At 42.9% G+C, this 72,089-nt stretch overlaps 1 long non-coding RNA gene across 1 annotated transcript; it reads right to left on the reverse strand.

Moving 5' to 3' along the window:
* Positions 1 to 18,218: 18,218 nt before the first annotated feature.
* Positions 18,219 to 59,260, reverse strand: LOC140076545 (uncharacterized). Its single transcript, XR_011849616.1, has 3 exons — positions 59,084 to 59,260; positions 56,186 to 56,243; positions 18,219 to 18,461 (listed from the first exon to the last, which is right to left on the reverse strand). It is a non-coding gene; the product is annotated as an uncharacterized lncRNA (long non-coding RNA).
* Between the last annotated feature and the right edge of the window lie 12,829 nt (positions 59,261 to 72,089).

Raw genomic sequence — 72,089 nt, forward strand, 5'->3', positions numbered from 1 at the left:
CGAACACACTAGTCCGAGCTTGATGCTCGTTCGAGCATTAGCGTACTCGAAACTGCTCGTTGCTCGGACGAGTATTTCGCCAGCTCAAGAAAATGGCATCTCCCGCCGTTGTGATTTTTGGCGGCCAGAAACAGAGCCAATCACAAGCCAGGAGACTCTGCACTCCACCCAGCATGACGTGGTTGGCTGGCCTGATCAGGTGACCCTGGAATAGACTAGCCCCTGCACGCGCTGCTCGGATCATTCTCTGTCTGGATGCCGCTAGGGAGAGAGCTGCTGCTGGTCAGGGAAAGCGTTAGGGTGTTCTATTAGAATAGTGTTAGGCAGGAGTGATTCTACAAGAACCCAACAGCCCTTCTTAGGGCTACAATAACGTTATATATATATTTTTTTTGGTTTGCTTGTGGCTGGGCTTGCTGGAACTATTAGTGCAGCTAGTACCATATTGTGAGGAATTTTCAGGGAGACTTGCGACCTGTGCGAGACTTGTGTTTAGCTCTTAGTGACACACATATCCACCTCAAACACCGAAGTGGGACAATTTATTAGGGGTTTGATTTGAATTAGGCACACTGTGCTTATTTATTTTTTTTTATACCTCAAAGTCATTTGTCAAAGTAGTGTGCTTTCAGTGTAGGCTAGAAAATAGCCATAATAGCCATAGGAGAACGCCAACTGCTTACTTAGGCCTACAATAGCGTTATATTTTCCTTTTTTTTGTTTGCTTGTGGCTGCGCTTGCTGGCACTAGTAGTGCAGCTAGTACCATATTGTGAATAATTTTCAGAGAGACTTGCGACCGTTGTGTTTAGCTCTTAGTGACATACATATCCACCTCAAACACCGAAGTGGGACAATTTATTAGGGGTTTGATTTGAATTAGGCACAGTCTGCCCATTTATTTTTTTTTACGTTTATTTTTTTTTATAACTCAAAGTCATCAGGCACAGCACAAAATCCAGTTGTGTAATGTCAGTGTAGGGTAGAAACTAGCCATAGCAATAGGATAGCATCATTTTGTTTAAAAAAAAAACACAAAAAAACCAAAAAAAAAAAAAAAATTTACAGTTTACACTTTAATTTTGAAAATGTTTAACCCGAGGGCTAGGGGTAGAGGACGAGGGCGTGGACGTGGGTGTCCAACTACTGCAGGGGTCAGAGGCCGTGGTCCTTGGCGGGTGAGACACCACCTGCTGATGAGGGAGCAGGGGAACGCCGCAGAGCTACACTCACTAGGTTCATGTCTCAAGTTACTGGGACTCGTGGTAGAACACTGTTGAGGCCAGAACAGTGCGAAGAGGTGATGTCGTGGATTGCGGACAATGCTTCTAGCCATTTGTCCACCAGTCAGTCTTCCACGCAGTCCACCCATGTCACCGAAATCAGCACTCCTCCAGCTCCTCCACCTCAGCCTCCTTCCCCCCAGTCTGCCCCCTCCCAGGAAAATTTGCCATTTGAACCGGCATACTCTGAGGAACTGTTTACTGGACCCTTCCCAGAGTCACAAACCACTTGCCCAGTTGCTGCTGAGCTATTTTCCAATGCCCAGGTTTTCCACCGGTCGCAGTCTGTGGGTGATGATGACATGATTGACGTAGTGGAAGAAGTGTGTAAAGAGGTGTCGGACGATGAGGAGACACGGTTGTCAGAAAGGGGTGAAGTTGTTGTCAGGGCAGGAAGTCCGAGGGGGGAGCAGACTGAGGGATCGGAGGATGATGAGGTGACAGACCCAAGCTGGGTTGATAGGCCGGGTGAAAACAGTGCTTCTGAGACGGAGGCGAGTCCTTGACGAGAACAGATTGGAAGAGGCAGTGGTGGGGCCAGACGGAGAGGCAGGGCCAGAGCTGGTGCATCAGCGCCAAATGTTTCACGTAGTCAAGCTCCCGTGGCGAGGGCTAGATTTTCGGAAGTCTGGAGATTCTTTAAATAAAACACCGGATGACCGACGGACTGTGGCGTGCAACCTGTGCCAAACCAGGATCAGCAGGGGTTCCACCACTACTAGCTTAACTACCACCAGTATGCGCAGGCATATGAATGCTAAACACCCCACTCAATGGCACCAAGCCCGTTCACCTCCGGCCGGGCACACCACTGCTCCTACCCCTGTGTCAGCTGATAGTCAGCCCCCTGCCCAGGACCCCGGCCCAAACACCTCCCGTGCGAAAACCCCATCTTTGTCTCCACGATCCTCCACAGCATCCACCAGCGTTCAGCTCTCCATACCCCAGACGCTGGAGCGCAAAAGGAAGTATAGTGCCACCCACTCCTGGTGTTGCTAGGCAGTGAGGCGGCTCATGCAGCCAAAAAATGGCCTCCTGATGACAGGTTCCCTTTAAGGAAAAGTGGTGCTTATCTGAAATTCAAGTATTTCTCAAATACGCTGGAGCGCAAAAGGAAGTATAGTGCCACCCACCCACACGCCCAAGCCCTCAACGTCCACATCTCCAGACTACTTAGCCTGCAGATGCTGCCCTATAGGCTGGTAGAGACCGAGGCCTTTCGCAACCTCATGGCGGCGGCCGCCCCTCGGTATTTGGTCCCCAGCCACCACTACTTTTCCCGATGTGCCGTCCCAGCCCTTCACCACCACGTGTCACACAACATCATCCGTGCCCTAACCAACGCCGTTTCTGACAAGGTCCACCTGACCACGGACACGTGGACGAGTGCTGCCGGGCAGGGCCACTATATGTCGCTGACGGCACATTGGGTTAACTTGGTGGAGTCTGGGACCGAGTCTGACCCTGGGGCTGGTAATATACTGCCGACGCTGAGGATTGCGGGGCCTACCTCAGTCCAGGTCTCTCAGGCCTACTATGCCTCCTCCTCCTCCCACCCCTCCTCCACCTCCTCCGCCGAATTATCATCCGTGGGCATGGCGCCATCAGTCGGTAGCTCTAGCGCTAAGCGACAGCAGGCGGTGCTCAAACTGCTGAGCCTAGGCGATAAAAGGCACACCGCCCAAGAGCTATTACAGGGCATCACGGCGCAGACTGATCTGTGGCTGGCACCGCTGAACCTGAAGCCAGGCATGGTTGTGTGTGACAACGGCCGTAACCTGGTGGCGGCTCTGCAACTCGGCAGACTGACACATGTGCCATGCCTGGCCCATGTGTTAAATCTCATAGTTCAGCGTTTCCTCAAGACATACCCCAATCTGTCTGATTTGCTCACGAAGGTGCGCCGCATCTGTGCGCATTTCAGGAAGTCCAGCACAGATGCTGCCACTCTCAGGGCAGTGCAGCGCCGCTTCCAACTGCCCGCTCACCGACTGTTGTGCGATGTGCCCACGAGGTGGAATTCAACATTAACCATGTTATCCAGAGTTTACCAGCAGCGCAGAGCGATTGTAGACTGCCAGATGTCAACTTCCACCAGAACTGGTAGTCAGGTCAGTCAGCTTCCTCAAGTCTACAATGAGGAGTGGACGTGGATGTCTGATATCTGTCAGGTGCTGAGTAACTTTGAGGAGTCAACACAGATGGTTAGTGGCGATGCCGCCATCAGCCTCACCATCCCGCTGCTTGGCCTCTTGAAAAACTCTCTGGTCAGCATGAAGTTGGAAGCTTTGCGCTCATCACAAGAGACGGGGGAAGAAGATTCCCTTGTTGATAGCCAAAGCACCCTCAGGTCTGTTTCTCAGCGCATATCGGAGGAGGTGGAGGAGGATGAGGAGGAAGAGGAGGAGAATGTTGGCGAGACAGAAGAGGGGACCATTGTTCAGTCCTTCACTGTTCAGCATGTATGGGCAGATGAAGAGGAGTTGGAGGAGGAGGAAATGGAGAGTCAGGCCAGTGTGCGGAGTGAATTCTTGCGCGTTGGTACTCTGGCGCATATGGCAGATTTCATGCTAGGCTGCCTATCCCGTGACCCTCGCGTTCAAAGAATTTATTCCAGCACCGATTACTGGGTATTCACTCTCCTGGACCCACGGTACAAGCAAAATCTTTCCACTCTCATCCCTGGAGAGGAAAGGAGTGTGAGAATGCATGAATACCAACAGGCCCTGGTGCACAAGCTGAAACAGTATTTCCCTTCTGACAGCGCTAGCGGCAGAGGGCGTACTTCTGCGGGACAAGTAGCGAGGGAGAGTAGGCAAGCAGGCAGCTTGTCCAGCACTGGCAGGGGTACGCTTTACAAGGCCTTTGCCAGTTTTATGTCACCCCAGCAAGACACTGTCACCTGTCCCCAGTCTCGGCAGAGTAGGGCTGATCTTTACAGAAAGATGGTGAGGGAGTATGTAGCTGACCATACCATCGTCCTAAATGATCACACAGCTCCCTACAACTACTGGGTTTCAAAGCTGGACATGTGGCACGAACTGGCGCTGTACGCCTTGGAGGTTCTTGCCTGCCCTGCCGCTAGCGTGTTGTCCGAGCAGGTTTTCAGTGCAGCTGGTGGCATCATCACCGATAAGCGTACATGCCTGTCGACTGACAGCGCTGACAGGCTGACGCTTATCAAGATGAATAAAGCCTGGATTTCTCCGCATTTCCATTCTCCACCAGGTGAAAGAAGCTCAACCTGAATAATTTATGCACTCCTCCTCCTCCTCATTTTCCTCCTTCTCCTCCTCTTTGTACACTAAAGCAGAGGAAACTGGCTATTTTTTGCCAGGGCCAACTGGCTCTAGCTATAGTACTCTATATATTTAATTTTTCTGGAGGGCCACCTACCCGGTCCTCTGTTTTAAACAATTTTTGGGACTGCCACATACAGGAACTCAATCTATTTAATTTTTCTGGAGGACCACCTACCTGCTCCTCTGGTTTGAAAACGTTTTTGGACTGCCACATACAGGCACTCAATCTATTTAATTTTTCTAGAGGACCACCTACCTGCTCCTCTGGTTTGAAAACTTTTTTGGACTGCCACATGGCCACAGGCACTATCCAAATTAAATTGTCTCCATAGCAGCCTCCACACGTCGTCTTTTTAGCTGCCTCCACACGTTGTCTCCATTGCTACCTCCACACGTCATCTCCATAGCTGCATCCAAAAGTTGTCCATATAGCTGCCTCCATACATCGTCCCCTTATCAAACGAGCTGTGTCAGGCAGAATTTTGGGTTGTTTTCATGGCTTCCACATCAAACTTCACTGCCTCCATACATCGTCCCCTTATCAAACGAGCTGTGTCAGGCAGAATTTTGGGTTGTTTTCATGGCTTCCACATCAAACTTGTTAACTTTGTCACCACCCTGCTGTGTTATCCACAAAATATACTGGCCAACTTTTATCATTTACCGATATTATTTCAGCGCTTCTTGCGCATCTGTCTACATTCCCCTCACCCGCTATAACCCAAACTTTTAAGAACGCTACTACACTTGATCTTATACAAAAGGTTCTTAGAAGTGCTGTTTGGGGAGTAGCCAAGAGACAGGGGCTTGGATAGGCGAAAGCTCGCCTGGCAGCGGAGCGCCAGCTCCATCCCAAGATCCAACTAACATAGTTTTAACTGCAGCACCTTTAACCTACTACTAGTTCACTGCCTCCATACATCGGCACCTTATCAAACGAGCTGTGTCAGGCAGAATTTTCAGGTGTTTCACCAGATACATAGTGGAACTCGGCCCATCTGTCGCCGCCATGCTGGAGACCTGAAGTTGCAATCATAGCAGCGCTATATGGATGCCCCATACTGTCGCTCTTAATCATGGAACCATTTCCGAAAAAACAATTAAAGATAGAACCGCTATCCTATTCCATTATTCCTAGGTGAAATATTCAAACGACCCGGCCTGCTTTGAAAATGATCATTCTTTCAAAGTAAACGCTTCTGGCCCCCAGGCCCATTTTGGGTGGGGAGGAACCGAGAGACAGGGGCTTGGACAGGCGAAAGCTCGCCTGGCAGCGGACTGCCAGCTCCATCCCAAGATTAGGCAGCCTCAGAGGCACCCATGCATGCTGCCCCTGCTGTTTCCTGGCCATTTTGCCTCCACGATCCTCCACAGCGTCCACCAATGTCTCCATGCGCAACTTTCAACTCTCTATACCCCAGACGCTGGAGCACGAGAGGATATGCAGCACATCATCCCCTTATCAAACGAGCAGTGTCAGGCAGAATTTTCAGGTGTTTCACCAGATACATAGTGGAACTCGGCCCATCTGTCGCTGCCATGCTGGAGACCTGAAGTTGCAATCATAGCCCCATGGATGCCCCATACTGTCGCTCTTAATCATGGAAGTCGTCTCCATGGCTGCCTCCACATGTCGTCCCCTTATCAAACGAGCGGTGTCAGGCTCATTTTTCGGGTGTTTCACCAGATACGTTATGGAACTTGGTCGCTATGTCGCCACCATGCTGTGTTATCGACTAAATATACCGTCAACCTTTTGTTCACATAGGAAATCATTTCAGCGCTTCTTGCTCACCTCCTTTGGTTCCTCTCTGCCACCCATTGGTTTGAAGCCTGAGTCCATTTAGGGTATGTCGCCATGACACTCTCTAGCCTGCCACTGCTGCCGCTGCCTCTGCATGCCGTCCCCTATAGGGTCAATTATTGCATGTTTTAGATGCTATCTAGCCTCATTCGGTCACTCTGTCATCGCCATGCTGTTGCCCATAATTTTGGCATGATGATGCGATTAAGCAGCCTCAGAGGCATCCATGCATGCTGCCCCTGCTGTTTCCTGTCCATTTCCGTGGTGTTTCCATCCTTTTCTGAGGTTCCCAGGTGTTTGGCCAAGCTTCCCTGTGCAGAGCCTTGGTCCCCTTGAAAAATGCTCGAGTCTCCCATTGACTTCAATGGGGTTCGTTATTCGAGACGAGCACTCGAGCATCGGGAAAAGTTCGTCTCGAATAACGAGCACCCGAGCATTTTAGTGCTTGCTCATCTCTAGTGGGTGCTAAATGGTTCACTGGTTGTCCTTCTTGGAGCCACCTTTGACAGGTTCTAACCTTCGCTTACTGGGAACATGTTAAAGGGGTATTCCCGTGTCGGCATTCACTAGTAAATTAATTCAACTGCCATACATATAAATGTATTTAATGGGGTGTTATTGAAAAAAAATGGTTCATTTGTAAAAATCATTTCCTATAGATGTCGCCATGATGTCCCTCAGAAACGAGATGTCGCCATCATTGGATATGACCACCTCTGCCCGCGCTCTTTGAGCAGTGACAAGGGATGCTCTATTGAACCCTGCCTGACCTCACTTGGATTCAGTGATCGTTAGCACAGGACGGCTGTGGTTCAGGCAGTAACTCCAGGACATCTTATATACAAAAATAGTTTTGTTTTGCAATCCCTCCAGCAGCCATGGTCGTATCCAAGAACGTTTCTTAAGGACCGTATTACTACATTCTTGAGAAATTATTTTTTAATAACATCCAAATGAAGAAATGTTTGTATATGGCAGATTAATTAAGTTAAATATGAATGGCCAAATGAGAATAACCCATTAAGAGATCTGCTTCTCAGTCAGCAACTGACTACAGTCAGTCGACTGACTACAATGGCTATTATGAGAGGATTTACTATTGCTCTAGAATGTTATTAAGGACATATTGTACATAGATGAAGGATAAGAATAATCACCTTTGGTGGGGCTAAGATGTCCTAGTCCAATACTGGTGCCATGTATTGTATGTGTATTGTATTGCATGACCAATCATGCCCTGGGGTAAGTAGGGTGGGGGGTTGTTGTCCAACTACTGGCACTTCCTGCAACTGGCAGAACTGTGTACCACAACTTCCTCATACCTTCGCTGGCTGTACATTTCACAACAATGTGGCACATTAACTTACCCGTTCCAGTCGTGATCCCCAGCGCGTTGTCCAACGCTGGTTCGGGTCTGCTGGGATTCACTAAGGCCCGATATCCAGCAGGTGTCGCTCCAGCGCCAAATTCCGCCGGAGTTCACCTTTAATAAAAACTTGATACCACATTATAAAAAACTTAAATCATTACATTAAATCATCCTGCGACAGTCATTTTCATCCGGCATCACAGTGATCCGAGCGATTAACATCCTCCTGTTTAATAGGTCCTATAATCTATCTCCAGGATTAAATAACCCATTAATCCCATGTCTAGATAACATTTTTTAGGCTTTTTAAAGGACTTTTTTTTCTTTATTATTAGTGTCAGTTATGACCTGTTATTTCTCCGGAAAGTCTCTCCTTTTCCCGACCCTATAAATTTCTTGGCTCTGTTTTGTCTTGACTTGAGATGAATGAGGGCTCTCGGAGGCTTTTCTTCGAGGGACGTATGTTATTTGAATATATTATCTTTATATCGGGTATTAACACAAGCGGCAATTGTAAAACAAGACTTGTGGAGACTGCCTGCTGTGCAGCTCCGTACAATGGGCTAATATTTCTTAATGCTCAAGCCCTGGTGTGTCTTAAGTACTCCGAACTATTTCAGCTGCTAGCTAATGTTGCAGCTAAAGTACAGGGTTATTTTGGCTGGATTCCATATTCTGGAAGTTTCTTACTGAGATTGCCATAAAGCTTTGGCTTCCCATATTGTGGACGTCCATCCTATATATTCACTGCTCGGCATGAATTTCTTTGTGTGGATCACAAGTCGTACGGTTTATTGAATATATTTAGAGCTTATTTACTCGTTGTACAAAAGGAAAACTGGTGTTTTACTACACGTTTTGCTCTCTTTTGTGCCTCACTAAGCCAGGGGGTGTGGCTTAGACTAAAGGGGCATGTAGCTCAGAGGAAAGGGTGGGGCTTATAATGCCAAAAAAAAAAAAAATTGGGCAAAATACTTATTATTATTTGCATGTGTTTTAGAAAAATAATCACCAATCATGTAGGGTGGGAGGTTGTTGTCCGACTACTGGCACTTCCTGCAACTGGCGGAGCTGTGTACCACAACACACATTGTTTTCTGTGTAACAATCTGTATTTCCTAGTGACAGTATTCAATATTCCTTGTCATGTACTGGAAAGCTGGAAAAAAAAATCCCAAACCGGTGAAATTGAAGAATTGATGTAAGTCAGAACTGGTATATTTTAGAAACGTAGCTCCAGATAAAATTTTAGTGATTTTCAAAGTTGTCTGCTGTCATGGGAACCAGGATAATCAATAAAACTTCATTACAGACACCTTACAGCAGATCATTACAGCCTGGGGCTAAAGTATCCAAACAGCTTCAGTAGACAGTGAGGTCTGTATGTAAGTAGGGGGTCATCTGTAATTTAGGAACCGCATGTATTATGTTTTAACACATTTAAATAAAATTCAAATCTTTTGTTCAGAAAAACTTCTCATTTCACCATTTTCTGACGCCAATTACTTTTTCGTACTTTGGTATACAGAGCTGTGTAAGGTGTCATTTTTGTGTGACAAGCTGATGTTTTCATTGCTGCCATTTTAGGAACTGTACAACCTATTGACCCATTTTTATTTAAAAAGTGGTGATTCAAACATTTGGACATATTTTTCGGGTTATGGGTTCACCTCCTGTAATAATAGATTTTATATTTTGATAGATTTGGTTTATTTGGACATCATACAGTCACACACACAAATCCGTTTTGATGGTGTCTTTGTAGAGTTTGCTTGGCAGAGTTCACCTTGAAGGGGACCTGTCAGCAAATTTTACCTAATTAAACTATTAGTCCCCTCAGGTAGCGGATGAAATGTCATGTCTAGAATGTCCTCTTTTATGTGAAGTCTCACCCTTTTATCAATAAAAAATCTCATGTGAAAATTAGTTGAGTCATATTTTACATGAGATGAGTCAGGCTTAGAGGCTGGAGGGGGAGTGTCACTTTAGACACCTGTATCTTAGGTACTTTGACGTCTAGAAACATGATTTAAAAGAGTCTCATTTTTCAAATTAAAGTACAAAATGTGCAATTACTGAATCAAACTTAAAGGACACCTGTCATCAGGTCTCTGCCACTAGTCCTGTCACTACTACCTGTTGGAGCAGCACACAAGGATCCCATCCCAGCCTTTATCTAGTTATTTCATACATTATTCATTGTAAAATCATCTATTTTTTATCATGTAAATGAGGCTGGTCACATGATCAGGGGCAGTGATGTCACTCCTGTTCCCCCTCCCCTCTCCTCCCCCTGCTCATGTCTGTGTGTAATGTATAGTAAAGCTTGGCTAGTGTGTGTGCTGCATCTGCTGACATGCTGCATCCCTAATACACAACCTAATACACATGTGACATCAGCTACACATGAATCTGACATGTTCTGCTGTAACATGGCTGCCTGGAGCTGCTGTATCTCTCCTATACACACACACACATGCACACACAGGCTGCAGGGGGCGTGGCCACCAGCACCAGGAAGCTCATCATTATACAGCCTCACATCATTATACAGGCTGTCAGTCATACACTGGGGGTGTGGCTGTGCCTCCCACTCATGAATAGAGTGGACAGCTTGAATATGCTAATGCTTCATTGGACATTTCACAGGTCATTTGCATACAGCTTTAGGACCTCATTGCTTAGGTTTACAGGCATGTAGAGGGACAATGAAGGGACAGAGGCAATGCTCTCTAATGGCAGTTTATGAAAATATATTTAGTTTAGGGGGGTTATTTTGCATGACGGGTTCTCTTTAAGGTTCTGTACGCTACAGAACCAGACATATGGGCAGTTAAAGAAAAAGGAGGGAATTGGATGTTTTTCAGCAGTTCACATTTACCAACTATGAATTCACCTGCCCACATGTCTGGTAATGTAGCTCACAAAACCACAAGCCTCATTTGGTTTGAAAGATGAAAATGTCTTCTTTAAGCTGATACCAGAAACATGGTTTTAACTGCTATAGATGTGAAATTTCACATAAAAGAGGGAAGTCTAGAAAGGATATTTCATACACTACCTGTGGGGGGCAACTAGTATAAAGGGATAAAAGTGGGTGGGAGTTTCCTTGGGAATGGGAGTCAGAGGAAGAGATTACATTTGGGCTGAGCCTCCTAACACTAAGGGGTTGGTAGGAAATATGCTGATCCTCATTGGTTCTACAAAACATCTGTTACTTCAACAATTGGTCTGGATCCCCCCTGGACCCCGGATTTAAATGGGAAAAGAGTAAAAATTCGACTCATTGATCCAGGCACTATGACTGTGGTAATCCTTTTATCTATTATTTGTAATCCATGGTATCTGTCTTTATAAAAATCAACTCTTAAAATTATGCTATTGAGCCCTAACGCACTACTGGGAATTTCCCAGACCCCCTTCTGGGTGGCAATTCACAGGTTGTTACACTATCTGCCCCTCTGCTCCTGTTCCCTCAGCACTTCCTCCTCCCATGGCATCCGTCTTTCTAAAATCAACTCTTAAAATTATGCTACTGAGCCCTAATGGGCTACTGGGAATTTTCCAGACCCGCTCTGGGTGGAATTTCATAGGTTGTCACACCATCTCCCCCTGTGCCCCTGTTCCCTCAGCACTTTCTCCTCCCTTCCCCTACAGTATGGAATTTCATCACACAATGGAAGGGCAGAAGTGCTCCTGTCCAGTGTAAAAGCCTGTGAATCTGAAGAGTGGAGGGGCTCTTAGAATTGCTTTAGCAGCCCTTCAGGCTTGTTAGAATACTTTTAAAAGTTGATTTTAGAAATAAGGAGGCCATAGATAGCAAATAGAAGAAGATGACCACAGTCCCGGTGCCTGGATCTATGAGTAAGTGTCGCTGGTTTATCATGATGAATTGGATTTCTTCACTGGCCGTCACATACATTTTCCTAGTTTATCACATATGTAATGGTTTACATTATTATATCATATGCAAATTATTAATTTATTCATTCCTTAATTCACTTTTGTCAATAAACTTTAATAAACATCTACAATAGATGACAACTGAATTTTTCATGACTGCATGTGATGAAGTTTTCGCTGATATCGGATTATTTCCATAAATAATATATACTTAATTATGTTCCTTGTCATGATCGTGTAGAATTTGGTTTTATTTTGCTTTTTATTATTTATGCATTACAGCCATATATAATGAAGTCCACGTTCATGTATTGATTAATTGACGTCTACATTACATGATGCATGTATGTATTTATGTATGGATGGAGGCGGCTTTGGTTTTTGCTGATGGCGGTACATTTCAGCATGAGAGAACATCACAGAGCATTGCACATTATACTTTCATACCAAATTGTACGTATTTTGCACAATTTTTATCAATTATAATATATAGAAATTTTTTTTCCTGCTTATTCTTATGGATTAATTTGGCTGTATTATGTCTTGCCAGGGTCTACTCTAATTTTGCAGCAGGACAACAGAATAAAGGTTCTAGAAAGTTTTAATCTGTCTGGGTTTTTATAAGGAGACAGAGGGATTCAAAGAACCCACATCTGTGGTGAGAGATGTTTGGAACAACCTCCCTGTTGAGCTCCTGCAAGAACTGTGTGGAAGGGTTCCCTTTACGCTGTGCTTTATGATACATGTCTATATTTTGTTACAAGTTCATTTACATATTTTGTCTTTCCCGTGGCAGTGGCAGAAAAATTGGTTTCTATTGAAGACGATGGGGGCGATGTATCATACACTGGCACTTGGTGGCTCCAGTATCCTGATGTATCTGGTGGCTGGTGTGTGGTTCCTAGTGCAGCACAGGCACGGGGAAGGAACGCCCCATAGCGGCCCACTCCTCCACCCTTCCCCCTTGGTATGGAGATGGCATAAAGGGGATAAAGGTGCAATTCCTGGCAATGAACCAATAATTGTGCCTATTTAAGAGCTTTTACTCAAAAAAACTGGTGTACAAGCCCTAATAACCCCCCCCCCTTTGTCTCATCAATGAACAACTGTACCCTCAACATCTATCTAAGTCTCACTCCCTCCAGAATCCATTCTTTGTACTAATATGGAGGAATAAACCTGATACAGAGGTCTACAAGTGTGTGTCTGGTTGGCCAATCATGAGTTAATTTGGATACTTTTTGCAAAATACAAAGAGAGATTGTCCCGTCTGGCCTCACTGATTTTGATGGGATCTGTCTGGGTTTCATTATTTTGGATGAGAAGAATAACAATGCAGACAGCAGTTTTCTTTTTGTTAAAACTACATTACAGCACAGCTCCGCTATGGTCAATCTGGTAAATGTGGGTGATACATGACCATGTAGACCCAACCTACCGTAAGTTAAATTTAATTCCTGTTTACCTAACTCTATCTATCTCCTATCAATCTATCTATCTATCTCCTATCTATCTATCTATCTATCTATCTATCTATCTATCTATCTATCTATCTATCTCCTATCTATCTATCTATCTATCTCTTATCTCATATCTATCTATCTCCTATCTATCTGTCTCATATCTATCTATCTCATATCTATCTATCTATCTATCTCATATCTATCTATCTCATATCTATCTATCTCATATCTATCTATCTCATATCTATCTATCTATTTATCTATCTATCTCCTATCTCATATCTATCTATCTCACATCTAGAAAAACAAAAAAGCGAACAGCACTCCACTGGAGGGAGCAGGATGTAAGAATAAGATAATGTAATCCTAACCCTTCTTACATAAAGTACATACCAGTTTATGGTTTTTGATTTTTAATACTTTTGGATATTCCACTTGTTTATATTCTGTTTCATAAGGCAACATTCACACGGACGTATGATTTCTCCAGTCCCGTATTTGCGGGCCGTATATACGTGACGTTTTTCATCCGTATGCAGCACGTATGTAACCCGTATTTTATACATGCCCATAGACTTCTAGGGCATACGGTACTGAAATATGGGAGAAAATAGGACATGCTCTATATTTTTATACGGCTAGTATACGGTACGGTACGGAACGGAGTTAACAACGGCAATATAAATGGTCAGACGTATTGTCCATTGAAATGAATGCGGCCGTATGTAATCCGTAAAAAAACGCTACGGTACGCTAAGGATACGGCCGTTTTCATACGTCCGTGTGAATGTAGCCTAAATCTGTACTTGTATAGAGGTCAGATCTTCTAGGTTTTCTTCCAGTATCCTGATGTATCTGGTGGCTGGTGTGTGGTTCCTAGTGCAGCACAGGCACGGGGAAGGAACGCCCCATAGCGGCCCACTCCTCCACCCTTCCCCCTTGGTGTGGAGATGGCATAAAGGGGATAAAGGTGCAATTCCTGGCAATGAACCAATAACTGTGCCTATTTAAGAGCTTTTACTCAAAAAAACTGATGTACAAGCCCTAATAACCCCCCCCCCCCTTTGTCTCATCAAAGACCCTCAACATCTATCTAAGTCTCACTCCCTCCAGAATCCATTCTTTGTACTAATATGGAGCAATAAACCTGATACAGAGGTCTACAAGTGTGTGTCTGGTGGGCCAATCATGAGTTAATTTGGATACTTTTTGCAAAATACAAAGAGAGATTGTCCCGTCTGGCCTCGCTGATTTTGATGGGATCTGTCTGGGTTTCATTATTTTGGATGAGAAGAATAACAATGCAGACAGCAGTTTTCTTTTTGTTAAAACTACATTACAGCACAGCTCCGCTATGGTCAATCTGGTAAATGTGGGTGATACATGACCATGTAGACCCAACCTACCGTAAGTTAAATTTAATTCCTGTTTACCTAACTATCTATCTATCTATCTATCTATCTCCTATCTATCTCTTATCTCATATCTATCTATCTATCTATCTATCTATCTATCTATCTATCTATCTATCTATCTATCTCCTATCTATCTCTTATCTCATATCTATCTATCTATCTATCTCTTATCTCATATCTATCTATCTATCTCCTATCTATCTATCTCCTATCTATCTATCTCCTATCTATCTATCTCCTATCTATCTATCTCACATCTAGAAAAACAAAAAAGCGAACAGCACTCCACTGGAGGGAGCAGGATGTAAGAATAAGATAATGTAATCCTAACCCTTCTTACATAAAGTACATACCAGTTTATGGTTTTTGATTTTTAATACTTTTGGATATTCCACTTGTTTATATTCTGTTTCATAAGGCAACATTCACACGGACGTATGATTTCTCCAGTCCCGTATTTGCGGGCCGTATATACGTGACGTTTTTCATCCGTATGCAGCACGTATGTAACCCGTATTTTATACATGCCCATAGACTTCTAGGGCATACGGAACTGAAATACGGGAGAAAATAGGACATGCTCTATATTTTTATACGGCTAGTATACGGTACGGTACGGAACGGAGTTAACAACGGCAATATAAATGGTCAGACGTATTGTCCATTGAAATGAATGCGGCCGTATGTAATCCGTAAAAAAAACGCTACGGTACGCTAAGGATACGGCCGTTTTCATACGTCCGTGTGAATGTAGCCTAAATCTGTACTTGTATAGAGGTCAGATCTTATAGGTTTCCTTGGCCAAATGAGTGATATATCTGGGACCCCAGATTTGGGTGAGAGAACCACACAGGTAGATGTAGCAGATGGACCAGAAACAGGTTTTATAGGTTATAGGCTTATTGGTTATGGAAATTAAAAAGCAGCAACTGACTTGTTGGTTGCAGATGCCAAAAGGAGACCTAAGGATTTGCATGTTATAAAGGCCAACACAATATTATTGGCGTGAAGATTACTGAGATCATGCGCCCGATAGCCTGCATGTGTCACTCAGGTCCACCGGAATTCACCCTCTTCTTCCTGGTGCATGTGAGTGCATTGTCTTGCGACACAATTTGAAAGTTAAATACCGCGCTCAGCCCGAATCAGTTGGATTGTCAGACAGCACTCCCCCCGATTTCTGTCACATGAAAGACGGCACAGCTGCGCCAAAATACGATCGCGTGTGACACAATCCCTTCTTAAATACCTAACTTGACAACTCACTTGACAATTACAGACCAACAAGAGAAGAGATTTGCGAGAAAAACAAACAAACTTTGTGAATATTGAGACCAACAAGAGACAGTTGACAAAAGACAAAAGCTAAGAACCGTTTTGGTGGTGATTTGGAATAGAGACCAGTGGACCCAATAAAGCTTGGGTTCGCAGAGCTCCGCCACACCACAAGCTAAAGTTGAGTTTGGGTACTTGAACCCGAATACCCTCTGGTAACACTCGTGAACAGTGCTGACACTGATTGCAGGTGTTGACCCTTTAAATACTGCCGGCAACATCTTAGGATCGTCACTCCCTGTGATGTTTAACACCCGCATCAATGACAGTGATTGGTTACTGGTGGGGTCGAGCCTAAGCACCAAACCTAAACTTCTGTCTGAAATTTGGGGTCGGTCTTGGAGACCCAAACCCACAATGTACAGCATGGACATTGCAGTTTGGGTCAGCTCATCCCTCGTGGTTAACAAGACTAAGAAGAGGCAACTGATTTTTGTGGTTACAGATGTAGCAAGTAACAACTTGCCGAATTGTTACTGAGGTCAACAAGAGTCATTAGACTTGGTGGTTTTAAAACAGTCCCACGATTTATTCTGCTTCAAAAAATCAGAAGAGTCCTTGATCAGAACCACTGTGCAGACTTTTTAGGTGGTCTTTCCATGGATATTGAACATTTGTTTCACTAGACACAACTACTAACTTTTACTAATCCAAAAACAGCTCAGCCGAAGCGATCTCTCATATTTTCTATGACTTGGCCCATAGTTTATTCTTAGTCAGCCAGGAACTACTACATTTCCACCACACAATTCAGTAGCTTCAATTTCTCAAATGCCACCCATCTTTACCTTCTCCGACGCCACTGAAGTGTGCAAAATTGTCCGTTCCCTGTATCTTACTGCTTCCACATGACAATATAATTGACTTGAAGTTACTAAGTTTCAAAGAAAAACTGGAAGACGACTGGTTCACCTTAAATGCCGACACATATTGTTCATTATTATAGAAGGACGTCTGAAGACTCCATTATATTCTATAGTCACTGAAACAATGTGACATCTAAATGACTTTGAGATTCTGGTACATAGAACAAAAAGCAATTATTTGCATTTATGACATTAGAAGAAACCATAGTGACACCGCGCAATATAGGTGATCATCATCACCTTTGTCTCGAGCAGGCGTGAATGCCAGCAGCAAAGAGACCCTCTTAATCAACACCCTGTATAGCCACTTACTCTACGTCTGTCCCCCACGGGAACAGTGACATTTAGATCAGTGCAATTAATGCTATACAAAGTAGAACGCAATTCTGACAAAGTCTCTGGGTGAGCGTACGTCAACCGGCGAATGTCAAGACACCAATGTAACTCTTAGCAAAACATGTGCTAATACCAGATTTAGAATTAATTGAGATGGGAGCCAGAGGACGGTCTCCACCCTCTTCCGCTGTCTCATGCAATAGGCTGTCAAAAGAAACTCTCGAGGGGCACACATTTTTCAAGTATACACAGTCACAATGACGGGAGAGAATACACAGATCAGACAAAGCTGATGTCAAGGGAATGCGTGGATGCATCAAGGCTTACTGTCAAGGAGAGTGTCTACTTCTGAGATCCATCTAACTTCAAACATGAAACATTATTTATCCAGAGAGTCACTTGGTTAAATTTACACAGCCTGACCCCAGTAAAATCAGGCCACTTATGGTGGAATAGAATCCCTTGTGTATTGTGGCCCTATCGCTGTAGCATCTGTGCCAGCATTGTCTTCTGTGAGTAGAATATGGCTTAGAAGGCATTGGTTTTCCTCCTATGTTTTGTGTGTCTTAATTGTGACTAAGGTTTCTGTTGTTTTGGGACTGATTATACCACAACCAGTTCCTCTACAGCTCAGCTCTGTCCAGCGACTGTTAACTTGAGTGATGGTTGGTCAGTTCAGTCAGCTGCCGGAGGTGGCGTCCAGGAACTCCTTTATATATCTGTCCAGTTCCATTAGGCTTTCCTGCTTTTACTAGTCTCCTGATACCATTCCCTCTTTTTGCTTGCTATTGCTTTTCTATACTGTGTATCCCGCCTCTGCTTTGTTATTTGACTAATATTTAAATTATTTTAAATGTGGATTTTTACTTCGTCAATAATAATGGAAGCCTAATGAACTTAGTAAAAATGGACCAAAACGTAAACCATCAAAAGTCCATTTAAATCAATAGATATTTTAACGGATCAGTTACACTTCCATTATTATTGTATATACAAGTTTTGATCAAAGCCATTCAGAATATATTGAGATTCGATGTGGTGTCGTACCAAATCTATGAATCATTTCTAACCACTGAGCTATTATTTTTCAACCTAACAGAGTTTTTTTTTATTACGATGCAAATCTAAAAACATTGACCTTTGAGACATAAAAACATTTAAAAATTTTGCCCAACTAAATTCCATCTTACGAGTCATCTTCCCGGCTCCTGTCATCTCCATAAAGCTCTGCTCAGGATGCCAGGTTACACAGGTTGCCTGTGCTATTTTGAGTGCATTGACTTCAGATTCCCAAAGTCCCTTTCATCTTGGCGTATGTGAAAGGGCAAGTGAAACTTCTTCATATTCCGCTGCCGGCCATGTTGCCTTTGGCAAATACTTTTTCCCCTGCATAGAAAAGGTCAAAGAAAAGTTAGGAGGGGGGTTTCGGCAGAGAGCGCTTCTCACATTAGACGGAGATGCAGGTGAAAATTGCTGACGGGGCATCTAACTTAACTTGAGAGTTTATATATGTTTAATAGAAGCAATTTAGCAGGCGGAGTGAGAGGCGATAAAATGGGAAATTCAGCAGGTTCATGGAAATTTCCTCTCCACGTAATGAGACTCTACGTATTTTGAGAACATATCTTCCTTGCGCTCTAATTACACAAGCCCCGATATGCCTGTGTCTCCAAAGCTGAATTATATACCAGCTCCATCCGGCAATCAAAGAGGCTTTCGAGTCTAATTATTGACACCCTCCATCTGATCCACATTGCACCGGCTACAGATGCTCGATCCCACGGAAATGTAATCGCAGTCCCCTCCTTTGATGTCGGAGATGAGGATAAAATAATTATTGTAATAAGGACCGGGTTGATATTTCTCAATAAAAATCATTTTGTAACATCTAAGAAGAAGTGATCTGGTTAGAATAAAAGAGTGCATTACCATCATCCTCTACCATTGCAGAAGTCGTAATATCTTGGAGGATAATGGAGGGCGTGAAGGTCGTTTACTTAAAGGAACGAAAATTCTACTTTATTTAAAGGGGATATTTGATGCTATAAAGACGTGAGAGATCTTTGAGAGGTAAGACAACAGAGGAAGGGGACTCAAGTTACTATAATCCTCTGTATAGACATAGTGGGAAATTTTAAAGGGAACCTGTCATCGGCAATTGGCCAAATAAACCACTACCAGAATATTGCCAAGCAGCATAACACTGTCTAGTTTTTGTTTCTTTTATCATCCAGTGTGGTGGAATCATCCAGAAAATCGACTTTGAAGTGAGCTGTAAATTGGTTGCATAAAGTCAAGGAGGAGGAGAGTTTAAAACTGAAGTCAAGGTGGGGAGCTCTGAATGCCTTCTCCTCTGTGATTGAAATCATACATCAGACTTCAAAAGATCTTGTTGGTGATGTCTCTGGATGCAGGACCATCAATCACTCTTCTTTTGAGGAAGAGAGAGCTTGACCTCAGTGTTAAACTCTCCGCCCCCGTGACTTTGTATAGCCAATTCACAGCTCACTTTAAAGTAGATTTACTGGATTAAGCCAATTAATGAAAGAAATATGATTTGGAAGGTGTGACAACATACTGGTAGTGCTTTATTAGGTTAATTTATGCTGACAGGTTCCCTTTAACATCTAGTAAACAGAACTTTCTCTTAGCTCAAACCTGAGCTTTACCCTTATCTGATAACTAGCTGAAAAGTTTTGGTGCAAAAACAATCTGACTTTGAGTCAAAAACGGGTTTATATTCTATGCTTTATGCTTGACAAAGACTGAGTGTTGGAAGGTTGAATGTATTTCTGATGAGTAAAGAGAACTTTGGGTGAAGTGTATCTAAATTGTCAAGAAACTTTCTTTCCTCTCAGTGCTCTTGGGTGGAGACCTAGCTGCTGTAGCTCACTGCTCCCCCTCCCCAGCTTCTATGTAATCTGACACCTCAATGAATTTCCATCTGTCTTGTTGGCAAGATGGAATTCAACATAGATTGCAGATTAGGAACGAGAGAGGATGTAAAAGCCAGTCAGTGATAACATATATAAACTACAAAGTTGCTCACTTATACTAAGGACAGATGACCAGTCAGAAAAGAATATCGGCTTGAGTACCCCTTACATCATACATCAAATCACTCACCCGTATGACTCAAACATCAACATGCTAGACGAAACTGACGGATCAGGGACATGGTTTAAAAAAAGAGTGAAAAGTAGCAGAGCATGTCTGCGCAAAGTTGTGAATGTCAGCCATAATTGGCCAATCATGCCAAACATGTCTAGTTTCAATTGACAGCACCCGAAAACATTCAACTTCTTCAACTTTTTTTGGCTGAGAGTTGGATGTCTCCCGTAATGACAAACAATCCTGTGAGTGTAATTTTAGAACAATTGGCCTGGGTCAGAAATAGGAATGTCTGCCTTTTATACCAACTGGGAATTCTGGGAAAGAATATAAAAATAAAGGGAAAACTGCTCATAAACCTTGAAACTGCCATCTGCATATGGACAACTTGTTTACCCAACCAAGAGAACTTATTTCCCAGATTTGTTGACAGATATGGTCCACATTTATAAGCGGGCCATGGGGTATGTGTATGTGTATGTCATGTTACAATATAGTCTTTATTTCTCTAGAAATTGATTTTATAACAGATTTCTTGTATCAAACCTAAAACTGTGGTTAAGTAGTTCCATAGTTAGTAAGGTGGAAATGAAATAAAAGGCAATGAAGGCAAGGGGCAAGGTTGAGAGATGCGGAGAAACAGAACTATATACTAATATATGATCACCAATGTTATCTAGAAGAAGGCCCTTTTTGTAGTTTTCTGCTGTTCCTGCTGTGACCAGCTCCTGAGCTTAGCTATTCCACAGATCAAAGCTAATCTTCTCCAGATAGAAAGTATGGCCCCTTAGCTTTTGAGTTTACTTTAAGAGTTTTAACAGGAATTCAGGAAAATGTGTCAGGGCTCGGGGTCAGTGAACCCCCTGGACCACCACGGATGATGAGACAAGCCGACACCTAGGACCGGAATCTAAGTGCTGCCCGGTCTTCACCAGAGCCCACCGCAAAGCAGGATGGTCTTGCTGCGGCGTTGTGCCACCAGGTCGTTCCACAGTGCGACTAGCCCACTGTGGCAGCCAAGGTCGAGGTATAGGAATATTAGGCAATCTTGTGGTCAGAAGCAGGCAGATGTTCAAGGCAGGCGGTAGAGGTGCAGCGTCAGGGTTAGGTCCGGGTTCACAACCGGAGGTCAGTGCGGGATCACTAGGAACGCAGGGAAACAGCTTTCTCAATGGTATGAAGCACAAAGATCTAGCAGGGGTTGATGGGATCAGCCAGCTAAAATAGAAAACCCAGAAGTTACCAGCGCCAATCAGCAGTGGTGTGCCTGCGAACTGAGCCCTGCGATCAACTTTTGCTCCTGGTTTCCTTCTTGTGACAATACATCTAGTCTTTCACACCTGCATAATACCGGGGAGTCATGTACCCGCTGTGGCCTTCTTGAAACATGGGACTCCACTTCTGGCATCAGAGTAGGTATTGTCATGTGTTCCTAGGAGACCACTGGTTGGCCCCGTGGCACTTATGGTTGGGCATGGGTGTCGAAGCTTGGTCATCATGGACACAGGGAACTGGAGCAGGATAAGCACACTTTGCAGTTTCCCAGCCCGCAAAAAGTTTTCCAGATTTCTTAAAAATCTTTTAACAGGGAACAACTAACTAAATGTTTTGTGCAGGACATTTACACATTTATGTAATTTAATGCCCCATCTCAGCGTTCTCTTCTACGGGCTAAATAAATCTAATTCTTTTAATCATGTCTGAGATCCCCCATACCCCAGATAATTTTCATGGTCCATCTTTGTAATTACTACACGTCAGCCAATGATAAGGTCGAGGCTACCCACCCATATCCATCCCCGAAAAAGCAATTGAATTAAATGACTTTCTACCGGCTCACAATGAAAAAATGACTCCAGTTAAGAGTTGTTAATACTCCCTCCCTCGCTGGTCGTTAGGCAAATGCTTCCACCGCCGCAGTAAACGCACATCTTTAGTTAGTGCCTCTTAATAAATAAGATAAATCTCACGTTTAAGTGGTGAGCTGTACATTAGCATCACATTATAAAACTGCCTTTATTGTCTCAAAACACGTTATCATCTCAAACAGCCGGAAAAGTGTCTCCTGAAAAGAATTTAATAGTTGCAACTGCAATTTCTAAATACATCGAAGCAAGTTAATAGACAGGATTTGGCTGCTCTCGTCCTGATTTTAAATATTTCACTGAACGGGAGACTGAAGGGAGACATTTCTCTGTCAATTTCCTTTATTTGAGCATCAGGGACAATATGGAAAGCGAGAGATACAAGGGTTTGGTTTAATGTGGAGTGATTGGTTTGTATGGCTGGAGTGGAGCCAAATAATGGTACGAAGGAATACTGGGATCGGGGAAAAAATAAGAAGTAAAGAGGAAATATAGCATGTATCTAGTGTACACCTAAAATACCCTGGGGGTCATTTATCGTCTGCACGTCGTCGCTCGGACCTAGAGCTGAAGACAAAGCTACTGTGCATGTGCAGAGTCCCAGCAGCCAGCAGCGCGCCCGACTCAACTTGACCGTACCCAGGTAGGGAGAGATCGCAGGAACTACCGGGGCGTGCAGTAGCCTTTGCTCCCACTCCCTGGAGAGGCTACTCCATGCCTCAGTAGCCTCTCCGGAAAATGAGCATATTAGATAAATGTAGGTTAGAAATTGTTATAGTGTTAGGGAAGGGGGGTTTAGGGTTTAGGATATTATTGTGATCTACCATCAGATCTACCATAATAGGTAGATTCCTGGTGGTAGGTTTCCATTAAGAATCAGGTGACTTTGAACCAAATATTACAATATTTGGTATAACACAATATTGTTGCCTTTACTCCTGGCTGGACAAGTAGATAAGTGTCATCAACAGTAAGACATCAATATAATAAAATGTATATAATTTTTATGGAATTTTTAGTCATCAATATAATTTTGTAATATTTTAGCACAAAGCAATATGCTATACGGGAGGGGATTTATGAAAGCCTATTTGGCATACATGCCCGAAACTGCAACTCTTTCTCTCCTTATACCACCTTCGTGGCAAGTGGGTGTGAAGGGGCATGTAGCGGACCGTGCTGCCAGTTCCTGGCACAGGTTTGGCTGTAAGACTGATATATTAAGAGGCTCTGGCTGCAAGCAAAAGGGGGGAGGGGGAAACATCAAGTGATGGCACACAACGTGCCAGTGTATGAAAAATCCCTTGAGGGATATATGATGGGAACCCCCCACCCCCAGCAAAAGCCGGAGTTCTGATACATCTGGTGGTGCGGCTGCACTGATGGGCGATTCCAGCATAGAATTTTGCTATAGCCAGTAACTGGTAATAGTTAGTGTCCGGGTGCGGGGCAGGAATGTACCATATCACTTTACAGAGGAGGAGTAGAGGGGTAAAATAGTTGCAATACCTGGGACTGCACCAGTAATTGTGACTATTTCATGGCTTTTATGCCAAAAACCTGATAACCACCCATGTGTCCATGTGTGGCCACCCAATTGTGTTTTGCATTCTGTCAAGGAGAAGAATACGGCCATACTGACAGTAGAGAAACATATCCCACTATGCAAGGACATACAAAGCTGTCTCTATATAGAAGCCCCATGATAGGTCCTTATGACATAACACAAGATATCATTGATGGACAACTAGTGCAGATCAGGGGAACGGGTCACTCAGACGTCTCTGCTACCGTAAATGAAGTGAATTTCTGCAGAATCTAATAATGCATGGAATGTTTTATTAATATTCTATTGTGATTTTAATTATCGATTGGAGGAAGCAGATGTTTGTATATGAATAATGCAACAGTTTGGAGTTTTCTGCTACTTCTTGTAGGAACTGAAATAAACTTCTTGTGAGACTGAATAGATTGGTCACCAGAGTTTTAACAGAACAGTTGGAACTTATGGGGATATAATAAAGGTCTTGCTCTGGCAACTTTTGCCCAAGTTTATTTAAAATTTTAAACTTTTTTTAAATTAAAAAAAACCCTGCTTTTACAAGGTGCCACATCATACTCTTGTATTAATCCAGTCCAGGTTTTCCCTATAGTCGGGGGAAGGATATAAGATTGGAATTTGACTCAGTTCCTTAATTTTGAATTAAGCTATTGAGGAAGAACCAGGAGCTTTGAAACATGTTTGACTAAAGAATGCACAAGGGATATATCAGAAATAGAGATGGCCCAAAATTTCAGTTCTGGTTCGGCATTCGGGTTAGATCTGGGCAACCAATCTGGAAAATTGACGCCTCTTGCTACTAGCCATGGCCATGTTTTTATAATTTTTTGTTTTCAACGATAAAACTCAAACAGAAACAATGATGGCAACCTATATATTTTTTATCATTAACTTAATAGAATGGATCATATTTAGCCTCACAAATCCTTTCCACACACCCATAGGTACCCAGGAGCTCCCATGATCCCTTGATGCAGCAGTGGTTTATTGTGTCAGGGTCTTCAGAAATTAGGTGCACAGGCCAACAGATATGTTTCACCTCTTCTTTCCCATATATATATATAGGAGTAGTAGAATTCAACTCGGCACACTTTATAAAACCGCTTAAAAGGGGGGTGCAGCGCCCCCAAAGGTCCTGGCTTGGTCCTTACGTAGGTAGATAATGGTAAAAGCGGGCAGCACTCCAAGGTCCAAATCAGAAGTTGGTGATCTTTATTGAAACAAGTGGTGACTTTCGGTGTTGGCTTTAAAAAGGTGTCCAACACCGAAACGTTGCCACTTGTTTCAAGAAAAATCACCAACTTCTGATATATATTTATGTATTTATGGATATATACATTTTTTTTATTCCCAAAATGTAAATGATCTTCAAAGGTTGCAAGGGTGCTGCATTATAAATTGAAAATCTGGCAGCTTTCACCAAGAATCTTTTTTGTGAAATGGGAGGTTGAAGGATTTACAATGCTTAAACTGTAATGAGTCATAGGAGGGCCATAGGAGTACAGCGACTTATGGACCCCTGATTCATGCAAACTCTATGGTTATAGCGCTGTTTATGGGATATCCTACAAAGTAACCAAGAAAGAACATTACATTTTAAGCGAACCTTTCTGCATGAACAGATCCCATATTTCTGACCCCCAAATCCACTTATTGCTGCTTGTTGTGTTCCTGATTTGTAGATGACAAAATAGGCAAGTCTGTGAGTACAACAGATGTGTTTCATAACATGTTCTCAATATTTAAGCTGGTAAGACATGCCAATGCATGACTGCCAGCCTACAGCACCTGTCTGCCATGTTCTACCCAAGCGTCTCTACGTTCCAATTGATACAACACACCGATCCATGAATATCACACCACCACCACCATATTGTGCTCCAGGTGTCCACCATAAGGTCCAGATTATTTGACACTACAATCCATGAGTGTCCTTCAGATTGCCGGTCTGTGCTTTCTGCAATGCTGTGCACTATTTTCTCTATGACACAAGTAAATGTTGCTGTCTGCCAGAGTCATCTCAGACCATCTGGGACCTTGTTGGCATGGTGTCCTTAGTACATTTAGCACCTATGCCTATTCCTGAGAATGACTATGTGTGAATGGTTTAGTTCTCAGATTAACTCTTTGTCCTTGGGAAGACACATAGCTGGTATAGTGATAGAGCAATGCTGCCTGGGAAAAATATAAGTAAATTAGTTCTCATCCAGAAAGAAGAAAACTGTTTCTAAGATGCCCCCTATGTTTATGTTTATTTACTAAGGTTCCCAAGGCCGCATTTTGTTGGGTTTCCCAACTTTTTGGGAATTGCGCCGGGGATTGTGTCGCACGTGATCAGATTGTGTCACAATCGCGCCAGCTTTCACGTGACACAAATCGGGGGGCAGGCCGTTGTACGGTCCGACGGGATTTAATATTTAAATTTGTGTCGCAAGCCAAGCACGTACATACACCAGGAAGAAGAAGGTGAACTCCGGCGGACCTGAGCGGGGAGTGACACATGTCGGATATCGGGTGCAGGATCTACGTGGATCGCGGCACGGTGCATCATCGTTGGAGAGTCCGGATCGGGGATTGCGACTCGGACGGGTAAGTAAATGTGCCCTAATGGGTCAGATGTATCAAATTGAATTCTGTATCAAAAGAATTCTTTTGTAATTTGCACCAGTAAACTATCTAAGATCCCTTGCACACCATTTATCTAGGGTTTTAGACAGTTTATGATGTGAAGGGGAATATCTGTACATGAGCTTCTAGTTTTATATTTTTATACTTTTATACTTTTATATAGCTGGCAAATACTAAAGTTTTTCCTCCTCAGCAATATGCTCAGATATATTACTCAAGATGGCGCCGGCATCCACACAGCCAACACCCTATTTCCAGGAAAAGAACAACATTCCTGATTCCAAGAAGGCTTCATCCCTCATATCGAAACTCAACGCCCAGGACATTATCTGCCCAGATACTGGAACTGACCAACCAGGGCACATCGGATGCTAGACACATTTGCTTAACCCTTCCCCATTATGATGCTGCATGACACATAACCACACCTTTCTCTCCTTTGTATAAAATCTACGAACACGGAAATAAAGTCTTATCTTGCTGTCATGAAAGCTAGAGTGCAGAGCTTGTTTAAGATTAAAACTGAATAATCTTGTCTCAAATTTTATCTTGAAAACGTGCACACTTGCTCTATCTGATTAGAGATGACTGACTGGACCGGTTAATTGTCGATTACGACCCTGACAATGACAAGCAAGATAAAACGGGTTACAAAAATGATTCAAGTGCACCAGACAGTCTTATACTTTGCCAGTTTCTGCACCGTGCAGTAGACACTTTGATAAATCTGGTACAGTATAAGACTGTCCATCTAACTCTGGCTAGCCTTTGAGACACTTGTGATCAATCTTCTTTCTTCTGATTTGCATGTCATTAATAAAGGTCAATAAGGATGAAAAAGCAGGGCCAGCATTAGGTGGCAGCAAACTGGGCATTTGTCCAGGACCCCTTGTCCTAAAGAGGCCCCTGCATGTGGACTTTTGTGGACAGATTATGTATGGCTCTTTTAATACCACTTAGGTGAAGATGTTTATCATCTATCATCTATCCGTCTAGTTATCAATCTCCTATAATTTGTCTATTTCCTATCTATATATCTAGCTATACAAAAAAGAAAACGGCAGCACTCCAAACTTCGTGAGAAAAAATGGGTGTTTATTCCACCTCCCGCAACGTTTCGGCTATGTCTTGACAAAGGCTAGACATAGCCGAAACGTTGCGGGAGGTGGAATAAACACCCATTTTTTCTCACGAAGTTTGGAGTGCTGCCGTTTTCTTTTTTGTATATCTGCCGGACTCTGACTGGTGAGAGTCAAGGATAGCACCCATTCCCTATATCTCTCACGTGGACTGTGCTGCTTATTTTTCTAATTTTGTATATATCTAGCTAACTATTTATCTATATACCTTTTTGTCTATATAAATATATCTATAAATAATTTACTTTACTTTTCTGCATCTATAAATCTATCATTAATCTCCCTGTCATCTGTCCATCTCATATAAAATTATAGATACTACTTACCTACTACTGTGTGTAACTACAAAGTGTTATTATTGTGCAGGGCTAATGGAGCCTCTTACTGACTGTGACTGTTCATAAAATAGTTTTATTTTTGAGCCCCATTTTTTGTTTTACCCAGAACCCCACTTTGTGTAAAAACGGCCCTGCCAGTCAGCCACTCTACAGCACTGCTAGCCTCCAAAAGCAGTCATTATCGTCGGCCTGCCATTTTGAAGGTTGACAAGAAAAGGAACTGTGACTTGATAAGAGTCTTTGCTCCTCTCTGTGTGTCCCAGACGGCCACTACCATCACCGTCCTCCCGCATAACATATGCCAGGGAAATAACTAATGCAAGAAGTTCCCCAGGGGGAAACCTTCTACACATGTGGCCTCCCCCTCTTCTTGCTTCCGAGTGCGGAAGAGGCCTACATCAGAACCCTAGGCTTCCGTGACACCTGACATCATAGCCAGCCACTCCGGTTCTAGTTTCCCGGTCGGCCACGGTGGGGATGTTGCACATATTGGGGCAGATTTACTTACCCGGTCCGTTCGCGATCCAGCGGCACGTTCTCTGCGCTGGATTCGGGTCTGGCCAGGATTCATCAAGGTAGTTCCTCCGACGTCCACCAGGTGGCACTACTGCGCTGATGTTCCCTGAAATGCACTGAAGTTCACGATCCTATCCTGGATGAAGGTGAGTGCAAGCTCTGCGACACAATTTCCTTTTTTAACTGCGGCGGTTTTTCCGAATCCGTCGGGTTTTCGTACGGCCACGCCCCCCGATTTCCGTCTCGTGCATGCTGGTGCCGATGCACCACAATCTGATCGCGTGCGCCAAAATCCCGGGGCAATTCAGGTACAATAGGCGCAAATCAGAAATATTTGGGTAACATGTCGGGAAAACGCGAATCGGGCCCTTAGTAAATGACCCCCATTGTATTTTTAAAGCTTTTGGGAAATTCCTGTTCCGGACCTCCCTTATTGTTCGTTACTCGCCCATCGATCGCCATTTCCTCAAAGTTTCAGTACTATGTTAATCATGGTTATAAAATGGTTAAAAATGAAGACATAACTGGTGATGACAAGTCACCAAGACACAAAATCTCATGTAGAAGACTTGCTGCAGCAGCATTCTGCATCTCTGCGCTCTACAGATAAGAGTAATTGGGGTCATTACAATATGCAGGTATTGTCTGCCACAAAGACGTTGTGTTTATTTGTGGAGCGCTCATTTATAAGGGGTGAAATTCAGGAATAAGAAGTTATTCAAAGTATCTCCAGAGGAGGAAAGTGCAGGGATGTGGAGAAACACTGTGAACAGGGACAATTACAGTCAATTATAGGCGCCCCCTATTGTGTAATACAAGTATAATAGTATTCACAAGGTAACACTGTAAAAGCTAATGATGGGATGTACAATAGGTATCTGAGCTTATATGCTAATTATATAGCATGAAGATGTAAGGAATAAAGAATAGTAATGAGTACAATATGTGCTGTACTGAGATGCTCATAACTAAGAATATTAACAGTAATTTCTATTTAAAGGGTTTTTCTTCTACCATATCATGTCGCCTATCAACTTCAAAGGATCCTCTGGAGTGGTCAGACTTAATTCAATGGTGGACCCGATTAGAACCAGTCTCTATTTTGAGCCTCACAGAGTCTGTTTTATTTTAGGGCTTTATGGATGCTGGCTCCAGCTTCCAGATATATCTAGCGGGCAGCTCCGCCTATCAGCGATTCTATGGCAGGTCCTGCTTGGGGTAGAGTTACGACTTATTCTGCGCCCATTCAAACTTGAACAGGCACAAGGTATAGTGAGAAGGCATGCACAGGGAAGGAAAGCCCCACACCAGCCCACTCCGCCGCCATTGCATCAGCAATTATTTCATGTAAATAACCACCATTACCTCTACCCGTACACAAGTAGGAGGTTCAGATATGGAGATAAAGTATCCCCAAAAATCATGTCTCGAGTCCAGCAACGCCCCTCTGTGTGCTCCAGCACCCCACAGCTCCTACTCACCCATTCTCTCTCCTGTTCCCAGTCCGGCAGCTGTGCACGCACGTCCCCGTCTCCTAGGGTGTGCGCCAGCTTAAAAAGATTTGAAGGGCCAGCGCAACGTTAATTGGCGCTGGCCATTTCCAGAATTCCTCATAATCAAGCCTTTCCCCGCACACCCTGCCGGATCTTTGTGCCTTGTGCCTTTGAGAAAGCTTTGTTCCTGATGACCTGTGTTCGTGTTCTGAGCTCCCGTTGTGACCCCAGTTCCCTTCCTGACTACGCTCCTCTGCTGCCTACCTTGACCTATTGCTACGTCCCGGACTCTGATCCCGCGCTGCCTGTCCTGACCTCCTGCCTGTCGCCGGCTACGATTCTGGCTAACGCCTGTGTACCTCACCTTGGCCGTCACTGTGGACAAAGTCACACCTGTGGAACGACCTGGTGGTACCACGCCGCAGCAAGTCCAACCCGCTCTGCAGAGGGCTCTGGTGTAAACTGGGTGCCAATTAGACTCCAGTCCCATGTGTCAGCTTACATCTTCACCCGTGGTGATCCAGTGGGTCCACTACCCCTGGTGCCTGACAATAAATTTATAGGGAAAAGGCAAAATATTGAACACACATTTCTCACGGTAGTCAATGGTGGTAATGTCTTTGTCCATTTCTATATTAGACCTTTGTGTCTATTTTAGAAAAACTTAAGATGGGCTACAGAATATAACCACCACTGAATTAAAGCCACAGGATGCATCACAACTAAAGAAAAACTATGAAAAGTCTATGACAAGGGGTTCACACAAAGATGTGATGGGTGTCAGACATCAGCCAATCTGCTACTAATCACCAATTGCATGGAAGGGTGATCATTAAAAATTCCCACTATACCCCCTGAATCTAAGGCTGGTGGAATAGATCTTAGCCCATGTTCTGCATTATCCTCGTTCTCTTACCTTATAACCCACAACAGTAAATTGTGCAAAACCATCTCATGATTCAGAATATACAAAAAATCTGGCATTGATCTGGATAATTCTGGATTAAAGGACCTGTGTTGTATTATGATAATACTTTAGCATAATGGATTTACATACAGTCCCAGGAGCACAACGATAATTACAGCCGCTAAAGCTGTTTCCATCTCATTATAACGGACAGATCCTGAAACACACCGGCGAGCCATCAACCCCCTCCCACAATAACATTAATCTGAACCTGTTGGAAATATGGACAATAAGATTAGTCTTTCCAGGTGGGCTACATGATCAGACATTAATTGTAATTCAGTTCCTGGTAATGGAATATTTTTTGCACTTAGTGGCTCAAAGTCTTGTCAGCGCCTCAGCTCTTTCAGCAGAGTGGTGTTTCTTATTCTCTCATTCATCATATATGAAAGGCAGACAGTATAGATAGCAAAGGCAAAAAGCATGTTGGTGGTTCAAGAAACCAGACGTCTGAACAGTACAAAGTGTCAGGTTTCTGTAAATAAATCACTATTCTTTTATAAGGAAGGAGTTTTGAAACTTTTTTTCGTTATTTTAAGGTAATCTGGCATTACAGGCCTCCAATATTGCTACTTGGTTTAAGCGGGGGCGGTGCTTGAGCTAGTGATTGGACAAAAATGTTTATACTATGAACAACTGTTATCTGTCCATCTTAACATTTCCCCCCGCCTGCCAATGCACTGCTTGCTGTATACAGAGAGGCTTCGGCCTCTAGGAGAAAAAAGCTATAAAATGGACGAATATGGGGTATGTTAGTAGAGGTGCACTATTCATTTGTTTCGAACTAAATGGTCACTAACTTTTTAAAATACAGGTGTTCCCCTACTTAAGAACACCCGACTTACAGACGACCCCTAGTTACAAATGGAGCTCTGGATGTTGGTAAGTTACTGTACTTTAGCCCCAGGCTTTAATAAACAGCTATAACAGTTATCACAGGTGTATGCAAATAAGATTTATTATTAATCCTGGTTCTTATGACAATACAACATTTTTAAAATCCAATTGTAACAGAGACCAAAAAGAATTTGGTTGGGGTTACAATGATAAACTATACAGTTCCGACTTACATACAAATTCAACTTAAGAGCAAACCTACAGAACCTATCTTGTACGTAACCCGGGGACTGCCTGTACTTAAAAGTGAATATGAAAAACTTTTCAATATAGTGAATCTTTCTTCACTCACTTTGGATCTTATTATCGTTATCTCCTGAATTTTTCAGCTGAACTCCATATTGCAAGTAAGACAGACAGAGAACAAGGTCAATAGATGAATTTGGCTCACAATGTAACTCTATAGGAGTGTAGTCTTTAAAAGTGACTATGTCCAAGGGGGAGGGGTACATTTAGCATTTTACACAAACACGCACCAAGCTCGCGATCACATGTCACCTAAGTAAGGTATTTTGGGAAGAACATATTAAAGGACATATTTTTTACAGTCTCCAATTATGTAGAGGTTCTATGGAGAAGGTAGGGGAAGAAGTGAGTTTCCGCAGACAGATCTCTATCCACTACCATAGCGAGGATGTCCACACGCCCAACCACTTTAGCCCTACTAGTATGTGTATGTCTTTATCACTTAAGTACATAATTAAAAATTGTGTCTATAAAATATATGTATAGGGACAATAGAGGTAAGGCCTGGATTTTACATTGTAATTATTAAACATTGTTTTTTAATGCACTGGCACCACTGAGGTCAAGCCCCAAACCCATTGTTTGCAGCTGCTCTGAATTATTCATCATTTTTTGTACCGGCAGTCCCCGGGTTACGTACAAGATATGTTCTGTAGGTTTGTTCTTAAGTTGAATTTTTTTCTAAGTCGAAACTCTATATTTTATAATTGTATTTTTATCTCTGTGACAATCGGATTTTAAAAATGTTGGGTTGTCATAACCAGGATTAACAATAAATTTTAATTGTAGACACCTGTGATAACTGTTATAGCTGTTTATTGTAGCCTAGGGCTAAAGTACAATAAATTACAAAACCCAGAGGTGTGTTTGTAACTATGGGTCGTCTGTAAGTTGGGTGTTCTTAAGTAGGGGACTGCCTGTATTAACAAACAAGCTTACCATAAAGGGGGTCTCTGACCTCTTTGACTATCACCAATGAACCCCAAATACCAGTTCAAGTCAAAAAGTAGGCCACACATGAACTCACTGGGGGATATTTATCAGGACCTCTGCGCACCGCCAGTGGCGCAGAGGCCCTGAAATAATCGCAAATGCTAGCTTATTGCTAGCTTTTGCGATTATTTTTCTCAATCCGCCACCTTCACGCCAGTGGGGCGTGAAGGGGCGTGAAGGGGGGGGCGCGGCCGGCCAAGCGGGGGGCGCGGCCGGACTGGAGTGGGCCGGCGCGGGGCGTTACTGTCCCCGCGCCTACGCACTCGGTGCTGCCGGCGACTTTTCATACGTGAAAAGTCGCCAGTTGCGTTTTTTTCTACGTCAGGCCCTGCCTGGCGTAGGAAAAACGATGCGCAGCTGGCAGCCCGATACATGAAGAGGCAGAAGCCTCATCATGAATCGGGCTGCGAATTTGCAGCGGCGGGGCTATCATACGCTGGCGCACGAGCGCCAGCGTATGATAAATATCCCCCACTGCCTCTGTAGCCATCATCCTGATGCCTGAAGCTCCCAGTAAAAAAGCAAATAAAATCTTTGTTTTGACTTTTTGTTGAATTTAAGAAAATGGAAATCTTCAAGCAGGACTTGATAACCTGGTTTTCAGCAAAAGATGGATTCAGAGGTCATAAAAGTATAATAATGGTTGCACCTGGACATCACAAGATACGGTAGCCCCAACCTCTCCCAGATAAATATTAAGTCCTGCTCTTTTCCCCATTGACATTTTCTCTAAATATTTCTGTACAAGTTCTGCTTCTTCCCGATTCCATCTTGAGAGGTGTCCTGCTGCTGACAAACACAAAATGGATTGTTCCTTTCAACCATGTAACAAGACAATGTCAATGGGCCAGCAACTTGCTCTGTAGAACTTTTTTTTGATGCTGTCACACTTCCAGCTCCATCTTTTGGTCACACGACCCATATCTGTCCTCTGACTAATTATGTTCAAGAATCTTCCCAAACAACCTTTCAAAATCCATTAGAGGAAACATCAAACCATTCATTTATGACGTCACCCGGCCCCGACATGCTCCATGTCCCTGTCACATGGACCTCCTGAAGCGTGTCCAGAAAAACATGTTCAACGGGACAGAAATAACTCTTGTGAAATATTAATAAGTTCTGAATGTCCTTATTGTAGAGAATTTATTGCAGTGAAAATCTGGCACCTTTCAAAAATTGAAAACACAATCTAACAAGCGTTGTCAAGAGTCTCCAGTACCAGACAATAGATATCAGCAGCCATCATATAGTAGACTTACTTTATTATTTCTGTAAATAGTTATTAAAAGGGTTTTTATGGTGTCCTGCTCATTTTTGGAACTTAGACACACTTATCCCCCTGATAGGTCATTAGTATTGATCAATCGGAGTCTGACATTTGAGCTTCATACCAATTAGCTGCTACTGGATGCCTCCACTGCTGGAACCGATACAAGTGATGGAGCCAAAAGCTGAAGGCACCATCACAGTATATCAGAGTCTATGTAGTACTGCAACTCTGCTCCCAATAGGTACTGAAAAAGACATGAGCTGCCATACTTCAGCATCACTGCTTCTGGATTCATCCCTTGAACCAGAGGAATCCAAGAACCGCTGATTGGTGCAGGAACTCGGGGTCAGAAACCAATCCAATTCTAATGACCAATTCTCAGGGTAGTCATGTTTTGCTCAGGTACCAGAAACCACCAGTATGCAGGAGGATACTTTAGTAACGAAGTAATTACTATGACATGACTCTACTTTTTCTGCCCTTCAAGGATGAGGTAGATAATCTAATCCAGTAGGCGATGTTACTTTTCTAGTTGTAGCTTTCCAAAATTATCCACCAGTATTTACAGGTCGGGGAAGAAACTAAGGAGAATTTACCTCTTTGCAGGCATGTGGAAACCTAAAGTCCATCTATGCTCCATTGGGGATTCTGGAAAGTAAATATGCAAATATGTTTTACAGGGTGGTGTAAGGAAAACTTTACCCCAAGCTCTATATTTTAGGAATTTACTATGATGTAGAGGGAACAATATAAATTAAAGAGAGTCTACCACCACAACCACCACTTTTAAATTGATGGCACTGACATAACGATCCCCTCCTAGTGAATACAAACATATCTGCATGATGATTCCACAGATGTTTATTTAACCAAAAAATTAAATACTTAAACCACTAAAATACATTTAAAAAGCACCCCTTAAATAAAACTGTGGAGCCTTTATAATTGGTTATCGTCTGCCTCACACGTTATTACCGGATCCTCCGGTATTCTGATGGGCTAGTCTGTTACTGCCCCGACCACTGTTTTGGCTGACCATACCCTCAGCAATCCCCCCTCATCTCCATCATTCTTCTCTCCTGAATCTTTCCTTTGCTGTTTGCAATCCTGCACATTCATGGCTCACTAGCTAACAGATCCTGAACAGACAATAAAATGTTAACATAGGATGTCCTTATGGATTAAATGGGTTTAAAAGTTATCAGCCAACTAACAGATGCATTCCCTTAAAGTATTGACTTTGACAGTGGTGGCGAACCTATGGCACGGTTGCCAGAAGCAGCACTCAGAGCCCTTTTTGTGGGCACCTGAGCCATCACCCCAGCATACCAGACAGGACTCAAAGAATCTTCCTGCAGTTCCAAGCAACTTAAAAGATGCTGCTTTCAGACATATTTTGATTCTTACTTTGCTACTTGGGACTGTGTGAAGAGGGAGAATTAGACAGGGTCGAATTATTTTTGGTGGACCTCCTGCTGGCCCCACTATTCTCTGTGTACAGAGGGAAACTGGAAAGAAGCTAAAATGATGAAAATTTTCCATCTTTTTACTGTGTTGCTGTCCTCAGGAGCCCAATATGATTGAAAGTTGTTGAACAGGGAGCAATAAGTCACTGCTTTAATTTTTGGTTGGCACCTCGCGATAAATAAGTAGGGTTTTGGCTTGCAGTTTGGGCACTCGGCCTCTAAAAGGTTCGCCGTCACTGGATGATCTGTTCTGTTGATATCATGCATGGACATTGAAAGGTGTCCTTTGTAGACATTATCTGCTTCTATTAATGTTTGGAAGCCTCTGAACAAGTGATGCTTCTTTATTAAAGGGAAACATTATGGTTTTTGTTGATGAAGTGTCCTACATTATTATCATCATTAACAATCAAGTCTATCATCTGAATGTACAGAAACCTGAATCTGTGACTGATCCCAATTTTACATCTTCTTTCCAAAGAACCCAAACTTGTCTTATTCAATTCCACAAAATCTTGTGCTCTGTGGTGCACATAGTGAGCTCTGTGGAGGCAAACCGTGTCTGATCTAGTGGAGTCTTTGCCGTTATGACTACAAATGAGCAAACTCAAAGTTCCAGTTCAGGGTTTAGGATTTGGCCACACAACCTGGATGTATTGCCGAACAGCCAATCCGACCAATTGATGCCCTTAAAAAATAGTCATGGGTAGCCAGGGTTTACCCCTGGGCTATCATAGCCACAGCTAGTTGTTGAGGGCGTCATTTTACCAAATTGGTTGTTTATCCACCAACCTGACAATGTGCCCAGGTTGGGCGTCCAGACCCAAAACGGAATGTCAGGTCCGTTCATAGCTAGTCATGACCTGAATTTTTGCCAAGACCAAGATCTCATAAAGTAACTGCTGTGCTGGAGCCGAAACTTTGCCTTGGGGGACCGCGTTATACCACTCTCAGACTTCCAGGAAGGACGTTTCACGCCGGACAGTCTGGGAGCCACTGCTTTGGGCAAACACTGGAATGACAGGGTACCCACTGGCTGATGACCTTTGAGAGCCTCCCGTTTTATGGCATAAATTCTTCTTTTATAACCCAAACAAAGTACCAGGTCATGCCAGAAAGGGGTCCAAGAGATCAGTCACAGTTCCAAAAACATCCAGTTTGGACCCAGTTTAATCTGACCCGAAACATTTTTTTTAAAAAGTTCTGTTGAGTTTTTGTGAAATTCACACATTTCAATGATTCTGCATCCAGGTCACAGATCTTCTCAAGGACAACATACTTATAATGGAAGACACTTTACCTCCAAGAACTTGTGTTTACATTACATGTGACCTAGGATCTGACAGGTTCCCTTTAACTCATAATGTTCCAAAATGGTATTTTCTAAATTAAGGAACACCTCAAAATAATCTATTGATAATAAGTGTTTGCTCCATCCCCTTGCAATATGTTGATTGAACACCTTTAATATCTTCAGTGCTGAGAGATTACATCAAATTTCCAAAATAAACATTTTTTGGTGCTAAGGGAGAAAAAAAAAAGCTGAGAAAAGCTATAACTGGAAATTGCTTCTCCGTGTTAATATTTCCTATGTAACTGTCTCGGTAAAGTCTGCGACTCAATAAAATGATGATATAAACCGACCATCTGTTCCGGCTGCACATTTCTCTCCATCTGGGTATTTTACAGGCTGTTTTTTAATATATATTTTCCGATATTTCCGCACACTTTGGGGAGATTTTGCTCATTTAACCACTGTAAACACCTTACAAGGTTTTTAATATTTTGTAGCTGGTGATTACAGCGGCCGAGGGAACGCGGGACCCAGGTGTTCATGCGGTCAGCCCTGGATACGAGAAGAAGAGAGCTGATTATAAATTTCACTCATTTGTGGCATCAACTGCTGCAGAAAACATGTTATTTTCTGTGAATTAATTCAATTTCTACAGCCACAGGATCATATATAATGGTTAATCAGGAAATAAAATAGAATTTTCTATTATGGCCACAATATTGAGCAACCAAGTAAGCAAGATGTTCAGAATGGCGACAGCGACCATCAATGAGTAATTCTACTCCCATCTGTTGATCACTACTATTCCACCCCTCCCCCGCCACCCAGGCCGATAATATCTGATTACACATTTTATAGTCTCTTTGATTACATTTAAGGTATATAAATTGTGAATTCTTTCTTGTGCTCGGTTTTCTCACTGGCTCAGAGCCTTGCGTCTAGTTTCCTGACAATTAATGTGCTACCAAGTGGAAGATAAGCTGATTACATATACTTAGCGAAGTGCGTGACATTTTGCAAGCTCAATGCAGTGTAGAAGAAATGTATCTGAATGCAAAATCAACTTATGTTATGCACAGGAACCCAAATAAAGACTATGGAATGGGGAGCACTATTCCTTGTCCGCCCCCCGCCCTCCCCTTGGGGGTTCAGTTGAAAGGATTTTACGTTTTTTACCCCTGAAGAGGGAGAAGTTAGGAAAGCTTAGCGCCACTTCATCTGTTGGTCTGTTTTCTGGTTGACTTCATGGTTGGCCATCAAATTACCTCTTTATAGTATTATTCTATGAAGGCAATTTACTGAAGAATGTTTACGGTGTAGAGGGAATGGTTGTAGATTTGCTTAGCTGCTTATTGAAGTGGTGTGTCTTAACAAAGGTAATAGGTGTAGCTTGCATGAATTCGCGTTGGTGGTTTAGCACAATGGAACCATGTTGAAAAGAGTGAACCTGGGGAATTGCCTAGTTGTTCAGTTCACTACATGCAACTTCCTCAAACCATAGCTGAAGAAATCCTAGGAGTGCAGACCATAGACTCATCCACAACTGCTGTCACCTACCTTACAAGCTTTGCAAACTGTATTGGTTAGGGACTAGTGGTTGACAATCGCTACACTGAAAAGAATGCACCAAAAGATGACCAAACAAAGAGGGACAGACACCAGATACAGCCAAACAAGCAGAGTCAAACAGAATCGGGTCAAAACAAAGATGGCGGCATAATATATAAATAGAGAGAGGTCGAATAAATGTAGCCAAAGGCAGATACACATAATGGTGGGTCTAGGCTCTAACCTAACACTGGATGCTAAGATGTCCCAGTCTGACACTAGAGATACACAATACAGAAAAAGCAATAGCAAGGGGAAAGGACAACAAGTGTCAGAGGGCTCGTAGAACCAGCAAGAAGTTATGGAACTGGGCATATACATATATATATATAATATATATATATATATACATATATATAGGGGTTCCTGGACATGCCACTTGGAGCTGACTGGATAGGCTGTCCATAACTCTAGTGATCCTTGCTGGACAGGGCTGGGCTGCAAGCACCAACCTTAGTCACAGTTCACACACACAAAACCTGAAGGAAAATTAACATCACCAAAGCTGCACTCTGTGGACAGAGGAGGACTGCCTGCACCACTTTTGTCAGTAGACACATCTGACTGTTGGCATGCCCTCAGTACCTTAAGTCATCGGTATTTTGATTGCTATTAAATAGGACCTGTCACCAGATTTTTACCCCCCTGACTAACAATGCCTGCTGATAAAGGGTTACAAGTCCTCCCCATATCACCTACAATTAGCTTGCAGTGAGGCTCTGTACCTTAATTACAGCTGTTTTTCTGTTATGCAGATTAGCTTTTGTGACTCATCTCTGGTATCTCTGACTCTCCTCTCTCTCAGGCTGGAAGTGAGCCACGCCCCATTATTCTGACTGACAGCTCTGTGTCTCTTCAAATCACTGCTCTGCCTTCTTCTACTAAGGGACTGTCTGCTAATATTCGACTACAGACATTTAAAGCTCTATGTACAGATGGGAAATATTGTGCCAATTGTTTTTACACGGTGCCTTGTGTTACATTCATGACATGTGACTAGTGACATCTCTTTTTCCCTCATAAAGTCACTGTGAGTGACGGAACACGTGGGGTGGATATGTGTACCTCCTGGTGGTTTTATGTGTTTTGTCCCTTGCTTGTTGCTCTTTCCACGTACAGGTTCATATTCTCTGTGAATAATACATCTTACAGGTTGCATTGAGAGGGCTTTGATCTTTTTACATTGATTGCATTAACTTGTGATGTTCATTTTATTATATATATATATGATTGTTTACCAACACCTAGTGGATTGGTCACAGTCAAAGGGGATTAAGGTGAACTTACCGCATTCAATTCACAGAGTCTTTCAAGTGTATGTTTTTAATATTTTTTCTGATCTCTTGTCTATTAATGTACTTGTTTAAATAAAGATTATCTATTTTTGGAACTTTATGGTTGCTGTGACACACCTTTTTGCTTATGGTTTATAGTTGGTATTGTGTCTGCATTGTTTGTGGTGCAGGACCCTTTTTCTGTATATGCTATGTGACCAGTGACATCATTGCAGGTCTCTCAGCCTTCTAAGAATAGCAAACTGTACACCATGTACGTGATCACATGAAATCACAGCAGCCTCCATGGAGGATGGAGAGGAGTAGAAGTCCATGGAGGCTGCTGTGACTTCATGTGGTCAGATACATGCATGGGTTACAGTTTGCTATTATTAAGAGGCTGAAGTACCTGAGATGACATCACTCTGGTCACATGACATGAACTGTGACCAGTAAGGAGGCATCAGGCATGGGGAGGATTACATGGGAGGGGCCGGATGAGCAGGACACGCCTTCCTCTGATGTCAGGTAATAAGATAAAAGGTGATTTATGTGGATGTAAGTGAAACAATTTTTAGCTAAAAGAAGGGGATCAGTCAGTTAATAGAGCTCTATAGGAATCTGTCACTGGCTTTATATGTGCAAGTGTGGTGACAGGTTCCCTTTAAGGATTTCTATACCACTATTGATTTGGGAGGCATTATGGACCTGACAGTCTCCCTTTAAGAAGACATCATCTCCCATATAGACCTGAGTTGACTCCTAAATTACAAGACCTGCGTTAAGTGAATCTCCAGACGCTCTTACCTCCTTTACTCTAAAACTGTCCATCTAAATCGCTTTCCTCATTAGAAGGTAAATGGACTCCGGCTATAATTAATAATGATGATGCTGAAAAATTAAAACATCAATTTATTTTACTTTTAAAGTTTGTGTTAATATTTAAGCAGTGGATCCGGTATTTCATAAAACTGAGATCATTTAGTAATTATTAATCAGCCGTCTTTAGCCAAATGCATCCTCCGAAGTTGAACATGAAAAAAAAAAATCACAACTGTATCGTCCTCCTGCACCGCGCCTCTGCCTGTTTGTACGCGGCAGTAATGCATATTTAGCAAACATTGTTATTTATTCATCGGCGCTGATTTAACTGGAAATGACAACTAAGGAACATTAAGAACCTCCAGCAAAACCACTCGCACTGTATAATACTTACTTATAGGAAGTTTAAAGACCCCTGAGTGGGAAATTTGTCATCCCCCACATACAGCCCAAGACTGCTGCTAATTTAGAAGGGTCTCTTGTATTAAAACAAATAGGCCCAGTGTAGATTTAAAAGAACATAAATATGGAATAGTTAAAAGTAAACTCAGTGAGATCCGGATCAAGATGCCCAAATCTGCACAGTCTGTGAAGCTACTAGAGGATGGCTTACAGTTTAAAGGAAACCTACCATTTAATTTGATGCATTATGAAGCAAACATACCTTGAGAATGCTGCAGCTACACTGATGCAGGATCATATCTTGGTTAATCCCTGTGCTGAGTGGTTTTGCTGATAAAACAGATATAACATTATGATAATTAAGCTCTGAGGCTTCTATATCTGCTCTGGCGCTTGCTTTGCCGCTTCTCATAGCTCAGATATAATCCTGCATCAGTGTAGCTACAGCATTCTCAAGGTACGTTTGCTTCATAATGCATCAAATCAAATGGTAGGTTTCATTTAAAAGAGATTAAAGGGGTTTTCCAGGCCATGCATATTAATGATCTGTTCAGGATATTAGTGGGGGTCCACCACTCTTATCCCCTGCCAAACAGTTTATAGGAACAGTGTATAATTAATAATGATGATGTTGAAAAATTAAAAACATCAATGCTAAAATGACGTTTGTTGTATTTTAGCATTTGATTAAAATGAGAATAAATTATCATTATAAATAATCTGCCTCATTGTAAGAGATTGAATTTTTCCTTCTTAGGGCAATGCCTTTTTTAAAGAATGTAATTATCTTATTAGACTTGCAGAAGATGTTTGGCAATGATGGCTTCCTGTTCCTCCCCTAGTTATGTGACAACTGCAGCCAATCAGTGACTGATCACAGGACATTGGGAACTGCTGAACCTTACCTATTCTATCCTGAAATGGAAGCAAGGGAAATCTATATCTTTTTCTACCCCCCTTCCCCTGTCCCTGCCCTTTAAAGGAAACCTACCACCACAAATCTACCTATAAAGGTAGATCGGGTGGTAGGTGAATCAATGGGACGTGAGGATAGCCCTTTTAAGGGCTAATCCTCACGTCCCCGCACTGTTTTGTAAACTTTTATTACCCTAATATGTTAATTTACTTATGCGGCTACTGGGGTGTGGAGTAGCCGCATCTGAGGTTACACGAGGTGGCTACTCCACGCCCCGGTAGCCACTTTTCCCCTACTACTCACCATGTTCGGCGCGCAGCTGCTCGTAGCTGCGCGCCCTCGTCCACCGATCCTGCGGTCTGCGCATGCGCAGAATAGCAGGCCCGCGCCTGCGCGGTCACTGCTCCGAAGCCGGGGCTGCGCAGGCGCGGGCCTGCTGTTCTGTGCATGCTGCGCGCCGAACATGGTGAGTAGGAGGGGAAAAGTGGCTACCGGGCCGTGGTGTAGCCGCCTCGTGTAACCTCAGATGCGGCTACTCCACGCCCCAGTAGCCGCATAAGTAAATTAACATATTAGGGTAATAAAAGTTTACAAAACAGTGCGGGGACGTGAGGATTAGCCCTTAAAAGGGCTATCCTCACGTCCCATTGATTCACCTACCACCCGATCTACCTTTATAGGTAGATTTGTGGTGGTAGGTGCCCTTTAAGTGTTTTTATAGTGAACACAGAAAGCGCTTTTAAGTTTCTTTTATCTCGTTATTTATAATGTTTACCTCAATAACATATTTTTTCCTAGTCCCAACATTTTCATTTTACGTAAAGTGTCATTTTATTAGACTAGCTTAGAAATTCCTAGATCCCCGGGTTACGTACTAGATCTCGCTCTGTAGGTTTGTTCTTAAGTTGAATTTGTATGTAAGTTGGGACTGTATACTATATAAGTGTAACCCCAGCCAAAATATTTTTCGCCTCTGAGTTTTCATAAGAACCAGGATTAACAATGAAGTTTCATTGCAGACACATTTGACAACTTTTACAGCTGATCATTGGAGCTTGGGGCTAAATTACAGTAAATTACCAAAATCCAGAGTTCCGTCTGTAACAAGGAGTCATCTGTAAATTGGCAATCTCCGTCAGCTTTATAGAGATGAAAGGGACAGTCCGGCCATGTGTGACTGGCTGCTCAGTTCACATCAGGGAGTGACAAGGGTTTCAACTGGGGTACATCGGACCCCCTTTCTCGTTTCCCGGGGGGGTTCCCATCAGTTTTGTGGGAAAACTCTACTTAAGTCTGGGATTGCTTGTAAACAAAATCAACACCTTGAACACCCTGCCCAAGGCACAGTCAGCAGGGACATTGACATTCTCCGGTCTCCGGTCCAGCTACACCCAGAAAACCCGTATATATTTTGTTAACACACAGGTTAAAGTTAGAGGTTGACAACTCACTTTTGGAGCCCTTTTTTTCCCCTTTGTGCCCTGGGGAACAGATTAAGTTGCTTTAACTTTTCAACAAAGTAGTAGAAAATGTACACAAGAAAATCATCAGAAGAAATTTCTTCTTTCTCCACTTACTTGGGCAATTATTATCCTCACTTCTTACTTATTTATCTGCTTTTCATTGTGAAATTTCTGTGTCAATTCTGTCTTGATAGCAGCAAGACAGACAGAAGGATCCTAAGAGGTTGGATTATATAGATCTATGTAGAGGGGAGGGACCCAAAAACGCTAGGGCTCCACCCATGAGATGAAAGTGTACAGCAAAGTCACAGATGCCGACTGTAGAGATGAGGAATGGCTACACAATGAAGAACTGCAAAGTTTCTTGGAAAGTCAGGTAAGATAAGAGCCTGACTATCATGGAATTTATTTATGGGATACATCGACATCCATTGATTTTATTGATGTGTATTCGTAGCACCGCGGCATTGCTTGCTTGGCTAAGCGGGTGACATTTCTGCAGAATTTACATTATCACTAATCTTATCATCTGTCAGTGGATTTTCCTCTGTAAATACAGGTAAGAAGAAGGCTCTTAATAGTCTGGCCTTTTCTTCATCCTCCTCCACCATTACACTCCGATTATTCCTTTAAACACAGCACTTTTAATATCTATGAATTTGAAGGATATTTTGGATGATTTAACTTTCTTATTTCTCTCTCCCGATTGTAGCTGTCACTGCCCCAATTTTATATTCCCTTTCTTAACATTTTAGGCCTCATCACTTTCTAATTTACTTTACAGGCAGTCCCCGGATTATGTACAAGATAGGTTCTGTAGGTTTGTTCTTAAGTTGAATTTGTATGTAAGTCGGAAGTGTATATTTTATCACGGTAATTTTATTCCCCAGACAGAATTTTTCTAGTAGTAGTTTTTTATACATTGATTATCCATGTTGTAACATATTTTATGGTTTTAACAAAATTCTCTATCTTTTCACATAGAGTTACTGGACACATCGGTATCCATCGACCGGCCAACCAAATGTACCTCTATAAAAGCTATTATTTACGAAAGCCGACATACTTACCTTCATCCCCGAGGAATGCCAAGCTCGATGGACCGTTATCTTCACATATTGGGGCAGATTTATCAAGCTGTCTGAAAGTCAGAATATTTCTAGTTGCCCATGGCAACCAATCACAGCTCAGCTTTCCTTTTACCAGTGCTCATGAATATTTAAAGGGGAACTGTGACTGGTTGCCATGGGCAACTAGAAATATTCTGACTTTTAGACAGCTTGATAAATCTGTCCCATTGTCTTCCACAGTATTACAATGCATCTTCGCTGTTTATATACAGCTGTACCACGTGATAGGTCACATGACCGAAGATCGCAGGATAGCATGGAGTTCCCCTGACAACGCTTAAGGGAACCACGGAAGTCACTCTGCTAATTTCATTGTATGTTAAATAAGATAAATATGTGTTGCTTTTGCCCATGTAAACTCATATGTTTGTAATTGTAATTATTTTTATTGCGTAAAACATGTTTTTTAATGTAACCATATCGGATTGGACAAACATGTCAGGAGAGGAGTGGTTGATCGGTGTAGCACAGGTATTTAACACACCAGTACACCACACTCTCCAGTCATGATTAAGAGCACTTGTTTGTGCTAGAAACGCGTTGACGATGATCTCACCATGTTACCTGTATTTTACCTGATGGATGCCATAAGAACATAATAAAGGCGGTTTTATTCTGCGAATAGCTGGATCCTGGAATTGTTTTTCCTCACTTTAGAATTTTTTTAGTCTCTGTGACATTTGTATTTTAAAAATGTTGGATTGTCATAAGAACCAGGATTAACAATAATTCTTAATTGCAGACGCCTTTAATAACTGTTATAGATGTTTATTGTAGCCTAAGGACGAAGTACAGTAATTTAACAATATCCAGAGGTCCGTTTGTAACTAGGGGTCGTCTGTAAGTCGGGTGTTCTTAAGTAGGGGACCACCTGTATATTATACATTATTACACACAAGATTATACATTCTAATAATTATATCCAATCTCTAAGACATTGATTCCATTATGGGATGTACCTTCAATAGGATCTATTTTAGAGGTTTTTGAAAATGGCAGTTTAAACAAAAATTTTAAGTGCATCTTCACAGTTTACACCAATAATATGTTCTCTCCAGTTGTGGAAACAAACTTTTCTGAAGTAAAGTATTCATCTTCATCTAAACATCTGTTCAAGTGATAAATAATAAAAATATGCACCGGTTTTCCCTGAATTGGCCCAGGATTTTGGCGCACACGATCGGATTGTGGCGCATCGGCGCCGGTATGCACACGACAGAAATCAGAGAGCATGGCCGTAAAATAAAACGACGGATCCGGAAAAACTGCCACATTTAACCAAAAAAATTTTGCTTGACACGCACTTACCTGCACCCAGCAGAGGACGGTGAACTTCAGTGCAGTCCGACGAACTTCAGCGCAGCCGAGACACCTAGTGGACATCGGGGGAACTACCTTAGCGAATCCCGGCCGGACCTGAATCCTCCGCAGAGAACGCGCCGCTGGATCGCGTATGGACCGGGTAAGTAAATCTGCCCCATTGTTTTTAGATATTGTCAAAAAAACCAAGCCCTTTGTGGGACCTACAGATTTCAGCCTAACAGTGTACATCCAAATAGTTGGAGCCCTCCTTCCCCCCCCCCCCCCCCCCTCATTCCGAGACCTCACTCAGCAACTTCACCTATTGGAACATTACCAGTTCCATGTGCAGCGTAATGTATTTAGGCCTTATGTAGAATGCAGTTATCTTTGCATACCATGCACTTTAACTTGTCTTACTCTTTGGTCCTCTGATGGGACTAGCCAGCACACAGTCGGGTGTTTACTAGTTATCCTCAGGAATACTACATTTAACATGTGAGGGGGGTGGTTGGTGTATACTTACCTGTGTAACCAACGTGGCAGTTTTGTATGTACTTTGTACGTTTTAATTGATTTTAATTGTGGGTTTGTCTTGTTTCTCATATGTGGTAATCCAATAAAGATTGTTTATTTCTTGTACTTTGCCGTGTGACACACCGGTTTTTGCTCTTGGTTTATATATTCATACTTATGGTGTGTCGGCAGTGGTGTGATTTGACTAGGCTGTGCTAGGTCATCCTTGCTTGTAAATAGTTGGAGTCTCCCATCATGTTTACCTGATCTATTTGTCTTTTTCGTAGATTCTTTGGTTCTTCCATAATACTTAGGAATAAACCCCTAATAATAATAATTCTTTATTTATATAGCGCACACGGATTATGCAGCGCTGCACAGAGCTTGCCAAATCGGTCCCTGTCCCCAATGGGGCTCACAATCTAATCAACCTACCAGTATGTTTTGGAGTGTGGGAGGAAACCGGAGGACCCGGAGGAAACCCACACAAACACGGAGAGAACATACAAACTCTTTTCTATTAATTTTTCTATTATTCTTTCTTCTCGCTTTGACCCATGTCCTGTCTATGTTATCTCAACTATACTTTTCTTGTCCTCTCATATTTCTTACTTGAAATACTCCTTGATGCCATCATCGCAAAACACACGGCAACCTTTGCAATGTAGCGAAACGCATCCATGAAATTTATTGACATTTCCAAATTGTAAAACTATTCTATGTATGTACATAAACTCAAAGAATATCCACCCATTTTCCTTGCAGTGACCTGCTATTGGGAAACCCAGTGATCATGAGGACAAAGTCCCTGGTCTGTTTCATATCGAGAAAAATCGAGAAGCGACTATGCAGACACGGGAAATATTACCAGGCTGCCTCTGTTTTTCTCTTGGCTTTGGAGTGAATCATTGAAATCATCTGCTCGATTTTAGAACTCGCCCTTTAGAGGAGGAAGATCTACAAAATCTTTTCTATCGGTTTCAGATGCTTTAGTGGAAAGTAATGTTTATCTGCCCAGGGGCATAACTAGGAGAGTCAGGGTCCCATAGCAGACTTCTGAATTTGGCCCCCTTCCCACTTATAAAATAACATGTTACACTCATACATACACACACATTTAAATATATATATATATATATATAAAATACATACACACATACAGTGCCAAATACAGACATGCACCATATATACACAGATATTATATCTTTCATTTTGTAAACAGCTATGAGAAAATGAAAGCTGAGCTCTGATTGGTTGCCATCAGTTCTGCCCTCACTTCTGATAAATCTACCCCCCATACAGTATATATGCAGTATACACTATATACATATACACATCACCGATACACACACATAAACAGCATATATATACATGACATGTATATAATATGCATGTTACGCTGTACAATGTGCAGTGTAACATGTATATAATGGTGCACGTCAGGGCTGGCGCCAGTGCTGGGCGTACCCAGGCAACTGCCAGAGGCCCAGAGCTGCTTGGGGGGCCCACATAAGGCCGTACATAAGGAATCCATGGGGGTGAGTGGGGCTGAATCAAATGAATCCACAGAGGGTTAGCGTGGCTATATATGAAATAGCCGTGAGGGGGCTGTTTCGCATAATAAACTAGGGAATATTTTAGGCAATCGGAGACTTTCTAGTTTTTGAATTTTTAATGCCGCCATGTGAGTTCACTGCCAAAGGGCCTACTGAGGCGCTGTCGCCCAGGGGCCTACTGTAAGCTGGAGATGACCCTGGTGCACATCCTCCATTCTTTAGTGTCAGGTTGGATGACAGGGCCCCCTGTCACAGACCTTCGTAACTTACAGCTGTTGAGGGGGAAACTACTGTAAAATGTAGAATACTGTGTTATTCTTCCTATACATTAGCTGTAGTAGTGATATATTCAAAGCCTGCTAAAAGGTGAGGTCATACTACTATGGACATACTTAGACCTAATACTGCCCCCTCCTTCTGCGCTCAAGGATAAGTAAAAAGGAACAATATTGGGATAAGTTAGAACATTACTTGAATCCATTGTCCTGGGATCCATCTCTATGCTATTTGTAAGATTTCTGCCTCTTTGAGGCACATTTCACTCCGGCAAATCCTATTAATCAAACCTAATACCTTTATGTGGGGTCTTCAAGCAGAATAAATGATGTGAGACCCTTCCAGACCACTACACACACTGTCCAAATATATCTGTGTCACAGAATTTTTAGGTCACTCAATGCCTCTTCTGCGGTTCAGCCAAATAAAAGAACAAGCATATTAAGTCATATAAAGAAACTCCCAATTAACCATTTTGGGAACTATTGAAATGGAGTGGGGAAACCATCTCCTCAGTGATGGGTGGATTTTTATTGCCAGCTTAAATACATATTAGGTTTGTGAACATTCGTCAACTAATGAATTATCCGACGATGAAATTCATCAGAGGACCCCTGGTAACTCGGTGAAACAGCTGCTGGTTGGATTTATTGTGCATAACTGTCTGTCTGCGCCCGTGATCAAGTTGCATCTTAATTCCTCACGTTTTTCTCATTTGTGAAGATATGTTACAGGGGCACCAGTCTGCTAATGAGTAAACCCATGTGTTAGAAATGCCATAAAAAAGGAATTATGCTGTATTTATAGCGATTTCTAGAAATGTGTCAAGCAAGAAAGACAATTAGTGGCTTGAAAACAGGGAATAAGTGCGAGAACTTCACTCCCTACAATCACTATCCCTGCCTACTTGCCGGACTAGAGCTTCGCATATAGTGCGGAGAACAAAAGAATCAAGCTATTGCCAACATATGGCATCAGGATGAGATTTATTTGGCGAAGTGCAGATGGAACCACTACACTGGGTAGCCTTTTTCAATTTCTATGAAATATTTGAGGGGCCTTTACTTTCAGGCCTAATTTTACTATGTTCTGCTAAGCAGCAGGGAATATCAAATATCTGTTTCCTTGACCATGGCTTGTTGTAATGGGGATCGTTTACTAAGGGTCCGAACACCGCACTTTAGTCGGGTTTCCCGAATATTTCCGTTTTGCGACGAATTGCCCCCGGGTTTTTGGCACACGCGTTCGGATTGTGGCGCATCGGTGGCCGTCAGACAACCGACAGATTCGGAAAAAACGTGGAATTTAAAAAACGATTTGTGATCAAGCACTCATATGCATCGGAAAGAAGAAGGTGAACTCCGGCGGACCTCGGCACAGCAGCGACATCTGCTGGATATCGGGCGCATGAGCTTAGTAAATCCCGGCAGAACCCGAATCCTCATTGGACAACGCACTGCGGGATCGTGACTGGATCGGGTAAAGAAATGTGCACCATTCATTCTGTTTTTGTTGCCTACTATTTGCATACTCCAATGAAAGTACACTGCCCACCCTGAGCTCAGATTGTCCGTGATACGGTGCGCACTCGGTGATACGGTGGGTCAAAACCTGATTGTTTTTCTTTGCTTTTCTTTGTGATTCACGGAGGTGGTTACTTAGCAGTGGAATCCCATGGATAATGTCCATTGGCTCTTTTAATACTTAACGGCAATGGTTATCCAAATGGAACATCCATCCAGCCTCAACTACCCTGGTCACCTACCTTGGTCAAGCGTTAGTATTTTGGTAAATATTGGCATATATTCCTTACCTTGGTGCCCATACTTGTTCTTCGCCTACTACAATAAGCCTCAGTGGGTTATCTATGATACAGCTCATTAATTTCACACTCATTTTACACGTTTTGGTCATCCCATCCGGAAGCGTCAGACAGAAGGATGTCCTCATGCTCGGTTTGCCATTCTCTTGCTTGGCGATTTCTGATTTAATTACAGTGTTGTGTAATGTTGTGTTGCTTAATCATTTTCTAGGTATTAGGAGCGCTCGTAGACGCCCGCATTGATCTAGCTTGTGCTAATTACCTGTCTGTGTTATTGCTTGCTTTAATTGATTCCTAATATAGTTTTATGTTTATCCCAAGCACTTTCACATAATGCAATGCGTTCAAAGTCTCCTACATTTTCCGATGGATGACATTATGAATCATCCCGCAGCTCCGCTGACTAGATCTTCCATTGGGGACTTTGCTGACTACAAACATAATAACTTGTGTCCGGTGACGTTATCTTGTCCCCTTCTTCATTACTTCATTGTCCTTGCCCCCCAGTATATCGTCAGGCCTCTCGCCAATTGTCTTTCATCTCTTTCTGCCTCCAAACGGAACATGTTTGTTTCTCACTGTCTCTCCTCTAATCTACAAGTCTCGTTCCTATGTAATTAGACGTGGGCACTGGGCCAGAAACTGCTCTCCCAGGCCCCAATTCTATCATCCAATTTAATGCCACATTAATTACAATCAATCGTTAGTAAAGGGAGACGTGGACTGTGGAACTAAGTCGGAAAGGAATGGAAACTTTTCTGACGTGACTATGAAATATCAGAGTAATTACAATGTAGGATTATGGCGTATTCCACCCATTACGGTTGTCACTGTCTTTAGGTCATTAATCATGTCTTTGTGATTAGGTCATTGTCATAGTACATGAAGCCAACTGCTTAACCATTCATACAGCATTTGTCCAGAATATTGTGATTTACCCCTCCTCCTTAGCTGCAGTCTCCTTGGAAATGTTCTATGGTTTTTGATAACAAGAAATCTTTATCATTCTGCAATGCTTTGTTGTCTTATTGCATGTTCCTTTGCTTTACTATTTGCCTCCTATTTAAACTGGTTTACTGGTTGGGGTATAATACATATTTTGACAATGCACATTTAATACATATTTCGGAAATGTTTTTCTTCGTAATCTGTTTGATAGCTGGTTTTGGTGTTTCAAGCATTGGGTTGGGTTAATTTGATTTATCATTGTGCTGGAAACATGATGAGATACACACAGAATAAGGTTCCTTAGAATCATACAAAATCATAGTAGTATCATAATATAGAAATCACTGAGGAGCTGAGTTTGGTATCACCCAAGGATACACAAAAAAGAGAGAATCACAGGTATCGTTGGGGAGAAAAAAAATTTTGTAAAATATAACTTTTAATAAATATACATTAAAATGAAAACTCTCCAATGTGTGCAACCGTGTGTACAGGGTCGATGGGAACGTGCCACACAGTCGCACTTGTTAAGTAAAAACGGACTGTTCCAGCTCAGAGAGTATGACCCACATGTATCTTTGGTAGGTATTTGTCAACTCAATGGCCGGGAGGCAGGTACATCTAAAGTATAAAAGGATGTTCCCGTTGTCTCGTACTCTGTTATGAATACATTGAGGCAGTTTCGGGGGGTATTTCCCTGAATGTAACAAGTCCTAATGTGCTACATATATTAGTGTCCTAATTTCTCATCGCTCCACCTCTACGCGTTTCGCCCCTGATAATGGGGCTCGTCAGGAGACACCTAGAGGATGAGGTATATAAAATGAAGATTGGTATCCTCAATTCATGATGGACATATACAGAACAAAAGAAAGAGCGCTGGCGTCCTGATGGTGGGCGCCAGCGTATGATAGTAGTAGCCGCCGGCGCGGCGGATCAGCTGGAATATAAATTCGGCAGGCTCCGCCTTGTGGGCCGGACGCATCACCTCATTGGAGAAGATTCCAGTGATGTCCAGTGGAGTCCATGGGTGGTGCTTATGACGTCATGGACCCACCCACTTCAACATGATTGGTTAGCGCATCCCGGTAGGTGGTGGCTGACTATCCAAGCCGCGCCCTATCAAATCGTGACACTGTGAGGTCACCGTTGCAGGAATATAGATCGCAGCGGCAGTGGGCGGTGACTATAACACACCGTCCAAAACATCAGCGTCTGAGAAGAGATGATCCCTCCATTATTAGGGGCGTGCCTGGGTGTCATTGCTCCGGTAAGTATCATGTCTCTGGACTGTAACTCTCTGGACCGCGACTGGAAGACTAGCAGGGTAATATGTGATGTACGGGAAGAACGATACAGCCCTGTATATCAAAATGTACATATCCAGAACATTAGATCTGATTTTGATATCGATACATCAGATCATCATATCGATGCATCAGGTCATCATATCGATGCATCAGTACCACACAGATGGATGTGTCTATCAATCAAGTGTATAGAATAAAGAGCAGTAGTGACAATGCCGTAGTACACATAATGGGATATAAAGCTCAACATGTGCTATCCTCAAGAGATAACTGTAGAGGGGGCTAGTTTAAATAAATGGTGCGAAGGAGATGTTGTCATTTAAACCCTCCGGTTTCACACACTTCATGCGGAAGATCCATTGGGCTTCCTTCCTCAGAATGTTATTATTCCAGTCCCCTCTTCTTGGAGACGGTCGAATTTTCTCAATGCCCTGAAATTTCAGGGCCTTCAGATTTCCGCCATGGTATTTGTGGACGTGGTTGGCCAAGGGTCTGTCCTCTTCTCTTCTGATGTTACCTATGTGGTCCAGGATCCTCACCCTGAATTCTTTGATGGTTTTCCCCACATAGTTCAGAGGACATGGACACGTGGCTACGTAAACAACCCCCATGGTGCGGCAGTTGATAAATTCACGGTTCTGATAGGAAACCCCCGTGGTTACACTACAGAAGGATTTGCTTTGGTTGATATGTTTGCATGCCCTGCAGTCTCCACATCTATAGGTCCCTTTGATCCTATTTTTGTGGAGCCAAGTGTTATCTGATGCGATCGGTGCCAGATGGCTATGAACTAACCGGTCGCCCAGATTCTTACCCCTTCTGTAGGTAATCGCTGGATGGATATCGATCCTGTCTTTTAGATCTTTATCATGACAAAGGATCCCCCAGAATTTCTTCAGTACGTTTTTCACCTCTGGGGCTTTGTCATCAAATGTTCCTATAAGTCTGATCTTATTGTCACCATCCTCTTTTTGCCTAGGGACCAATAAGGCAGTTCTATTCAAGCCCCTAGCGTGACTTTTTGCCTCATCCAATACATTTTCAGGGTACCCCCTCTTTAAAAATCGTTTCTTCAAGTCTCCTGCCTTCAAATCAAAGTCAATTTGGGAAGAACAGTTTCTCCTGATGCGCAGGAACTGACCTTTGGGTATCCCCCTTTTCAGTGTTGGTGGGTGATAACTCTGCCACATTAAAAGGTTATTAGAGGCGGTGGGTTTACGGAACACTGAGGTTTCCAAACATCCTTCTCCTGTAATTGTTATGAGGAGATCAAGAAATGAGATCGTCTCAGACTGAATTTCCGAGGTCAATCTGATGCCCAGATTATTCTCATTGAGGGTATTAACAAAAGCAGAGAAGGATTCTTTCGTATCCATCCATAGAAGTAGGACATCGTCTATGAATCTAATCCATAGACCAATCTTTGATGTCCACACTCCCATCTCCTCTGCAAAGACGAAACGCTCCTCCCACCAGCCCAGGAACAAATTGGCGTATGTGGGAGCCATCGGGCTCCCCATCGCAGTGCCCCTGAGCTGGTGGAAAAAGCGCCCGTCGAACAAAAAGTAATTGTGTTCAAGTATGAAGGTAAGGAGGTCCATGATGAACTGGTTATGATTGGCCAGGTGTGAGCCTCTAGTGGAGAGAAAGTATTTCACTCCCATCCGGCCCTTATCGTGTGGGATAGAACTATACAGGGCTTCTACGTCTAAGCTGGCCAAAAATGTACCCTGGGGGACCGTGATGTCGTCTAGTCTCCTCAGGACATCCATCGTGTCTCTCACATACGATGGGAGAGCTAGTACAAACGGACGCAGAATCCTGTCTACATAGGTAGAGATGCCTTGGGTTAGGCTATTTATGCCTGAGACAATAGGGCGTCCCTTAAGGGGGGGATAGCCCTTATGCACCTTTGGTAAACAGTAGAAGGTTGCAATGGTAGGATATTTGGGCAGCAGAAAGTCAAACTCCCGTTGATCAATCAGGCCTGTTTCCATGGCCATGGACAGGATTCTGCGTAGTTGTACTGCAAACATCTGGGACGGGTCTTGCTGCAGGACCCTGTAACATTCCTTATCCCAGAGAATAGATTGGCACATCAGTTTATAATCATTCCTTTCCATCAGAACCACATTTCCCCCTTTGTCTAATGCTTTTATAACAATGGAGTGATCGTTTTCCAAAGACAAGAGGGCATGTATCTGGTTCCTATTGACTCCACTGGACATCACTGGAATCTTCTCCAATGAGGTGATGCGTCCGGCCCACAAGGCGGAGCCTGCCGAATTTATATTCCAGCTGATCCGCCGCGCCGGCGGCTACTACTATCATACGCTGGCGCCCACCATCAGGACGCCAGCGCTCTTTCTTTTGTTCTGTATATGTCCATCATGAATTGAGGATACCAATCTTCATTTTATATACCTCATCCTCTAGGTGTCTCCTGAAGAGCCCCATTATCAGGGGCGAAACGCGTAGAGGTGGAGCGATGAGAAATTAGGACACTAATATATGTAGCACATTAGGACTTGTTACATTCAGGGAAATACCCCCCGAAACTGCCTCAATGTATTCATAACAGAGTACGAGACAACGGGAACATCCTTTTATACTTTAGATGTACCTGCCTCCCGGCCATTGAGTTGACAAATACCTAACAAAGATACATGTGGGTCATACTCTCTGAGCTGGAACAGTCTGTTTTTACTTAACAAGTGCGACTGTGTGGCACGTTCCCATCGACCCTGTACACACGGTTGCACACATTGGAGAGTTTTCATTTTAATGTATATTTATTAAAAGTTATATTTTACAAAATTTTTTTTCTCCTCTAGTATCATAATATGTAAGATTGGAAAAGACACAAGTCAATCAGAGGATGTCCCCTGTTTATGGTGATAGTAGAAGCGCCTCTCCTCTAGTTGCAGAGGATGCCCCCTGTCTACGGTGATGGTAGAACCTTCTCTCCTCTAGGTGTAGAGTATGCCCCCTGTCTATGGTGATGGTAGAACCTTCTATCCTCTAGGTGTAGAGGATGCCCCCTGTCTATGGTGAAGGTAGATCCTCCTCTCCTCTAAGTGTAGAGGATGTCCCCTGTCTATGGTGATGGTAGAACCTCCTCTCCTCCTCTAGGTGTAGAGGATGCCCCCTGTCTATGGTGAAGGTAGAACCTCCTCTCTTCTAGGTGTAGAGGATGCCCCCTGTCTATGGTGATGGTAGAACCTCCTCTCCTCTAGGTGTAGAGGATGCCCCCTGTCTATGGTGATGGTAGAACCTCCTCTCCTCTAGGTGTAGAGGATACCCCCTGTCTATGGTGATGGTAGAACCTCCTCTCCTCTAGTTGTAGAGGATGCCCCCTGTCTGTGGTGATGGTAGAACCTCCTCTCCTCTAGTTGTAGAGGATGCCCCCTGTCTATGGTGATGGTAGAACCACCTCTCCTCTAGGTGTAGAGGATGCCCTCTGTCTATGGTGATGGTAGAACCTCCTCTCCTCTAGGTGTAGAGGATGTCCTCTGCCTATGGTGATGGTAGAACCTCCTCTCCTCTAGGTGTAGAGGATGTCCCCTGTCTATGGTGATGGTAGAACCTCCTCTCCTCTAGGTGTAGAGGATGCCCCCTGTCTATGGTGATGATAGAACCTCCTCTCCTCTAGGTGTAGAGGATGTCTCCTGTCTATGGTGATGGTAGAACCTCCTCTCCTCTCCTCTAATTTATGAGTGTTCAAGGCCTGGACTCTGGAGAGACATCTCCATTGACTTCAGCCAATCAGTTTGGCCACCTTAGGGCTGAATATGCATCAAACTTCTTACATGTCAAGATGGCCATTATAGTTTTATATAGGTCAAACCCAACAATAACTGGGACTAAATGCCAAAAATTGTTTGGTAACCCCCTGGCTGTTCCTATGGGCAGATGTTGAGGAAGAAGATGGTTTAGAATGTTGTTCTTTAAAGAAAAAAGTAGAAAAACTAGTTTGCTTACCATGCTTCTGCTCCTGGTTCCAGCTTTGTTGTGGTTGACTGTCCAAAGCTCTATTGGTCTGGAAGGAAATTTTGGAGGCCATTTAGTGCTCTAATCAGGTCCTGATGATGTTCCATGTCCTACATTAGTGGGGTCCACTTATTCTATTAATTGACTAAAGTTGTTCCTCCAACCCTTTTCACTTTTTGCCTGACCAGTAGTGGCAGAAGACTACCCTTGAAGCGGGAGCCAGAGCAGGGTAAGTAGAAGTTACCCCTGCCCCTGGAGAAAAGTGTCTGTATCATCGAATTAAAACTAAGCTGCCACCAATGAATTCTTCCATTTGTGAGTCTGACATCTAATGTGTGTGGCCAATCTTATCCCCTTGGCTTATCCTTATTCTCTTGGTTCCAAGATTGGATACAACCAATGCAGATAAATACATTGGCAACATAAACAAAACCTTGAAAGTCTTTCAACTTTTTCAACTTGTTCATATTTGTAATGTAGGATGAAGTTCTAAGGACGTACTCTACATCCCCGACTATACCAGCGTCTTGTTCTGTATCCTGAAGGTTCAATTTCCAAGCCTGATGTTGACTCTTCTTCCACTGATCCCTTATTATATTTACAATGTCTATTGACTCTATAGTTAAGGGCTATGTCCAGAGCAATCATCTAAGAACAAACAGATGACGATCGAGCTCCGAATACATTGTATCCAGCGCTCTACCTCTGCTTCTGCTTCTTCATATCGAACGTTAGGAGCTTCATTAATCTCATTATGACAACCTGAGCACAAGGAAATCTAATGATGCAGAACAAGTTGCTTGAAGTATAGAAAATGAAGATATTTTCTCTATTTGATGCATTGTGTTATCAGCATTCTGCCCTGAGCCACTCCATGTACACATCATTATACAAAATGTATTTGATAGATTTCCTTCATATTTATCCTGCAGAAAGTATGTACAGTATGTCCGCCATACAAAAGCAGGGGGAACCTCTTAGGATTCATATAGTGCGGAGGGAAAGCCTCAGATGACCTCGTGAGGCAAAGAAGATATTCCGAAAGACTATTCTTCCCTAATAACTTGGGGTGCTGATTCATTCCTACACTTTAACCTTGACTTCTGTATTCATGGCTTTCAATTAGTCTATGAGATGTGTGTGCAATTAATTTTTATTGAAAGCTGCATTGTTATGGAACAGTTATTTTACTAATGAAAAGCATTACTATTGTATGTGGGGCTTCTTAAAGGGATAATCTGGTAACTTTATATAACCTCATAATCTCAAGATTTTTAGAAAATCCAGAAAAGGGACTGAGTTAAACGCACATAAGAAATGTCCAGTAGCCTCCCGTCATTTATGAAATGTCCAGCAGCCTCCCCACACTTGGGAAATGTTCAGAAGTGCTTAAAGATGCTCCTGTCCACATAGAGTGCAAGGACCACCTGCAGTACGCTGTACAGACCTGCCACTCCAGCTCAACTGTTTCTTGGAGAGCTAGCCTGCACCTCATACTGCTCACTGCCGGTCCCTAGCAAACTCAACAAAAGTACCACTCACAGACTTCATGAAGGGGGTAGCCCACCCCTGAAATGTGTAGTCCATTATCTTTATGAATAAACTTTCAACAAAACAAATCTGTGCCGCACCAACTTAATTACGACAGCGCGTCTTGCACCAACCCGGTTTTACATTTCCCTATCCATGTGATTTCCCTATCTGGCACCATTCAGTACCGGATCCCGGGAAGACGCAGCATACCCTACCTAGATAACCGATAGAAGACTGGACGTCTGATATCTGCACAAGGTGTCTCAAGGTGAGCAGATATCATTGTTACCAATACAATCTTTGTAATTACCATATTGCACGCCGCCAGTGTTCCTTCTATTTTTCCTCTCCCCAGTAACCACAGTGTCCCTCGCCCCAGTAGTCACACTGCCCCTACCCCCAGTAGCCGCACTGTCCCCCTTTCCTTAGTAGTCACACTATCACCCACAAGTAGCTACACTGTCAGCCCCTCCCCAATCTTAAAGCAATCTTATAATTGATCGGGGGGGGGGCAAAAACTTTTCCGGCTCCCAAGTGGACCCCTCTAGCACCCTTGGGCCCCAGAACTTGCCCGGGTAAACTAGGTGCTGGCTCCTGGCCTAATAGAAGGTGAAATCATTTGGATCTCATTGCCTCCTAGATCTTCTTTTCTTGTAGTACGAGCTGTAGTGTAGTCAATTACCCCTGCTATTGTATACATACAGCTCGGCGCTCCTCTTGAGTTTAAGAACTGCGTGGTAAACTATGAACACAACAGGATATTGTAATTCTCATAAATAAATCAACTCTTTCCAGCCAACACTGCTTCCATAATCAGAGTCATCCGTTTCCAAATGCAAAGTCCAAGCAGAAAATAAGTTTTCCTTTATATTTATTGTTCTTGAGAGATAAATCTTTAATGGTTTTCCAACTGCTTCACAGCTGAAGCCGACTTTATCTGCATTTAGCGGACAACCCGAGAGCAGACCTGAAATTTCGGGACTGCGCCGCTCAATCTGGGACGGTTGGGCAAATTTGAAATTTTTAAAATTTAGAAACTGATCCACAGAAACTTTCCCTGTTTGTTTGAGCATAATAACAAATCTTACAGATCTACAACATATACAGACATTAGTAGAAGAGTTCTTCAAGGACAGAAGGATCACTACGTTATCAAGTTGATAGATACATTGATTGAGTAAATGTAAGGCCTACTAAGGTGGATTGCGATTAGGGTCAGTTTTGACGATCCTTGGCATGAAGGATTTGCCAAATCACCATGACATTGTAGGCCAAGGCAATAGTTGACTACTCGGATACTTAGGAAAAGAATGAAATAACTAAATATACTTAAGATGAGTGACTAAAGACGTCCACCTGATAAATCTTACTTTTATCTGCCATCTGTAACTCAGGACTGCAGCCAAAATCTGTGCCCTGGCCACCTCAAGCAGGTTCAGATGAACAATCTATCTTCTCATTTCCGACAAGGAATTGGACACCTTCCAAGGTTTAGAAAGGTGAAGGCGAGAGAGATTGGGGAAAGGAGCCAAACACAACTATGGCTGGAGAGAAAACATTCAGTATATTAAAAAATATCTCAGCGCAGTCTTCATCGCTGACCTAAACACTGTGCACTGTCTACAGGGTTAAAAGGATCAGCTACATCAAAGAATCTAATGCTTTAAACACAGGGGCTTCTTAAATTGGGTAAAGATGGCTGTAGAATGGTCCCACGACCCCTATACATTGCAGGGATATGAAGGACGTTTATGAGTCCATAAAGTATATATGCTCTGTTTTGTATTGCCTTAAAGGGAACCTGTCATAACATTTTTCACAAATACAGCTAGTGGCAGGTGCCAATAGAGCCCTAGTAACTAACTGACACCCTAATTTTAGCTAAAAATAGTTCCCCTCAGATTCCCATATATTCAACTTTTACCTGGTATCCAGGGATGTCTATAGCTAGTCAAGGTGGGAGTGGCCTCTTTGGGCTGAATCCTGTAGCTCCTCCCCATGCTTTCTCTGCATGCAGCAGTAATGTTATGTGACCAGGGTGACATCATTGCAGGTCCTTTAGTCTCCTAAATTATTAGCAAACATTAGCAAACTGTTCTCCAAGCATATATCTCAAGAAATCACAGCATATCATATCACATGAAATCACAATTGCCTGCATGGAGAGGAGGTGACGTCCATGCATGCTTGCTGTGATTTTTTATGTGGTTAGATATGTGCATGGGGTACAGTAAGAGGCTAAAGGACCTGTGATGATGTCACCCTGGTTACATGACATTAGGCCACGCACTATAAATCCCTATATACCAAGTTTATAACTTGGATTTTCTGGTGATGTGAGGGAAACAATTTTTAGCAAAAAAGAAAGTGGCCACTAGGGCTCTATAGGAGTGGCGCACCCTGCACACTGAGACCATGTTCACAAGATGCAATTGAATTGGGTTTTAAAATGCATTTCAAGCGCATCTGAAGTATATCCTCCCTGAGTGGACATTTGTCTAGGCCTCAACATATGCATTTGGTACGTTTCCATGTTAAAAAACACTTGTTGCTTCTTACCTGGATGTAAGCATTTAGGTCTAAGCACTTATACGTTCGGGGAGGAGATTCTCCAAATCTGCTTGAAATGCATTTTAAAATGCTAATCAATTGCATTGTGTGAACATGAATTTGGGGGTCAAGCATTAGGTAGGACATCTTATTAAAATAAATCTATGCCTCTGCATATTTGTGGGTGTTTATTTCCGCCTCATATTGTGGCCCCTCTCATGTCTCCTTCATATTTGTAGCCCTTGTCATTTCCCCCTCATATTGTAGCCCCTCATCTCCCGCTCATATTGTAGACTCATCATGTCCCCCTCTCACCAGCCACCCTAAATTAAAGGGGTTGTCTGAGACTTATTAAAAAAACAAAATGTGGCCAGGAGGGGGCTGCTTAAAAAAATAAAGATGTATTTAAAACATGTAACAAACATGGCCGTGGGAGCAGTACTGGCCAGCCACGCCCACCCGTCCCTATTCAGGGATGGTTGTCGGGTCCGTCCAGAAGCTGAATCCAGCACTGCTTCCGCGTCCATGTTTGTTTACATGGCGCACAGACCGGAATGACTGCTGGGCGGGACACCCGGAGGGCACCAGAAGGTAAGTACACATCTATTTTTTTTAAGCAGCCGCCTCCGGGCCACCTTTTGTTTTTTTAATAAGTCTCGGACAACCCCTTTAAGCCTAACCTCCCATATTTCCACTCACATCACCCCCCCATATTGTGACCCTGTCATCCTGCGGGCCCCCATTATCTTCATTTTGAATTGTGCTCCAACTCCCCTTGAACTGTGGGTCTCCCTCATCTTGTGAACCCTCTCTCATCGCCCTTTTTATCTCCCCCTCATCCTGTGGCCCTCCATCAACTCCCCTTTATATTGTGGTCCCCTCTTTTTTTCTTTCCTTGTTTTAAATGCAAGGTACTCACCTACCCCCGTTCCCCAGTAGTTCTCATCTTCTCTGCCAGCTGATGTGATGACATAATCTGATGGCTCTCAATACTTGGATCTTGGATGTAAGAGCTGTCACTTTCTTTTTAACTATTTTACCTTTCCAATTGCAACAAAAACACATGGAAATGCTGATTTTCATGTCATTTAATTATTCCAGAGATATTTCGTATCCATTTAACAGTACAGTGGATTATTGGGAAGTCGTCTTTGTGAATGATTGTTTTTAATTTACTAAAATTGAATCGGTTTACAAATTCATGGACTATTCAGAGCGTCTGTAGATTACCCACAGCTGGTGCGGCTCTCCTGGCAATGTCGATTGAGATGATAATGTTCACACACCAAGGATGCTCTGTCACTTTCCAATGTGAGATCATCCAGAGTTTAGCGTTGTGGAGCCAGTTTGGATATTATAAGCAAATTTTTATCATGATCATTGATGGATATAATTGAGAATTGAACCAAGAATACATTCTCTATATGCAAGACCTTGATGTTTTTTGCTATAACACAATGGGGCAGATTTACTTACCCGTCCCTTCGCGATCCCCGAGGTGCGTTGTCCGACAAGGATTCAGAGCTACCGCGATTCACTAAGATCGTGCGCCTGATATCCTGCATGTGTTGCTTCCCCGCTGGAGTCCGCCGGAGTTCACCACCGGTGCAAAACAGTAATCGTCTGAAAATATCCAACGTTTTTGTGAACCCTTAGTAAATGAGCCCCAATATTGTACTCTATCTTAAACTAGTGTTTGAAACAAATGTGTATTATACAATTTTGGTAACTTTGACAAAGCTTTAGATAGAGTGTCTCCAATAGTAACACCATCAGTGAGAAGACTAAACTTTAGAGATGAGCAAATTATTCCAGCTGCGATTCACAGAAGAATTGCCCAATTTTTCAAAAAATTTGGTTTGGGTCTGAATCAAATAGCTCTGAGCCGATGTTCTACAATTTGTTTTTGAGTCTTCTTAAATTTCCTCAGCATTTCCTTAAAATCTGCAGAGCAGTAAAGTCTGTCTGTTATCGAATCTCACTTGGAAGTTCCAATTGGTCTGAGATCAACAATGTCAATCCTGCAAAAGCTTTACAAGTAGCAGAAGGCCATAAATAATTACATCACAGCTAATTTAGAATTCTACATTTTTTTCCGAATAAGACATGGACAGAGACAGTCAACCCGGAGCTGGTGCCAAGTGCAGCAAACTTTGAAGACTCCACGGATAAAAGCAGGGGTGATGCCAGTGGCAGCTGTAAAATGTAAAATCTTGGTGTAATGAAGAGGAAAATGTGTAATAAGGAACAAGACATCTCTCCACTGTCCTGCTAAAGTGAAGTTAAAAAAAACTCCATGTAACTAATCACGAAATAACACTGAACACCAAGACATCATTAGAGTAGAAAGGAAAGACAGCTTTGCCACTGGCCTGAAAAGGGTTCTTCACTTCTCACCACGTCAAACAAAACTATAGAACTCACCATTAAAGTAAGCTTTGCCGACTAATTGTTTAGATTAATGAGGACTTGGAGACTTTTTAAAAAAAAAATCATATATCTCGTTACCAAGATTAGACTTTACTGATATCAGAGAGTGAACCATAGACTTCATCTCAACTCCATTTATAAAGGTCAAAAGAGCGGTGCGAAGAGAAACAGATTTTTCGAGAGTTTATCTATGTTTCTGAACTCTAGTCCTCAAGTTCTACCAATGGGGTGGGTTTAATAAAAAATCTAGTTACTTGACTTTGCTCATGGCCCTGAGCATATTTATATTAGCTGTGGGGAAAAAAAACTATTGGGGACATTTACCAAAACTAGCGTGAAGACAAAAGTTGTCCATTAAGTGAGCAATTAGGTTTCGGAGGTCACAGTAGACATTCTTCAACACAGAACATCAACACAAAATCTTTGAGGCCAGAAAACGGTATCAATGACCCCAAAGCCTCCTTTCCACTAGAGTTGGTCAATAAAAAATGGCTCCTAAGCCTCCAATTCCCAGTTGTTTGTCTTTTTTGATCCTGATCCTTGCTAAAGATCTTGCTGTTCTCCTGGGCTTACTGAGGGACTTTTGCCTTGGGTAGATGACTATTAATAGACTACTGGTCTTCTAAATTTTCTTCAGTCGACTCTTCTCGTATCAAAATCTAAACCCGAAAAAATTGTGCAGTACACCTGAACCTGTAAAAGTACAAATCTACTCAAAAATACTTGTCTAGGCTAGACTCAACCTCTAACAAGAAAACCTACCATTTGAGACCTTCATTTTTCAAAAAATAGAACAAATAATTCTAATAAGTCATGATTAAAGGGGTATTTTCCGGGAATATGAACCTCTGATACAAAAACCCATAACGCTATCAATGAGTGAATACAACAAAGCTCAATGTCAATAGTCACCAAATGGATTTTAAATAGTTTGATTTTATGGTTTACAAAATGTTATGGCTCCCTGAAGTAGGCGGAGTTATCACTAAGATGGCCGCCCCCAGAAGTCCCATAATCCTTCAGTTCTCAGTAACCCCTCCTCTCTCTTATGCTCTGCTCCCAGTGATGCTGTAACATACTGTTTTGCTCTGTTACCATAGTAATGACGTGTAACTGCCATCACTGCACATTACCTCACTGAGATGTGTCTCACAACAACCGACTACAACCAAACATAGTGGTGATCACATGACCTGTCCAGGCAGCTGCAGGACATGTGATGAGGACATGTGACCAGTGGCATCTTCTGTCCTGTGTCAGCTCACCAAGTCACAGGACTAATAAAAGGGCCAGTAGCATTTTAATCCTCCATCATAGTGTATACCCTCAGCATTTTTCTGCTTAGGGGAGCAAAATTTTACATTACAACTAAGTACCTATTATCTTATATTTTAATGGCCCATTTGAATATGAATTATGCTTATTCCTGGAATACCCCTTTAATCATTTATATATAAAATTATTTTATGTCAAACACCAATGTACACGCAAATTAAACAAAAAAAAACATCAAAATCCTATATTAAAAATGGACATGGACAGTGTGACAATATGTAGCACTATAGACAGTACTACTCTTCTGACTACACAATAATAATCAATAACCAGCCGGCTAGCATACCGGTGTGCACTGGAGAGGAGGTGACCCCTCCATAGAGAACAGCGGCACACGGCCGCACATACAGGGAAAGATAGAGCATGCCACATGTGTGGCACCGTACTGCTGCGGGGCCGCCATTGCCATCTAAGGGGGCATTCAAAGTAAGTATCTTCCAGCACTTCAAAAATATGTAGTAAAAACAAGATCATTTATTTTATGATATTAAAAACAATAAATATCTGGTGCAATTTGTACAGTAGGCCGATCTAGGCATTTTGAGTCCACACATACGGATCAAAAAGCCACCCAAGGTCCATATATGAGGATCATCAATACCAACCACTATCCATATTATAACACTGTCCAGCACACAGGAGTTTCCCATTGCGTATGTAATAAGGTTTCAGAGGTCACTGTTGGAATTCTCTAACACTTACCATCAAAACAAAATGCAGGAGGCCGAAATAGTTATCTATGACCCCAAATGGATTCTAGTCCACCAATTCCCTGTTGTTGGTCCTTTTTGATCCTGGCCATTGCTAAAGATCTTGCTGTTTTCCTGGGCTTACCAAATAACCCTTGCCTTTTGTCCGATTGCTGGCCTCCTGAGCTACTGTGTAAGCATAAACACATCAGCCATTTGCCCTCATAAAGTCCAAATCCGTCGGATCGTCTGACAGCCCGCTCCCCGTTTTCTGTTGCATGAAAGTCGGCGTGATTACACAAAAATCCAATTGTGTGCAACACAATGGGGCAGATTTACTTACCCGGTCCATTCGCGATCCAGCGGCGCGTTCTCAGCGCTGGATTCGGGTCCGGACGGGATTCATTAAGGCAGTTCCTCCGACGTCCACCGGACGCTGATGCTCAAAAGCATCGGAACGCGCTGGGTTAAGGTAAGTGCAAGCTCCGCGCCAGATTTTTTTTTTTTAAATGCGGCGTTTTTTCCGAATCCGTCGGGTTTTCGTTCGGCCACGCCCCCGATTTCCGCCGCGTGCATGCCAGCGCTGATGGGCCACAATCCGATCGCGTGCGCCAAAATCCTGGGGCAATTCAGGGGAAATCGCCGCAAATCGGAAATATTCGGGTAACACGTCGGGAAAACGCAAATTGGGCCCTTAGTAAATGACCCCCAATATCCTTCTAAATAGCTGTCACAGCGGTGCAAATCCTGAAAATGTCTAAAATCCGACAAAAGTGCTATCCGCGGGACCCTTAGTAAATAAGCCCCTATGTGTCCATTATATTCTTTGATCAATACTATGTGTCAAATGGCCCAATATTTATCAGAAAGCCGATCTCACCCTATTCCCATAAGGAAGCATAGTCCGATCACAAATCAGATTAAACGTAACTCACCCCAACTTTCTAGTTCGCCAAACACATTTTCTTTGCAAATAAATTTAAAAAAGCAGACCAGAGCCGAGGCAATCAGGTTGATTTTGCATTGAAAATGTCAAAAAATAGTTAAGGAGGTATCATAAAGTAGTAAACACAAGCTGTAACTGATGGGGGCGATGATGACAGTGATTATGGCGCTTTGTGGCATACTCCACGCAATCATAAGACGGCAAAACTGTGTCTGAAGTGCGATACACACGACTGTTATAGGAGCTCGGTCACCCGGCTTTCTGCTTGTCTGGATGCATCGTGTTACTTTGTAGTAGAGGCTCATTCTCATTCTTGGCTTTTTCGAAAACAAACTCGAAATGAAAGCAGCAAGAGACAATAGCAAATATTAAATGTTAATGAGGCAGAGCTGCCGCATATGGATGGATATACACCGTGAGATGACTAATGCCCTTCCTGCTACAAAACTTGGTTTACACATTACCTAGACAGATACACTTGTTATGTTCATAGCTACACGCCACATGCAAAACCTATCCAAAAACCTGACAAACCTGGGCCACAAATTCCCCAATCTGCCATCTCACATGCGTTCTCCGGGCTCATCTGCCCGCCAGAGCATGCACTTGGCATTGAACCGATATGATGTCAAATTAAACATGGCATCGACTTCCATGCTTCCCTTTGCCAGATTTACTCATCTAACCCTAAGGCACTCCGCAAGCCCATATGGCAGTCCTCAAACACCATCCATGGCGAGAGTAGGAACTTGGCAGAGGGGAGGCTGAGAGTAGACGCTTGGAACGGGCTCAATCACCTCTACTCAATGCACTGGGAACTTGGCACAATTACCACCAGATGTTCCACTAGCCCCCAAAAATAACCATAGTGCCATTAGAATAAAAGATCCCCAGCCTGGAAATGGTTAAATCCTCAGGGCTTCACCGGTGTATCCCCTTTAAATTGAATATCGACTGAGAGATTAACCCTTTGTGGACACGTCACAGCACCTGGAGCCGTCGTGCTAATTAGCAGAGTGTGTGCGCTGCAAATTACAGAGTGGTCTCCGGTGGCGGAATAGGTCTCTAATTACCATTATTAGTAATAAGGGCAGATTTGTGAAAGGGAATGGGAAAAACAAACATCCAGAGGATAAGTACATGGAGATGACAGTCTATCATCAGAATTAATATGCAATGATAGTTATGTTAACCTTTAGTTGTTTTTGTTGTATTAATCTACTCCAATCTGTACTCTGCCCGAGTCTTCTACTAGATGAACAGTATGCTTCGTGCACACGGATGAGATGTGCACTCTGTGTGCTGCCATATGGTGCCCCCATTATAATATGGACACCTCTATATTACAACATCTGTTAGAGAGTGCTACATTGTGAGTGGACATACCCATGGACCCCAGAACACTATTGGTTTATATCATGACTGAAACAGGGAGTCTTCCACCTCAAGGTTGTTGTAGAGAAATGTACTTCAATGTCCAACATACCTTTATTATTTCTATCCATTATGCCATTTCCAAAATATTCCCAGTTTCATTCTGTATGCTAATGAGGCGGTTGGTGCACCAATTTCACATCCTCATCACTCAGGTCTCTGCTATTCCATCCTATATCACTTTCCTCTTCTTCCTGTGTTACTTCATGTTTATCACTAGACAAGTCTTCTGCTTATGTGATGCAGAGGGTTATGATTCAGGTAGGAATGGCCGTGCTCCAGGTACTGAGGATCCACTTTGGTGCATCAACTGCCTCATTGGCATACAGAATAAAATAGGAATTTCCCAGGAACAGCATAATGCTCATAAATAATAAAGGTATTTTTGAAATCATAGTACATTTCTCTACATCATGCGGCAAAGAGATTATAATGCTTTTGTTGGTTGAGGAATCCCTTTAGAATGACACCAGAAGCTTGCTTCTAGATGCTATAGAGCAATAACAATTATCTACAGTATGCTTGTCAATATGCTAAACAAATAATTTGTAATAATAAAGTTGGAACTGTACAAACTTCCATTCTGGTGGAGGGCTGTGGGATTTTGAAGGCTGATCTTCCAATTTGAAGAGTACAGTGTGCCTTATATTTAAAGGGGTTGGCCACTTTACCTCATATAAAGCTTAGACTCCTGTTATTTACCTCATCAGCCTGACATTTCTATCCATAAAATGGCTGCAAATTGAGGGTCATGTGACCTCCATCTGTCCATAAACAATTGTCCTGCCAGGACCTTGATCTTATATTCATGAATACTATCATAAGGTCCTGGAAGGGCAATTATTTATTTCCAGATAGAGATCACATGACCCTCCATCTGCGGCCATTTTATGGACAGGAATCTCTGGCTGATGAGGTAAAGGACAGGAGACTTCACTTTACATATCAGGAAAGTGGAACAGGACTATTAATAGATGTATATTGGTAAATTACCTAATATCCTCCACACACACACATTACAAAAATCATGAGGTAAAGTGGTCAATCCCTTTAAGTTTTAGAATATGATTGTCACTTCTATAAAGTCTGTGGGGCACATTTACTAAGGGTCCGTCGGACGCATTTCCTTTGGGTTTTCCGAATATTTCTGATTTGCCCTGAATTGCACAGGGGTTATTGGCGCATGCGTTCGGATCTTGGCGCATTGGCTCCGGCTTTCATGCAACACAAATCGGGGGGCGGGGACGTCGGACAACCGGACTGATTCAGACAAAATGCGGAATTTAAAATTCAATTTGTGTCGCAAGATCAGCACTTACAGGCACCGGGAAGAAGAAGGTGAACTCCGGCGGACCTGAGCGGGGAAGAGACACATGCAGGATATTGGGCGCACGCTGTAAGGGAATTGCGGCAGCTCCGAATCCTCGTCGGACATTCCGGATCGGAATTGTGCCCCAATGATTTAGCAAGAGTGTATGAAATACATAAAATATCACATCTCAAGGGATTAAACTAAGAAAACAGAAAACAAAATAGCACCAACAAGATGGGGGAAGTTGACATCTCAACTAGTCCAAGGTCTTCGGGTAATCGCAAGGCCGATCATTATAGTCTGAAGCTGAAGTTATTTGGCTCTGCTTTTCCAGTGTTTGCAGCATCAATCTACAAAGACCATCCAGGTAATGAACCACGAGGAGGAAATTTCTGGACTTGTGAAGATAACAGTGAAATTAAGTCAGAGTGGATTGATCAAGGCTCATTGCATATTGACTGCTATGGATTCCCTCATGTTTGCACCTGGCAGCACCTATCAATACGGCTGATACAAATCTGTGGTACTTTACCAACATGATGAGTCTCTGGGGCCGTGTCTTGCTTTTGTTAATTGAAGGGAGATGGCTGCTAAGTAGTTAATTGCTAGTTCCATTGATTTCCAAGGTCATTTACTTGTATCTCAGGAGGATTCTCTGAGTGGAGTGAGAAGGAGATTGTTTTGGAATAGAGTTTTGGGTGATAATGGATCAATTCTTCAAAGATGTCGTCCAACTAATAACCTGAGTCTCTCCTTATCAGAAAATTAACAATCTATACAGAAATGGCTGATATTAAGACAAGTAAGGACGAGGAACAGAATTGCTTATGGTGCTGAGTACATATCAATTTAGAGGATTCACAATCTTTACAGGAATGGTTAATATTATGGCAACTAAGGGCTCTTTCACATTGGCGTTATTTTTCACGTCCATGGTTGAGTTATTTTTTCACGGATGCCTCACAAAGCCATTGATTTCTATGGGTGTTTTCACACTGGCTTGTATTTTCACTGATCCATTGTCTATTAAAAAATTATGAAACATGTTTTTTTCAAACATGAAGTCTAACATCCCTTTTTTTTTCACTGCTGAGGTTGAAAAACGAGGTGTGTTGTTTTCAATGCAATGTTGAACCTTCAGACACGGAGACAAAATGGAAGATAAATGAAGAAGAAACACAAAAGATGCACAACTGAAGCTGAGCACCAATGCCAATGTGAAAGAGCCTTTAGGATGGGGAACAACCCAAATACTACTCACTCATCTTCCCTGAGTAGCTCCAAGCTGAACTGAAGAAGCATGGTTGTCATCTGATCATTTCTTCCACTTTATCATTAAATTTCTCTTGGATCAAGGGTGTTAGACCAAGTTTTGAACACCTGATTAGTTGCAGTCCCATGTAAATGTAATGCACACAGGCATGTTTCCACTCCACTTGTGGCTTGCTTGAGATACCCAAAGAAAACCTTTTGTAGCACCTCTTGTCAACAAAACTTATCAACAGCACATGTTCTCGGCATTCATTTTTAAAATATTGCTTTGGCAAAAACTTTTTTAAAATATGCAGTTAGTTTTTTGCTCACATAATTGGTGTTTGAAACTTTGCATCACACAAGTTGCTGTGTAGCACTAGCTAACAATAGCAGTTGCTTTTACTGCTACCCGTTTCAGCCCAACTTCTCAGCGGACCCTGGATCCGAGACATAATGGAGATATAATGGGGTATTTTATCATATGTTGGTGTATCGTATGATTAAACCACAACCTCCCATCACACCGAGAGCTTTTTTGTGGTGTACCTTTAACATCGGGCTTGTCAGACTTTGCATGGTTAAATCTGGCGCATGGTCCGACTGAGCACCTGAACGCCCCTTAATTTGTATCACATAAAGCCTGGTGCAACTACCCCGCATATGGGTCGCATGAGACACTTTGTGGTGCAGACCCTTCTTAAATACCTGTGCAAGCAGTTTGCAGCTAAAAGAAAAACTGGCGTAAGGGCCTTACTTTGATAAAATTATTTCTAATATAGAAATGTTAACATTTTCTGCCCAGCAAGAACCCCAAACAACCGGCCAATGGCCCAGATTTATTAAGCCCCTGCGCCAGTTTTCTGTCGGACTTTGCACGTTCTTTCATGTGCTAACTGCTTGCAGAAGTATTTAAGATATTTAAGTGTCTGATACACATTTTTGGTATGCAAAACAATAGTGGCACAGCTACACTATACCCAATGCAAATTTCTGCGCTGTGCGCCAATTTTATTATGCACAGTCTGACAGAAGTGTGTTGCATGGCTCATGTTAAAAAAAAAATAGTGCATTCTGTTGGAGCAGTGCAGCGGGTGCCAGATTCATGAAGAATGTGCTCCAGTAATCCTGAATCTTGCACACCACACAAAGGCAAACAGCACATAGGGGCACATTTACTTAACCGGTCCCACAGAGTTCCCGAAAGTACATGGTCTGACAACACTGCGCTGTGCCCCAATTCACTAAGATAGTGCGGCTGATATCCTGCACATGTCGATGCCCAGCTAAGGTCCGTCAGAGTTCACCTTCTTCTTCCTGGTGCATGTAAGTGTATTTACTTACCCGGTCCATTCGCGTTCCAGCGGCGGCTTCTCTGACGAGCGTTCAGGTCTTCCGGCGATTCATGAAGGTCCTGCACCCGATGTCCACCAGGTGGCGATGCTGCTACGAAGTCCGCCGAGGTGCCCCGGAGTTCATCGTCTTCATCATGGTGCATGTGAGTATGGCCCGTGCGACCATTTTTTTTTAAATGCGGCGGTTTTTCCGAATCCGTCGGGTTACCATTTGGCCACGCCCCCCGATTTCCCCCGCGTGCATGCCAGCGCCGATGCGGCACAAACCGATCGCGTGCGCCAAAATCCCGGGGCAATTCAGGGAAAATCGGCGCAAATCGGAAATATTCAGGTAACACGTCGGGAAAACGCGAATCGGGCCCTTAGTAAATGACCCCCAATGTCTTGCAACATAATTTAAAAGTTAAATCCCGCCACCAGCCTGAATCAGTCGGATTGTCTGACAGCCCACCCCTGATTTCTGTTGCATGAAAGTGTGGCTACGGACCCTTAGTAACTAAGCCCCAATGTGTCCCAGGTTCTGTCAGTTTCTAGCTGGAAAACACTTGTCTTTTGCTGCGCCAGATTTATTACTGTGATGATGAATTTTGGCGTGAAAGCCTATCAGTCTTAATTAATTCCCCCTAATGTTCCAGTCTTCAGAAATCTCCCCTATAAAGTATTGAAAGTGGAAGACTTAGGCCCCTTCTACACTCGCCAGTGTGATGCGATGAACCTCGCATCACACTCGCAACACATGTTGCTCGGAAAGCATGGCCCTAACGCTGCACACCGGGACTGAACTGACATGCTGAGTTCAGTCCCGGTGTGCAGCATTCAGGCCATGCGTTCCAAACAGCATGCATTGCAAGTGTGGAACCGGCCTTAGGCTACATTCACACGATGTATGCCCGCCATTCCCTAGTATGATGGGCACACATCAGCGCCGGGGAAAGGAGGAGGGGGAGAGCGCCGCTCACCCACTGCCCCTCTCAATAGAGTAACATTGGGCCCGGTGCCATATTTCGTCGAAAGATAGGACATGTCCTACGGACATGTTCTACGGGCTACGGAACTGTAT

Source organism: Engystomops pustulosus, chromosome 9 (genome assembly GCF_040894005.1).
Source record: "Engystomops pustulosus chromosome 9, aEngPut4.maternal, whole genome shotgun sequence".
NCBI lineage: Eukaryota > Metazoa > Chordata > Amphibia > Anura > Leptodactylidae > Engystomops > Engystomops pustulosus.